This window comes from Rhipicephalus sanguineus, chromosome 1, assembly GCF_013339695.2.
Source record: "Rhipicephalus sanguineus isolate Rsan-2018 chromosome 1, BIME_Rsan_1.4, whole genome shotgun sequence".
Lineage (NCBI taxonomy): Eukaryota > Metazoa > Arthropoda > Arachnida > Ixodida > Ixodidae > Rhipicephalus > Rhipicephalus sanguineus.
Window position 1 is genome coordinate 76,889,411 of NC_051176.1, and position 72,089 is coordinate 76,961,499.

At 46.0% G+C, this 72,089-nt stretch overlaps 2 protein-coding genes across 2 annotated transcripts; both read left to right on the top strand.

Moving 5' to 3' along the window:
- Positions 1–31,617: 31,617 nt before the first annotated feature.
- Positions 31,618–46,950, top strand: LOC119401720 (uncharacterized). The gene is made up of 6 exons (XM_049419499.1): positions 31,618–31,831; positions 35,417–35,481; positions 39,209–39,373; positions 42,457–42,550; positions 44,662–44,724; positions 46,308–46,950. Exons 1-6 carry the CDS (start codon positions 31,618–31,620, stop codon positions 46,526–46,528), a joined length of 822 nt encoding a protein of 273 aa, XP_049275456.1. The 3' UTR covers positions 46,529–46,950.
- Positions 46,951–47,922: 972 nt separating this feature from the next.
- On the top strand, positions 47,923–51,468 carry LOC119401795 (uncharacterized protein K02A2.6-like). The gene has a single exon (XM_037668809.1). It carries the CDS (start codon positions 47,923–47,925, stop codon positions 51,466–51,468), a length of 3,546 nt encoding a protein of 1,181 aa, XP_037524737.1.
- The last annotated feature ends 20,621 nt before the right edge of the window (positions 51,469–72,089 follow it).

The window sequence follows — 72,089 nt, forward strand, 5'->3', positions numbered from 1 at the left end:
TTTTCCGTTTATTTACCAAGAAATATGGAGCCAGCGAGAACGCACAAGAAACACGCTCCCTTGGGCTTTAAGCGCCAACGGCAAATCGGCGCCGAGTGGCCTTGAACACCGGCGAGCTTTGCCAGAGAGCGCGACACGCGCATTTTTCTTCCTTCTCTGCCGGCGTACTGTCACGACAGTGGGCGCGTCAGTGATGTGCCCGATTCCGGGACTTTATAAGAACGCCTGAGCTAGCGCAGTTTCGCCTCCTCGAGGATTCTTGCTCCGCGGCTCAAGGTCAGGAGGCGCTCGTGACGTACCTTCTTCGCCCGTGCCTTCCCTCCCTGTTTAGCTTCCAGCGCTTTGTCCGAGCCCAGAGAAGAGAGAAAGCAATTGCAGCGAGCGACAAATCTTTGTAACTCCGCTCGTACTGGACGGATTCAAAAAATTTTGCGGCGGTCGATTCGTGAGGCAATAAGTTCCTTTAGTGAAGCCATTCTATGGCTCCTTGTAAAAGTGTTGCAGGGCCCGTTTAAAGGGCATCCAACAGCGATTTGCAGGGACATACTGCGTTCTTTCCGCGAAAAAATAAATCCCGCGAAACATGCCACTCACATAAAGTGATGGAAAGGCACAGCGCAACTGAGACAATGGACAAGAACACGCAACACACACGAGCGCTCGTGTGTGTTGCGTGTTCTTGTCCATTGTCTCAGTTGCGCTGTGCCTTCCCATTGCTATGAACCAACTCGCCCAGACCAAAGTTTTACTGTTACATGTAGTAGCGAACTCGAATAGGGTCACAGGGAGGCAGCCAGAATTAATAAAATAATACTCAAAGCAAAAAATCAGATCGCAGGAATTGTGGGAATCGGTTTTATTCGGAACCAGTCAGCTAGTAGCAGTCTATGCTACATGAGCATCAAATCAAGCGTTACGAGGTTGATCGACGTGTTTTTGTAAATGCAGTAGTTGCGTGCATATCGCAGGCTTAACAGGCACATCGACTGCACTTTCGTTTAAAAGGCAAGTTATGGTGTAAGCTTGGGCTTGTTGGTGAAACATTATGAATCAAACAGCGCACGTATACTACCAGGACACCGAAGGGCTGTCGTGTGCTTCCTTTCTGTGTTCTCTTCGTATACGTGCGCTGTTTGATTCAAAATGGCAACTTATGCTCTGACGTACCGTCAACACTCGTGTTAGAGCACAGACGTCAGTCTTATCGAAGCAAAGTCCACGCTACGATGCGATGATGTGAATATCATACACAGCGTTCGTTAGCTTATTTCTCGGTGGTCGAGCAACGCCTGAATATAGCGGTGTCAGTCATAAGAGTACATATGTAATGTTCGTTAGACTGTTATAAAAGTGGAGCCAACACTGGAACCACGATCGACTTTAATCGGACATTACGCCTGTATCATGCACATATGTAATGTTTATTACTTTGTTATAAAATTAGATAGCCAGCACTGCAACCACAATTGACGTCGCAGCGACAGGAAGCCTGCATATGATCTTGCTTCCAAAGCAGTTTGAAACCATGGCGTGGCTCTGTGGCAGAATAGTTGACTTGTTGTTGTTGTTGTTTTCCTCCGATCATGGCTAATACCCAATGCAGGGGATTGGCCGAGTAGGGGGTGAATTTTTCGAAAATTTTCCTTAGTGTGTCCTTCGTAGAAGTTATAATTAACTGATATAATGAATTGGTGAACCAATTATTGGTAATGAAATATTTAAAGCAGGCAGAATTTAGCTAAATATTCTTTTAGACTGTCTGATGAATTCCTCAATGACGAAGGAAACATCCCTGTTGTATCTCAGTGTGGTGGCTCCTAAAGAAAGTATAACCGGATCTGATACTTCCATGCCCAGCTTTCGAAGAGGTGGTATTCCGATTCTTTTCCTCAGTGTCGTGAACCGGCGACAGGATAGAAAGAAATGACCAATGGTTTCCTCCTGATTGCAGAAGAGGCACAGCGGGGAAGTCGCTGAACATGCGCTATGTAAGTAAAAATTGAGGGAGGTAACGCGGCAACAAAATTTCGCTATGCCTACTTCCACTATTCTTGACGTGAATAGATCGCTGCGCCAGGAATATAAGGGGTGCTTACACTCTGTAGAAGCAGTCAACACTGGTTCAGAGAAACTTTTTCTGTACGTTAGTAAGCGAAATCTTGCCATCGTGATGTAAGCTGTTAGCGGGAAAACACGAGTGATCGGCCCCAAGAGCGACGCCTTTGCTAAAGAATCAGCCATTTCATTTAACAACAAACCTTTGTGTCCTGGTACCCAGATTAAATTAATATATTGAAGATGGAGCGGGAACTGGTACGTTAAAGAGCTTTAGTATCGGCGTTTCACCAGATGCGGAAAGAGAAGAGCGTACAGATAAAGAGTCGGTTATAATTGCAACTACTCTGACTGAAATACTTAACTTGCGTAAAGCTAATATTATTGCCATAGATTCGGCTAGAAACACAGGAAGGAAATCAGGCAACCGTAATGAAAAAGACCAGTCGGGTTCGGGGCAAAATATTCCTAAGCCAGTTCTTTCCTCTGACTGATGCGGCCGTTTCAAAAACAGCATTCGTTGGTAGAGTATTTAGGTGCGCTTGTAACAGCCCGTTTAAAATACTGAAAATTATCATGTACTCGAACGCGTTCTCTTCGTCCTCTTCTTCATCTTCTGCTTCGCTCTCAGAACACGTGCGCCAATTTGTCCGGCGTGGGATGCAATAACTCTGATGGGCGAGAGAGCGAGTACAGAGATAAAGAAAGATAGAAAGGAAGAAAGAGAAAGCGAGAAATGAAAAGAGAGAAAGAAAGAGATGAGAGAGACAGAAAGATAGAATGAGCGAGAAAAAGAATGAAAGAGATAGAGGGAGAGAAAGAAAGATAAAAATAAAGACAAACAGGGAACGCAGCCCTGCTCCGCACTTCCTTGAGGCGTGGCATCACTTGTGCCAAGTTGCCTTTATTCTTTTTATCGGATGATCATGTGCGGTGCACGGTGTTCCAGACTGCTGGCGCAGCTAAAGATGCGAATATTTTTTTTTATTTGTAGCAGCGAAGCTGTTTAAAAACAAAAATGAAGTCAAGAAAAAACTGGGGAGGCGCGAAGCATGTAGGGAAGGGTGTTTCAGCTCCACTAACGTGAAACCTGGGAAGGGGCGAAGCATGCGCTGTGTGCCGGCGTTTCCCACAGCAAAAATCTTTGCTCTCTACTGCTTTACTCGCCGCCGGTCCACAAACTTACCATATGTGTTTCAAGAAGCGATGTTTCAAATAGATGACTTTACCGTAGAGATGCACGTTAGTGTCTCTCGTTTTAGATAAGAAACTTGAGCGGCTTGGTCAATTTTGTCGGAGATTCTGACACCGTTGCTAAGACGAACATAATCTTTTAGGCAGTAACGACGAACCTTTAACTCATAATATGCATTGTATGGACCGGTGGCGAGTAGTGGGATTTACCCAATTTTTCTTGCGCATACCCGTTTATGATGGACCGTGACCACGCCATGACACGCCGACCTGACGACATGACACGTCTACAAGGCGAGAACCTAAGGTGCTTCGACCCTAATGAGTAAGATAGCCGTAATTTGCGCGGCCTATCAGAAAACTATCGTCATCATGAACGGGCATGTGCCACAGAAATTGGGCAAATCCCAATATTCACCGCTCGGCCACAAAGAGAGAGAGAAAGCTATAGAAAGAAAGAGAAAGAGAAAAATTGAGAGAAATAAGAAGAATAAAGACATACACAGATAGAAAGACAGAGCAACATATAGAAAGAGAAATGCAGTAGGATAGAGAAAGAAACAGAGATAAAAAAGCGGTGAAAAGAAAGGGAAGAAAGAGAAAGAAATAGAAGGGAAGATATAGAGAGAATCAGATGCGAAATAGAGATACAAGAAACGAAGAGAAAGAAAGCTAATAAGGAAAGGAAAAAATAATGTGAAATAAAGAAGGCCACCCAGCTGCGCTGATCCTTCAGTCTTGGCACGACCTGTGCGAAGCTGACATGCTAGGGAACGGGAAAGGCAACGGCGGCTGCGAGAAGAGCCCCAAGCGATGGAAGCCATACGCGAACGACGACGTGCCCGTAGATGTGCGAGATGTGCGAACGCTCGGTTCTGGAGTTTGGACGTCTGTGTCATGTCTAACTTATAGCTAACGCCTAGCAACAACCTAGAAGCAACTATGTTACACTTCAAAATCGCCCATTTCCGCCGTTTCAAGCCTCGCGCGACTTAGTGCAAGCTTCGCCAATATTTTTTCACAGCAAGTGAATTCACGCTCGTGAGAATTCACTTGGCGTTACAGCAAACGATAAAACAGTCACTCGCCATTGTGGCGTATCGGTTATGGCATTGCGCTGTGAGACACGTGATCGCGGGATCGAATCGCGTTTCGGTGAGGGCGATATTAACACACGCCTCCCGTAGTCGAAATAGTCGACGCTCTCTTAGTACGGTGTGTCTCATGCACGTATCGTTGTTCGTAAAAGCGCACAATTAATTTCAATAGAGCGAAACAAAGTCCACCCAGCCGCTGCAATGAGCTCCTTAAGTTTGGTTGCCGCTATATAGTAGAAATTCTACAGGATCAAGAGTACGCGTGTCGGCGAACAGCAGCTTTTGAATTATTGGGGTTTAATTTTCCTTTGAGGACAGAGTATAATGGTAAATCCAAAGTAAATAAAAAGCTCACATGCTACGTGAATATACAACAGCATTAAAATTTGGAGCATTGCTTAATGTCTTTTGGAGAAATATTTTCAGTTGAAGTCATGTAAAGAAATACAATCGGAGCTGACTCGTCCGATTTAGATGCAATATTTTACGGAAAAAGTGCCGGGATTAGTTTAGGCAATGGTCCTACATGCGAGATTAAATGTTACTCATTTTGTCTTCATTTCCAGAAACCGACCCCACCACAGCCCGCTCCGTCTCCCATGAATCGCTGTCTCATCTCTGTAGAATGTGATCATTTCTACTCACCATAGGAGATACACAGCTATTAGCTACTGTGCAATGTATTGAATGTCTTCGTTTTCGATACGTTGCTAATGAAAGCAGTGAATCGACCACATTTTCGGACTACTCCTTTTTCTCCCCCAAAACAAAATTTCACGCGTGGGGTCGTGCTGGCTCGCCGGTATTGAAGTGAGAAAGTGTTCCAGAGAAATGTCTTGTACACGTGTTGAGATTTCAAGAGAATTAGCAACCGAAATCTGACGAGAAGAACATGTGCAGAAGCAACACAGTTTGAAAAGAAACATGCAAGCGGTGATGGCTTCCGCTTACAGCACACAAGGTACTCGCGCGCTTGTGGAGCGCATAGCAGACAAGCGGCATGGCGTTTCCTCCTCGCGCATCAACGAGAGCGTTGCCATAGCAGCGGCAATGGTTTTTTTTTTTTTTTTCATTTGCTTTGGAAGTTTGGTCTACAACGCACCAAGTCAAAAGCACCAGAGGACGAGGCCCACGACTGGAAACGCCGAGCCACCGTCGGCGTGACGTGCTTCGCAGGATCACGTGGTCTCAGCGGCTGTGTCGGCTGCTTGTGGAGTGCTGCCACGTGCTTTCACCATAACTTACGCAACGGAGCTCGACTTACGCAACGGAGCCCAGTGTGAGCTTGCACCAGTACCCGCGGAACAAAAAACTGCGTGAAGCTTGGGTTGTGAAGCTAAGAACCGGCAATATATATATATATATATATATATATATATATATATATATATATATATATATATATATATATATATATATATATATATATATATATATATATATGGGTCATTCCATGCCAAGTGTCCCAGGCGTGGCGCTCGCACATCACAGATTTTGCTGATAAAATTTGTACCTTTTTCCTGTGTCACATGGAGTATTGTCGCAAATTATTTTTGCTCGAAAAAAATTTTGACGATCATGGCGCCCCTTCGAAGTTCGCTTGTATTTGTTAAACTGTGCCTAAATAAAAAATGTGTATAAAATCTATTTTTGTGTGTTGAGCTTCTAAACCGCGCTTGCGCTATCGCAGAGGTTCTGTTTAGTTGTCCTATTCATTAATTCCGAAATTTTTATGTTTCACTACCAGTTACGTACCTTCAAAAAGTACAAAAATCTTCAAAGTTTGTGATTTTTTTCTGAGCTATCTGAAACTCTCCCTAACCAATCTTAATAATAGTATAATTTTCAGGAAAGTGTACTTCAACACAAAAATGTTTAGGAGTAAAATAGACTTCAAATAGTCCAGAAAGAAATTGTGAAATTAGAGAAATTATGCGATTTGTCGCATGTTTGACGTATTTTTCATACTGATGCGGTCCAAGTAAAAATCCTCGTCATGCGGCGTTTGATAGAAGACTTCATCGTTAAGTAATGCAGAAAGTCTAATCAAATCATTTTTTGTTTTAAGGAAGAAAATAATTTTTGAATTTTGCCCTCCGTACGCGCCCTGCATTTCATTTTGTTGCCACTTCGCCGCAAAGCATGTGGTAGCCCTTACAGCCAACGCTCGTCACAGGCAGCGGCAAGATGCGAGATGTATGTCAGTGGCTCGTGAGTGGTCGAAAGTCTTGTCGCGTTGACGTCAGGGCGACGAGTAATGAAATCGCGTTACAATGTGAGCTTGCTTGGCGGGCCCAATGGGAAGTATGGACGCCCGAGAGCAGCCTATGGCGTCGTTGGCACAGTGTGCTAGAGGGCCGTCTGTACAACACGTATACCCAGAGAAACAAGTGTATACAATGTGCATTATTTCTTTCAGTATTTGTGTGCTAGTTGTGCAGACGGCACTCTAGCACATTGTGCCAACGACGCCATAGGCTGCTCTCGGGCGTCCATACTTCCCATTGGGCCCGCCAAGCAAGCTCACATTGTAACGCGAGTTCATTACTCGTCGCCCTGACGTCAACGCGACAAGACTTTCGACCACTCACGAGCCACTGACATGCATCTCGCATCTTGCCGCTGCCTGTGACGAGCGTTAGCTGTAAGGGCGACCCCATGCTTTGCGGCGAAGTGGCAACAAAATTAAATGCAGGGCGCGTTCGGAGGGCAAAATTCAAAAATTATTTTCTTCCTTAAAACAAAAAAAAATTTGATTAGACTTTCTGCATTACTTAACGACGAAGTTTTCTATCAAACGCCGCCTGACGAGGATTTTTACTTGGACCGCATCAGTATGAAAAATACGGTCAAACTTGCGACAAATCGCATATTTTCTGTAATTTCACAATTTTTGTCTGGACTATTTGAAGTCTATTTTACCCCTAAACATTTTTGTATTAAAGTACACTTTCTTGAAAATCATACTATTATTAAGATTGGTTAGGGAGAGTTTCAGATAGCTCAGAAAAAAATCACGAACTTTGAAGATTTTTGTACTTTTTGAAGGTACATAACTGGTAGTGAAACATAAAAATTTCGGAATTAATCAATAGGACAACTAAACAGAACCTCTGCGATAGCGCAAGCGCGGTTTAGAAGCTCAACACACAAAAATAGATTTTATACACATTTTTTATTTAGGCACAGTTTAACAAATACAAGCGAACTTCGAGGGGGCGCCATGATCGTCAAAATTTTTTTCGAGCAAAAATATTTTGCGACAATCCTCCATGTGGTACAGGAAAAAGGTACAATATTTATCAGCAAAATCTGTGATGTGCGAGCGCCACGCCTGGGACACTTGGCATGGAATGACCCATATATATATATATATATATATATATATATATATATATATATATATATATATATATATATATATATATATATATATATGCGTGCCTTGACGGCGACGACAGACGCCGACGACAAAAACCAGCCGAGAGTGTCCATATAATTGCTATCGCAATAAAAACTCACAGGGTCCCTTACACATTTGCCAAAGATGACTGGAAGGCGAGAGCCATCTTCTTCATCTTGTCAGTCAATCTATTGATTCTCCCCTGCCCCCCTCCTAATGCGTTCTGCGCCCAACGCGGTTTTCCACAGCCTCCATGATCGGCCCACCAATCACGGAAGCAATGCAAAGCGGCCGTATCGTGTGAATACGCCATCATGTGACGTCATGGTGACGTCACATCGGCGTTATTACTTTTGTCGATCTGTGACGCCATGATGACGTCATATGGTGAGGTCATCACGCGACGACTAGTTTTTGCATCACTCGTGTTGACGCCGCCGATGCGGGACGCCGACGCCGACGGTCAATCTTCCCGTTTGATGAGGCAACCTAAGGCTTTCGCCTTCATAAGCTACACGATCCTGTATGCTGGTGGATGTATATAGCGAGCGAGTCAAATGCTGCGGCTGCTGTGTGCTGCATATATGTTGGAAATAACATATATTCTTTCAGTCAAGCTTGCGTTCTCCTGACGCAAACACTGCGTGCTAAAAAGCCCAAATTTTTTTGTGCCACTCGCAAACTCAAGCTGGGCCTCTCCAGCCCCAAGTATTTTCTTGGAGCCTTATTTAATTATGTGGGAAGGATGCCGATCTGTTTGCGTTAGACACGACACTGGTGCCAAAATTGCTGGGGTACTCGCCAAATAATGATGCGCATTAAAATTTTGCATTTTACTCTCTACGCGTGGTTATTAGCCTGCTTTCCGGCTGCTGGTTGCTGCAATAACTTCTCTTTCTTTCACAGCCATTTCATGTTCATGTGGGTACTTGTTCACAGCCGATGTTTGCAGAACAAGTCCGGCGAACGTTACTGTAATTTCTTTCTTTTCCTTGCGTCCGCGCAACAATAGCGTCCGCCAAACAATAGTTGTTCGTGTACTCACACCTTCTCATATTTTGCCGCCTAAAGTTCACAGCGCGGTATCAAAACGCGCCCGTAGTGAAAGCGAAACCGTTAGTATGGACATACATGCCCACGCTCATGCATGCAGAAGCACCGTCACTGGCGGCAAGCCTCAAGCCAGATTGCTGACTTGAGGCTTCTTCCTGTTATGCTCCATTTGGTTATACAGGCAGTCTACTCTAACAAGATATTTCACATAGTTTGCACTCAGCTACGGACTACCATTCACGCAAGAAACCGGTGCAGGGGTCTCCAACGCAGCGACCGCGTTTAGCGAGCGCTCCATTTTCTGCAAAGATACTACGACTGTAAACTATCTTGTGCTGTCTGTTCGCCGAAAGTTATTATTTTGACAGTAAGGAACATATCTCGTTTTCAAATTACTCACAGAAATGTCCTGGAGGGCTTGCGCGACGTGTTTTTGTAGAGCACCGACAGCAAACGCTATCGGGAGCGCCGGCGGTATCGTATACCTAGCACGCAAGAAAGGCTCGTCTTACAAACGGCGACTCCGTAACTCCTCGACCCCATTATGAGCTGACCCAGCCGTGTTTCCACCACGGATATGAACCCACAACTTCGTGGTCCGCAACATAGGTCCCGGTCGCTGTAACCACTTCGCTCTAGCCACAAACGCGCTTTACACTCTTTCTTAACGTTTCCTCCCTCTCATTCAGCGCTTGTAGGCAGGCAACACCATACCGATGGTTGTGATGACGATGATGTCGCCTGCGTAGTTGACCTTCCGCTACCTACTTCACGTGCGTTGGCACCGAATAAGAAAACGGCTGCATTAGGCGCCGCAGAAACGCAATGACGTCGACAGGCCAATGCCGCGCGATTTAACGCTTTGGTGCAGCGAGAGACAGGACAGCGGGAAACGGAATACCTTCTCACGTCCGCCAGAGCGACCCGCTAGCAGAACGCCACTCGCCAAGAGGGCGACGCTCGCCAAGCACTCCGCTACGACAACCGCCGACACCGAAATTATGCGCCTTTCGCTGCGGCGCACCGTGAGTTCACAAAACGACTCACTGGGTTTCAAACTTTTTTCAACAAACTATTCAACCCGTTCGCTTTACTGGTACAGTTTGCGAAATCCTGTCATATAAGGCGTCACTGCCGACCACGGCGCCAGGAGATGGCACATGATCGGTGCCCGCCTCAGCGAAGACGATAAGAAGGAATAATTAATGAGGAACGAATTTTTCCATTGATGAGTCTTAACTGATATGCACGACACAACACAAACCCCAGGCGTTCGCAATCATTCTATAACCTTCCATTCACTGTCATCAGTACTTTTCAACAATATCTTATTTTTTCTAGAAGAGGAAGCTTTAAAAAATATGAGCAAGGCGCCCACCTGCACCTTGCACATAAAAGAAGAAACTGAGGAAGACAGTAGGCAGCAGTCTCGTGCATCGCGCGTGCATCGCCATTTTCTTGCAGGACCAGGCTCATTCGTCGCGCAGTCCGTCGCCTCGAAAGTTGACCACGGTTTCAAAGACACTACCAGAGGAAGTTACCTGACGAAGAGCTAATGCTGATGACGTCTCGTGCTAATCACTCCAGGCGTCGGCTTTATGCCAAGGTGATGATTCAGCGTACGAGGACGAGTGGCCACGGACTTCAGCCCGCCTCCCGGCCACGAGACAGCTTCTGGCGCACCATGAGGCCGACAGCAGCTTCCGAAGGCGACTACTCTCGGCTCCTGCGTTTTCCTGGCATCACGAGACACGGCAGGCCTCTCGGTATCTCTTCTCCAGGCGGCTGCTGCGCGCCGAGGTTTCTTCAGCCCAAGAATGGCTGGCAGCATGCCTCTTACACCGGAGCTGCTATCAGGTGAATATTCAATGTTTTCCGACAGAAACCAATTGGCTTTAGTGACAAATTATATCAAAATGAACTTTCACTCAGTATTTTGGAAAGTGTTTTGGAAAGTCGATCTTAAGTGGAAACGTTAGCTTAGGCCGACGGTAATTGCCGCTAGATTTTTCTTATGGTTTCAGATTGTCTTCCTTGAGAAACAATGTTTACCGAAAAAATATTTCAGGCCCTTCAAAAAGATAAGCACGAAGCGAACTCACCACTATTGCACCCGCTTCATCTTGACGTCTCCGTTATTTGCTTTTCTTGTCGCAGTGCATAATGCATATAAATAAGCAGATGCCACTAGTCAGTGCAATTTAGTTTGAATTGGCCCTTTGAGATTGGCGGGTCGCCTTCTTTATTAAGAGATTCAAAATGATATTACCTTATAATAAGATCTCCTAACAGTTATAACATAGGCATATGCACCCAAGAGCAGCGTGCAAGTTCTAGGATGGAAGCGTCGGACGACGACTTCTAGTAGGCATTAGGAAAGCAGAAACTACAACTAATTGTGCTATATATCGCTTCATCTTTGCGTTTTTAATTGTACAGAGTTAATCAATACTGCAAATAAAATGTACACAAGAACTTAAACGTCATCTATATATCATGCCCGGTGGGAGAGTCAGTGCAAGAGAAGCCTCTTTGCAACGGACAGCGGCGTGAAAGGCGCGTCGAAAGCGCGAGTACTTGGATCTAAAAAATCTGGCATAGCCCTAGCACGTACCGCAGTATATAAAGCTTCAGATGCGATAAAACTCTCATGCCTACGTCTCAGAAAGCTACTACGAATTGAGTGAGGAACGCTCCCTGCTACATGGTCTGTGCGATAATCTAGACACTCAACATAAGCGAAAGTGCCAAAAAAAAACGTTGCGAATGCAGCCTTTGTTTTGTTGCGTATTTCTGTGGGGATTTGAGCCGTCGACCGGCACATAGCGTTTGTAGAGATGGGCCTTAGCCATGCAACGCTATCCAGCGTTTACCTGAATATAAAATACAGTAGCAGTCACGCTCCGCAATGTCTGACAGTGTTCCAAACGAATAATAACGCTTAGAGAAAACTATTTCTTCCAAGAGTGATGCCAAGATTCTAATTTTTTGCGCAATCTTAATTTTTCAGCGGGAAGCAACACCGAAGAGGCATCACTTTTCATTCTCACTGTGCGCCACCTGGTGCAATCGAGGCATCGCTCCTCGATGCACACCGCCTGTCTAAGACCATGGCTCACGATCTCACAGGTGGTGCAGCGTCTTGTTCCAGTCGATGCCTATGGTACTCTGGTCTTACGGCATCTGCCCACCGCCTGACCATCGCGGGAGTGCAGCGCAGCCGTACCCACTGTGCCAGCTGTGGTGCTCTGTGCGAGGGCGCGCGTGCTTCTCTCCGGGCGCACCGACCGCTTCTGCAGAGTGGCTCCACGCGTGGCGTTGTCAAGCCTGCAATCGACGCCGTCGACGCGTCGTCTCTCCCCTCGGCAAAGCGGATCGTTTCTCAGCCAGTTTACTTGGCCAGAGTACTTGTGACAACGCGTCTCGTACTTCTCGAAGAGAGCGAGAATGTTCTGGCTGTTCCTCTCGGCTTTGTATGCTTCCATAAAATCTGATCTACACAGGCTGATCTGGAAGCTTCGCTGGCCGGGAACAGTTCACACAATTTCCCTCGTTTCGAGGAAGCCGCGGTTGACGCAGCAAAAACGTTGATTGTGACTTGTCCGCGTTTCTTTTTCCCAGTGACCACGTACTGCAGTCTATGCAGAGTGTCGCTCTTATTTTGACAGATTCCTTATTTTTCGTAATGTTATAAAATATATTTGCATAGTTGCAATATGTGTCGATTGATCTGGTTTTATTTTTTTCTTTCTTCTGCGTTGTTATTTGAGCATGCCTTGTTAATGTAACGGGCGCGCAATTACAAAATTTCTTCGTATATAGATATATATAATGACACGCTACTGCGGAACGCTGGCATTAGCGTGAGTTATTTGAAGTTACTGAGACTATATTATCCTTATTCGCAGCTTTGAGACTGTCGATGTTGTCGGGCGTCAAGACTTTAAAGAAGAGGAAGTGCCTTACGCGACGAAAACCTTGTACACGTCGTTCCCGCTGCACTTGAGCGTCCGCTATGAAGTAATCCCCTAATTACCAAAGGGTCATTGAGATATTTCTAACCGCATTTAAGTGAAGTCCCACAGCGCTCTTTGCAGGATCATGCAGCTTGAGGCCCGTGTGCTAACATAAATGCTTGAGGCCCCTGTGTACATAAATGCTTGAGGCCTGTGTGCTAACATTTAGGAGCACGTTAAAGAACTCCAGGTGGTCGAAATTTTTGAAGCCCTCCACTACGGCGTCTCTCATAATCATATCGTGGTTTTGGGACGTTAAACCTCAACAATTATTGTAATTAATCACGTACCCTGCATCCGCATGAACGGCAGTATTCAGTTGGCGAACGTGAGGCCAGAGAACGAGTATAAAGAGAGAGGGAGAGAGAAAGAGACAGGAAACGAGAAATAAGAAGAGTGGAAGGCAAGAAAGAGAAAGATCGAGAACGAGAAACAGAGATAAAGAAAGATAGAAGGAAAGAAAGAAAGAAACAAAAGGAATTCCCGCCATCTCCCCGTAAAGGGAACCCTAAGTAGTAGGCGAAGCAGCCATGAGTCGACCTAAATTTCAGCAAAATGTTTTATTTTCTTCATCACTGTTCATGCTACTTCTATTCGAGGTTCCCCTGATGTTCTTACTCGTCATATATGACTTTAAGCTCAGGGGAACGTTTTCCCTTGAGTATAACGGCCTTGTGGTCTGTAAAGTATAAAGTTGATGGCTCTTGCTGCAAATGTTGCAGCTTGAAGTTTGAGAATGCCATGTCGACGCACCCGTTTCGCTTCGGCTTCGCCAGCCCGCCGCTCCAAATCGGCTGGGGCACCGGCTACGTCGACGCGACGCCGGGGAGACAGGCCACGTTCATAAGCTGCTTCGTATCTAAGGGTACCTTGCATGGTTTATGGCGTAGTGGGTACCTTGCATGAATGGCTATTATTTATGGCGTAGTGCGTACCTTGCATGATTTATACTAGAGCACGCGCCGCAGTGGAGCGAGCGCTCTATCGCACGTCCATATGTCAGGCAAACATTCCTTTCTGCACACCATGCGCGAGCTCTCCTCTCGTGCCAGCACTTCGTTCTCTTCTTTCTTCCATACATCTAGTGGCACGCGAGCCACTGTTCACGCAGGGGGGAGAGGCCTCGTTCATAAGCTGCTTCGCATCTAACAGAAAGAAAGAAAGAAAGAAAGAAAGAAAGAAAGAAAGAAAGAAAGAAAGAAAGAAAGAAAGAAAGAAAGAAAGAAAGAGAGAAAGAAAGATAAAAACAAAGACAAACAACGCATCCCAGCTCCACACTTCCTTCAGGCTTAGCATCGCTAGTGCGCAGCTGCCTTAACTTTTTTTTTTTTTTTTGATTAGATGCTCATGTGTGGTGCACGCTGTTCGAGATTGCTGGCGCGGCTAAGGATGCGAGTATTTTCTTTTCACAACTAGCGAATTCGCGCTTGTAAGAAGACGCGGCGCTCTTGGCCTTGTAGCAAACCATACAACAGTCACCCGCCGTTGTTCCGTATCAGATATGGTGTTGCGCTGTGAAACACGACGTCGCGGGATCAAATTGCGTTTCGATGAGGGCGAAATTAATATGTGCCTCCGGTAGTCGAAACACTCGACAGTCCCTCACTACGGCTCGTCTCATGGACGTATTGTTGTTCTTAAAAGCGCACAATTCAATTCAATACGACGCAGCCAAGTCTTGCCACGCGCAGCAATGACTTCCATCAGTTTAGTTGCCTCTTTATAGTGGAAATTCTACAGGAGAACAGGAGAATGCGCCCAGCAGCTTTTAAATGACTGGCTTTTTCATTCTGCAATGCCTAGAAGAGGAAATTAAATCTTAAAGTGGATAAAAAACTCAGAATATTACATTATTCTTAGCTAATGAGAATAACACGCTTAATTCACGCTTAACAGGATGCGTGAATGTACAATAGCATTGAAATTTGGAGCATTGCGTAATGTCTTTTGGAGGAATATTTTTAGATGAAGTCATGCAAAGAAATGCAATCGAAGCTGACCAGTCTGAGTTGGATCGGCCCTTTTAAGGAAAACGTGCTGGGACTCTTTTAATCAATGCTCCAACATGCGAGCTTAAATGTTACTCATTGTGTCTTTTTTTCTAGAAGGCGACCCCACCACATCCCGCTCCGTCTCTCATGAATCGCCGTCTCATCTCTGTAGAATGTGATCATTGGTACTCACCATACGAGATACGCGGTTATACGCTACTGTGGCATGTATTGAATGCCTTCGTTTTCTACACGTTGCTAATGAAAGCAATAAATCAACCACATTTTCAGCCTACTCCTTCTGCCCCCCGAAAAAAACATTTCACGCATGAGGGCGTGCACGCTCGCCCGTACTGAACTGAGGAAGATTTCGAAAGGACTTTCTTGTGCACGTGCTGAGATTTCAGGAAAATTAGCAACCGAAAGCTGACGAAAACAACATGTCGAGCAGCAACACAATCTGAAAAGAAATATGCAAACGGTGCGGGTTTCTGCTTACGGCGCACAAGGTAGTCGCGCGCTCGTCGAGCACATAACAGACGATAAGAGGCAGGGCGTTTCCTCCTCGCGTAACAACGAAATAGTTGCCACAGCAGCATCAATTATATTTTTCTTTTGTTTTTCGTTTTGGAAGTTTCACCTACCAAGCCCAAGGCGACAAACTGGCGCTAGTGACGCAACTCCCGCTTATCTGCGGGGTATACCAGCTGCCTAGCCTTAGTTCCACCACGGATTTGAACCCACGAGGTCTTGGTCCCCGACATAGGTGCCAGTCGCTCTAACCACTTCTCCATAAACACATGAACGAGACAGCGAAACGCGCCTTACACTCTTTGTTCACGTTTCCTCCTTCTCATTCAGCGCTTGTAAATCGGCAACACCACACTGGTGATTATGATGACGACGGTGATGCCCCCGCGTTGTTGACCTTCCGCATCCATCAATGTGTTTATATGCCCCCTCCTACTTCACTTGCGTAGGAACCGATTAAGAAAACGGCTGCATTAAGCGCCGCAGAAAGGTAGTGATGTCGATGGGCGAATGCCGCATGCTTTAATGCTTTGGTGCAGCGAGAGACAGGACAGCGGGAAACGGAACGCCTTCTCAGGTCCGCCAGAGCGACCAGACAGCAGGACGTCACTCGCCAAGAGGACGACGCGCGCCAAGCACTCCGCTACCACAACCGCCGACACGGAAATTATGCACCTCTCGCTGCGGCGCACCGTGAGTTCACAAGACGACTCACGGCGTTTCAATCTTTTTGAACAAACGATTCAACCCGTTCGCTTTCACTGGTACAGTTTGCGAAATCGTAACTGCCATATAAGGTGTCACTGCCGACCCGGCGCCAGGAGATGGCACGTGATCGGCGGCCGCCTAAGCGAAGACGATGAAGAAGGAATAAATAATGAGGAACGAATTCTTCCATTCATGTGTCTTAACTGATATGTACGACTCAACACAAACCCAAGCCGTTCTCAATCATTCTATAACCTTCAATTCACTGTCATCAGTGCCTTTCAACAATATTTTATTTTTTCTAGAAGAGGAAGCATTGAAAAAACACCAGGCCTGCGCGGAAAGCGCAGCACAGTCACAGCGAAAGCTGGAAGTGCGGCATTTCTAGAGCCCGTTATAAACTCTCTTGTGGCTAATAATACAAGTACATTAGCAGCGTACCTACTACGCCACAAATCATAATTTTTGGGAAGTTGGGAAGCACCCACCACGACATTATTTGTTATTCTTCGGAGAAGCGAGGTACCATCTGTAAGGCATTATGCGCGTTTTGTTGATGCGACGGTTGATGACGATTAATTATGGCTGAGCCCTTTGTAATGGGTGGGAAGCTTTAAACGGCCCACTAGTAACGTAATTCATATTGTGTGACGCCCGGTCGTTATTTAACTGTACCACCACGCTTTATAACATACGTTAACCGGAGAAACGGAGAGCGAGAGAGAGAGAGAGGGGGGGGGGGATTAGCTTTATTGAGAGCCTGAGGAAATGGATCATGAGAGCCTTATGGGCTTCCTTGGCAACCAATAGAAGTGCACTTGCGAGGAACCCACTACGCTATAAATCATCATAATTTTTGTGAAGTAGGGAAGCAGCCACTATGGAATTCTTCGTCATTCGGCGGAGAACCGTGGTACTCGCTAAACCCCTGTAAGGAATTATGTGTACTTTGTTGATGCTGTGGCTGATGACGATGAAGAATTATCGCCGATGCCTTTGTAATAGGTTGGAAGCATTCAACAACCCACTCGTTGCGCAATTCGCATTGTGTGTCGCCCAATTACAAAATTCGCGTTTGTGTGACGCCTGGTTGTTATTCTACTCTTCTACCACACTACATTACATATGTTAATGTGGTTCGTTCCCGACATGAAGCCTGCATAGGGTCTTTTTGCAACGCACTTTCAAGCACCGGCGTGGCCCTGAGGTAGAACACTGAGCTCCCACCCAGAGGGCCCAGGTTCGAACCGCGTTCCGTCCTCAAATTTTTTTCTTATTTCATTTTTTTTTTCTTATTTCGTGCGATAGTGGTTACGTACACCGGCGGCGGCGGCGGCGGATAACTACGGCGCCAAAAACGGCCGTTGAAATGATCTCATAACAGCTTTCCCTGTAAAATATTAGCAGGCGCCCAGATGCACCTTGCGTGTAAAAGAAGAAACTGAGGGAGACAGCAGTCTCGTGCATCGCGCGCGCATCGCCATTTTCTTGCAGCGATCAGGATCATTCGTCGCGCAGTCCGTCGCCTCGAAAGTTGACCGCGGTTTCGAAGACGCGATCAAAGGAAGTTACCTGACGAAGAGCTAATTCTGACGACGTCTCGTGCTAATCACTGCAGGCGTCGGCTTTATGCCAAGGAGATGATTCAGCGTACGAGGACGAGTGGCCACGGACTTCAGCCCGCACCTCGGCGTCGAGACACCTTCTTTCGCACTATGAGACCGACAGCAGCTTCCGAAGGCGACTACTCTCGGTTCCTGCGTTTTCCTGGCATCACGAGACACGGCAGGCCTCTCGGGATCGCTTCTCCAGGCGGCTGCTTCGCGTCGAGGTTTCTTCAGCCCAAGAATGGCTGGCCGCATGCCGCTTACAACGGAGCTGCTTTTAGGTGATTATTCTATGTTCACTAACAAAAACCAATGCGTTTCTGTGAAAAATTGTTTCAAAATCAACTTTCACGAAGAATTTTGGAAAGTCATTTAGAAAGTTGATCTCAATGGAAACGTTAGCGTAGCCCGTCGGTAATTGTCGCTAGATCTATCTTATGGTTTCAGAATGCCTTCCTTGCGAGACAGTGCTTACCGAAAATATTTCAGGCACCTCAAAAAGATAAGCACGAAGCGAACTCACCACTACTCAACCGGATTCATCTTGACGTCTCTTTTATTTGGTTGTTTTGCCGCAGTGAATAATACATATAAATGAGCAGATGCCCAGTAGTCAGTGCACTTTAGTTTGAAATTGGCTCTTTCAGATATGCGGGTCGCCTTCTTTATCAAGAGACTCAAAGTGATAATTGACTTGTAATTAGATCCCCTAACATTTATAACGTTGGCATATGCACCCAAGAGCAGCGTGCGAGTTCTAGGGGGGAAGCGTCGGACGAGCACTTCGAGTAGGCTCTAGGAAAACAGACACTACAACCAACCGGGCTATATCGCTTCATGTTGGCGTTTATTGTTGTACAGAGATAGTCAATACTGCAAATAAAATGTGCACAAGAACACAAACGTCATCCAAATATCATGCCCGGTAGGATAGTCAGTGCAAGAGAAGCCGCTCTGCAGCGAACAGCCGCGCGAAAGGCGCGTCGAAAGCGTCAGTGCTTGGATCTAAACAGTCTGACATATCGCTAGCACGCACCGCAGTATATAAAGCTTCAGATGCGATAAAACTCACATGCATACGTCTCAACAAGCTATTACGAATTGAGTGAGGAACGCTCCCTGCTACATGGTCTGTGCCATAAACTAGACACTCAACATAAGCGAAAGTGCCAAAAAAAAAAAAAACGTTGAGAACGCAGTCTTTGTTTTGTTTTGTATTTCTGTGGGGATTTGAGCCGTCGACCGGCACATAGCGCCCGTAGAGACGGGCCTTGACCATGCAGCGCTATCCAGCGTTTACCTGAATATAAAATACAGTAGCAGTCACGCTCCGCAATGTCTCACAGTGTTCCAAACGAATAATAACGCTTAGAGAAAACTATTTCTACCAAGAGTGATGCCATGATTATAATTTTTTGCGCAATCTTAATTTTTCAGCGGGAAGCAACACCGAAGAGGCATCACTTTTCATTCTCACTGTGCGCCACCTGGTGCAAACGAGGCATCGCTCCTCGATGCACACCACTGGTCTAAGAGCATGGCTCACGATCTCACAGGTGGTGCAGCGTCTTGTTCCAGTCGATGCCTACGGAACTCGGGAATTACGGCACCTGCCCACCGCCTGATCATCGCGGGAGTGCAGCGCAACCGTACCCACTCTGCCAGCTGTGGTGCTCTGTGCGAAGGCGTGCGTGCTTCTTTCCGAGCGTACCCACCGCTTCTGCGCAGTGGCTCCACGCGTGGCGTTGTCAAGCCTGCAACCGACGCCGTCGACGCGTCGTCTCTCCCCTCGGCAAAGCGGATCGGTTCTCAGCCAGTCTGCTTGCCCTGAGTACTTGTCGCACAACGTCTCGTACCTCTGGAAGAGTGCGACAATGTTCTGGCTGTTCCTCTGGGCTTTGTAGGCTTCCATAAAATCTGATCTACAAAGGCTTAGGTGGAAGCTTCGCTGGCCGGGAACAGTTCACCGAATCTCCCTCGTTTCGAGGAAGCCGCGGTTGACGGAGCGAAAATGTTCATTGTGACTTTCCCGCGTTTCTTTTTCCGAGTGACCACATAATGACGTCTATGCAGAGTGTCGCTCTTATTTTGATAGATTTCTTTTTTTTTCGTAAAGTTATAAAATATATTTCCATAGTTGCAATATGTCTCGATTCATCTGGTTTAATTCTTTTCTTACTTCTGCGTTGTTATTTGAGCCTGCCTTGTTAATGTAACGCGCACGCAATTACAAAATTTCGTCGTATATAGATAATTACAATGACAAGGTACTGGGGAACGCTAGCATTACTGCGAGTTATTTAATGTTACTGAGGCTATATAATCCTTATTTGCCGCTTTGAGACTGTCGATGTTGTCGGGCATCAAGATTTTAAAGAAGAGGAAGTGCCTTACGCGAAGAAAACCTTGTGCATGTCGTTCCCGCTGCACTTGAGCATCCGCTTGAATTAATCTCCTAATCACCAAAGGGTCATTGAAGCATTTCTAGCCGCATTTAAGTGAAGTTCCAAAGCGCTCTTTGCGGAAACATACCGCTTGAGGCCCGTGTGCTAACAAATGCTTGAGGCCCGTATAAACATAAATGCTTGCGGTCTGTATGCTAACATTTAGGAGCACGTTAAAGAACCCCAGGTGCTCGAAATTTCCTAGGCCCTCCACTCAATCTCTCACTCAGTGTCCCAATCATATCGTGGATTTGGGACGTTAAACCTCAACAATTATTATAATCGCGTACCCTGCAACCGCATGAACGGCAGTACTCAGGTGGCGAACGTGAGGCCAGAGCACGAGTATAAAGAGAGGAAAGAGAGAGAGAAAGACAGAGGAAACGAGAAATAAAAAGAGAGAAAGGCAAGAAATAGAAAGAAAGAAAGAAAGAAAGAAAGAAAGAAAGAAAGAAAGAAAGAAAGAAAGAAAGAAAGAAAGAAAGAAAGAAAGAAAGAAAGAAAGAAAGACAAACAAGGAACGCATCTCAGTTCCGCATTTCCTTCGGGTTTAGCATCACTAGTGCGTAGCCGCCTTAATTTTTTTTTTATTATTGGATGGTCATGTGCGGCGCATGGTGTTCGCGACTGCTGACGCGGCTAAGGACGCGAGTATTTTGTTTTCACAACTAGCGAATTCACGCTTGTAAGAAGACGCAGCGCTCTAGGCCTTGTAGCAAACCATACAACAGTCACCCGCCGTTGTTCCGCATCCGATATGGTGTTGCACTGTGAAACAACGAGGAAGGGGGATCAAATTGCGTTTCGATGAGGGCGAAATTAATACATGCCTCCGGTAGTCGAAATACTCGACAGTCTCTCACTACGGCGCGTCTCATGGACGCATCGTTGTTCGTAAAAGCGCACAATTCAATTCAATACGACGCAGCCAAGTCTTGCCACGCGCTGCAATGATCTCCATCAGTTTGGTTGCCTCTGTATAGTAGAAATCCTACAGGAGAAAGAGTACGCGCGCAGGTGGCCAGCAGCTTTTAAATGATTGGCTTTACCATTCTACACTGCCTACAAGAGGAAATTCAGTCTTAAAGTAAATAAAAAACTCAATATTCTACAATATTCTTAGCTAATGAGAAACCAGCAACACCTAACAGGATGCGTCAATGTACAACAGCATTAAAATTTGGAGCATTGCGTAATGTCTTACAGTTGAAGTCATACAAAGAAATGCAATCGGGGCTGACCAGTCTGACTTCGATACGCCATTTTACGGAGAAAGTGCTGGGATTCTTTCAAACAATGGTACAACATCGTCTCACCTCTGTAGAATGCGATCATTTGTATTCACCATACGAGATACGCAGATATATGCTACTGTGGCATGCATTGAATGTCTTCGTTTTCTACACGTTGCTAATGAAAGCGATAAATCAACGACATTTTCAGACTACTCCTTTTGCTCCCCGAAAAAACATTTCACGCATGAGGGCGTGCACGCTCGCCCGTATTGAACTGAGGAAGATTTCGAAAGAACTTTCTTGTGCACGGACTGAGATTTCAAGAAACTTAGCAACCGTAAGCTGACGAAAACAACATGTGGAGCAGCAACACAATCTGAAAGGAAATATCCTAGCGATGCAAGTTTCCGCTTAAGGCGCACAAGATGGTGGCGGGCTCGTCGAGCACATAACAGACGAGGCAGGGCGTTTCCTCCTCGCGCCACAACGAAAATCACAGCAGCAGCAATGATTTTTTTTTTCTTTTGGAGGTTTCGCCTACCAAGCCCCAGGGGACAAATCGGCGCTAGTGACGCAATTCCCGCTTACCTGCGGGGCATACTAGCTCATCCAGCCCTGGTTCCACCACAGATTTGAACACACAACTTCTTGGCACCCGCCATAGGTGCCAGTCGCTCAAACCACTTGTCCATCAACACATGCACGAGAAAGCGGCAAACGCGCCTTACACTCTTTTTTAACATTTCCTCCCTCTTATTCAACGCTTGTAGGCCGGCAACACCATACCAATTATTATGACGATGATGTCGCCTGCTGTTGACCTTCCGCATGCATCAATGCGTTTACACGCCGCGGCCTACTTCACGTGCGTTGGAACCAATTAAGGAAACGGCTGCATTAAGCGTCGCAGAAACGCAGTGATGTCGACGGGCGAATGCCGCACGATTTAATGCTTTGGTGACGCGAGAGACAGGAGAGCGGGAAACGGAACACCTTCTCACGTCCGCCAGAGTGACATGTCAGCAGGACGCCACTCGCCAACAGGACGACGCGCACCAAGCACTCCGCTACGACAACCGCCGACACGAAAATTATTCACCTTTCGCTGAGGTGGACCGTGAGTTCACAAAACGACTTACTGCGTTTCGAACATTTTCAACAAATGATTCAACTCGTTCGCTTTCACTGGTGCAATTTGCGAAACCCGAAGTGTCATATAAGGCGTCACTGTCGACCACGGCGCCAGGAGATGGCACGTGATCAGCGGCCGGCTCAGCGAAGATGATGAAGAAGGAATAAATAATGAGGAACGAATGTTTCCATCGATGTGTCTTAACTGATATGTACGACACAACACAAGCCCCAGGCGTTCGCAATCATTCTATAACCTTCAATTCACTGTCGTCAGTACATTTCGACAATATTTTATTTTTTCTAAAACAGGAAGCATTGAAAAATATCAGCAAGGTGCACATGCACATTGCGTGTAAAAGAAGAAACTGAGGAAGACAGCAGTCTCGGGCATCGCGCGCGCATCGCCATTTTCGTGCAGCGCCCAGGCTCATTCGTCACGCACTCCGTCGCCTCGAAAGTTGACCGCGGTTTCGAAGACGCGACCACAGGAACTTACCTGACGAAGAGCTAATGCTGACGACGTCTCGTGCTAATCACTCCAGGCGTCGGCTTTATGCCAAGGTGATGATTCAGCGTACGAGGACGAGTGGCCACGGACTTCAGCCCGCCTCCCGGCCACGAGACAGCTTCTGGCGCACCATGAGGCCGACAGCAGCTTCCGAAGGCGACTACTCTCGGTTCCTGCGTTTTCCTGGCATCACGAGACACCGCAGGCCACTCGGGACCTCTTCTCCAGGCGGCTGTTGCGCGTCGAGGTTTCTTCAGCCCAACAATGACTGGCCGCATGCCTCTTACCACGGAGCAGCTATCAGGTGAATATTCAATGTTTTCCGACAGAAACCAATTCGTTTTAGTGACAAATTGTTTGAAAATCAACTTTCACGCAGTATTCTGGAAAGTTTTTTGGGGAAAGAAGACCTTAGTGGAAACGTTAACTTAGGCCGACGATAATTGTCGCTAGATCTTTCTTATGGTTTCAGAATGTCTTCCTTGAGAAACAATGTTTACAGAAAAATATTTCAGGCACTTCAAAAAGGAAAGCACGAAGCGAACTCACCACTATTCAACCCGCTTCATCTTGACGTCTCCTTTATTTGGTTGTCTTGACGCAGTGCATAATACATATAAATAAGCAGATGCCCAGTAGTCAGTGCACTTTAGCTTGAAATTGGCTCTTTTAGATTGGCGGGTCGCCTTCTTTATTAAGAGACTCAAAGTGATAATTACCTTGTTATTAGATCTCCTAACGTTTATAACGTAGGCATATGCACCCAAGAGCAGCGTGCAAGTTCTAGGGTGGAAGCGTCGAACGAGGACTTCCAGTAGGCTGTAGGAAAACAAACAACTAATTATGTTATATCGCCTCATCTTGGCGTTTATTGTTCTACAGAGATAGTCAATATTGCAAATAAAATGTACACAAGAACACAAACGTCATCTATATATCATGCCCGGTAGGATAGTCAGTGCAACAGAAACCGCTTTGCAGCGAACAGCGGCGTGAAAGGCGCGTCGAAACCGCTAGTGCTTGGATCTAAACAGTTTGACATATCGCTAGCACGCACCGCAGTATATAAAGCTTCAGATGCGATAAAACTCACATGCATACGTCTCAACAAGTTACTACGAATTGAGTAACTCTCCCTGCTACATGGCCTGTGCGATAATCTAGACACTCAACATAAGTGAAAGTGCCAAAAAAAAAAAAAAACGTTGCGAACGCAATCTTTGTTTCGTTGTGTATTTCTGTGAGGAATGAGCCGTCGACCAGCACATAGCGTTTGTAGAGATGGGCCTTAGCCATATGACGCTATCCAGTGTTTACCTGAACTAAAATACAGTAGCAGCCACGCTCCGCTATGTCTGACAGTGTTGCATACGAATAATAACTCTAGAGTAGACTATGTCTACTAAGAGTGGTGCCAAGATTCTAATTTTTTGCGCAATCTTAATTTTTCAGCGGGAAGCAACACCGAAGAGGCATCACTTTTCATTCTCACCATGCGCCACCTGCTGCAATCGTGGCATCGCTTCTCGATGCACACCGCCTGTCTAAGACCATGGCTCATGATCTCACAGGTGGCGCAGCGCCTTGTTCCAGTCGATGCCTACGGAACTCTGGTCTTACGGCATCTGCCCACCGCCTGACCATCGCGGGAGTGCAGCGCAACCGTACCCACTGTGCCAGCTGTGGCGCTCTGTCCGAGGGCGTGCGTGCTTCTCTGCGAGCTTACCCACCGCTTCTGCGCAGTCGCTCCACGCGTGGCTTTGTCAAGCCTGCAATCGACGCCATCGCCGCGTCGTCTCTCCCCTCGGCAAAGCGGATTGGTTCTCAGCCCGTCTGCTTGCCCTGAGTACTTGTGACAACACGTCTCGTACTTCTCGAAGAGCGCGAGAATGTTCTGGCTGTTCCTCTGGGCTTTGTATGCTTCCATAAAATCTGATCTACAAAGGCTGACATGGAAGCTTCGCTGGCCGGGAACAGTTCACCCAATCTCCCTCGTTTCGAGGAAGCCGCGGTTGACGGAGCAGAAATGTTGATTGTGACTTGCCCGCTTTTCTTTTTCCGAGTGACCACGTACTGCAGTCTATGCAGAGTGTCGCTCTTATTTTGATAGATTTCTTATTTTTCGTAAACTTATAAAATACATTTCCATAGTTGCAATATGTGTCGATTGATCTGGTTTTATTCTTTTCTTACTTTCTTACTTGTTGTTTGCGCATGCCTTGTTAATGTAACGGGCACGTAATTACAAAATTTCTTCCTATATAGATAATTATAATGACACGGTACTGGGGAACGCTAGCATTACTGCGAGTTATTTAATGTTACTGAGACTATATAATCCTTATTCACAGCTTTGAGAAGAGGAAGTGCCTTGCGCGACGAAAACCTTGTGCACGTCGTTCCCGCTGCACTTGAGCGTCCGCTATGAAGTAATCTCCTAATCACCAAAGGGTCATTGAGGCATCTCTAGCCGCGTTTAAGTGAAATCCAGCAGCGCTCTTTGCAGGAACATACTACGTTTTTTTTTCCTATAGCTAAAGATCGCACGCACGCATTGCGGGAATATGCGAAGCAGTCGGCGAGTATATTCCCGCAATGTGTTCTCCATTTCTTGGGACTGAGTCAAGCGTTACCAAGTCGATCGACGTGTTTTAAATGTGAATCATTTCTTAGCGAAACCAATGCACTTTGAGCGTTTCTCTCCATGTACCTATCTAACCGCCTACGTCTGGGTGCTCTCGTGAACGCCTCAACTTGGTGTCGACCAAAATTGGCATGGGAGAGTAAGAGGATCTGACGAATATGACTGTCTGGTCTTCGAATGAATAACGTGAAAATCCTGTCGCGTACGTCGTCAACCCCCTTCCTCGAGACACGTGTAGCACATACTCGTTTACCATGGGCCGCTATGCACGGGCATGCGCCACAGGTGACAAACTGACAGTAGTCAGTTTGTCTACCAGGAACGGCGAGAACAGACATTGGCAGCGTTGACCCGACGAATTCAAAGAATGAAAATTAGTATCCCAGCAGTAATCGAACCCAAGCATTCTGCGTGGAAGTCAGGTGTTTTACCACAGAGCCACGCCAGGTCTAGATATTGCTTTGGAAAAACACCCTATGCAGGCGTAAGGTCGGTGCAGCGTCAACTGTGGTTCTTGTGCTGGCTATCTAATTTGAAAACAGAGCAATAAAACTACTCCTAGGATATATACTCCTACGATACAGGCGTCATGTCAGGTTAACGTCTGGGGTTCCAGTGTTGGCCCCGCTTTTATAGTAGTCTAATAAACATTCGTATTATTCAGCGAGCTATATTCAAGCGTTGTGCCACCACGGAGGAATGCGCTAACGAAATTTACGTATGATATTCACATCATCACAACGTAAAGAGAGAGCGAGATAAAAAGATTTAATGAAATTTCCGGAGATGTTAGCCTGGTTTATTGCCTGGCTTGCTACTCCAGGTGTCGGGTGGTGACTATGATATATAGAGTGATCACATAAACGCGGGAATAATACGTACACTCGCAAACACATACAAAAGAGTAAAGCGTACTTCGTTTTGATAGTAGTGACTTATGTGCTCTAACTTGAGTGCTGACGTTATGTCAGACTATAAGTTACCCTTTAAACGCTATTGTTATCGACGTGCCTGGTAGGCCCTCGATCTGCACACAATTACTAAACTTACAAAAACACGTCGATCCACCTCGTAACGCTTGGCTCAAAGTCAATATATTCAGCATAGGACTATTCGCTGGCTGCTTCGCATGAAACCGATTTCCACAAGGCGTGGGATCTGCCAAATTTTTCTAGTGGACTAGATGTGTGCGCATTGTAGGCTTACCAGGCACATCGACTGCACCGGCGTTTAAAGGGTAAGTTATGGTGTGAGCTTGGGCTTGTTGCTGAAGCATTATGAATCAAACAGCGCACGTATATGACCACGACACCGAAAGGGCTGTCGTGGAATTAACGTGGAATTTACGCGCAATTAACGAGTGGTCGCTGCAGTTGCAAAGATCATATTTATTAAGGCGAAAGCCTTAAATGGCTTGTCAAACGAGAAATTTGACCGTCAGCGTCCGGCGGCGTTGGGGACGAGGGATGCAAAAAATCATCTTCACGTGATGACGTCACCTTATGACGTAACGATGACGTCACAGATTGGCAAAATTTGTGAAGTCATTCTGACGTCATGATGACGTCATTGGACTTGTCGTCACGCGGTGGTGTCATCAAATGACATCGTAGCTTCGTCAAAGGTGGTCCGATCACAGAGGCAATGCAAAACCAACCAGGTGCCTCCGATCTTGAAGGCGGTGCAAAACCACGTAAGGTGTAGACAGATTCCGAAGGGTGGCGGGGCAGGATCAATTGAATTTTTGAATTTGAACTTTATTCAGACAGACATTGTCTGGGATGAAGGGGCTAAAGGCAGATGCAACTGCCTGACAAGGCATCGACTGACAATACATCGACTGATAAGAAAAAGAAGATGGCTTTTACCTTCGAGTCGTGTTAAGTCAACGCCTCCTTTAGAAACATGTCTGCGGCGTCGCTGGCTATCCCATTGTAGCCGTCCTGCCTTGAGTTGTGGTAACTTGTCGAGAGATGGCGCCACGTTCTCCCCTATTGTTTTCAATGGGGCTGCCGTAGTGGGACGTCGAGGGGGGTAATGTGCGGATGCGCAAATGTGTGTTGCAAGCGACCACCGCGAGGATTTCCAGCTACTGCCCTCATTAGAAACGGTGAAGGAGAGGGAGGGTAGGGAAGGAGGTTCTTGGCTCACGCGGCAAGCATCTTTCTAGAGGAGGCGTTGCTTAAGTGAATGCATAGGGGACCCTGTGAGTTTTGTTCATGTACTTCTTGAGAGTGAAAGCGAATAATGCACATCCTGCACACTATGATGTAAACGATCTGTCAAGCTCTCCTTTGTTCCGTAACCGTCCTGCAATGACGGAGCCCTACTCTCAGCGTGTAAGAGCACTTTCTGAGGAAATGGACATCCCACTCCTCGAACACCAGCTGATGGCTCCCGCTGAACAGCTCCCGCCGTGACAATGGCAGCTTATAAACTGTGATTTGTCTTTCGTAGAAGTTACGAACCACGCACCTATTGCTAATATCCGTTTGCACTTTCTTGAACTGCAGCATACATATTCCTGTCCTGAATTTTTCACAAGCGCGTCGAAGTGTCATGTTGGTTTATCTTACGCAGCGGTCGGTCCATCTCTGGCCGATGCCAGCATACTGCACTCAAATGCGAGCATCTTCACAGCAGAGGCCTACGTGGTATTAGTGGCTGTTAAGCACATTAAAAAATAAACACACCCAGGGCACGTATATACACGGACCCTTCAAGTGTCGTGAAAGCTACATGCTACATGTGTCGATTGATCTGGTTTTCTTTTTTTCTTATCCCTTACTTTTTCATTCTCGCTATTTGCGCATGCTTTGTTAATGTAACGGGCACGCAATTACAAAATTCATCCGTATATAAATTTTAAGGACAACGTACTGGCGAACGCTAGCATTACTGTGAGCTATTTGAAGTTACTGAGACTGTATTATTCTTCTTCACAGCGTTCAGACTGTCCATGTTGTCGGGTATCAAGATTTCAAAGAAGAGGAAGTGCCTTGCACGAAGAAAACCTATTTTGTGCACGTCGTTCTCGCTGCACTTGAGAGAGAGAGAGAGATACTCTTTATTAGAAAAACAGATTTTTGCCGGTGTCTGTATACCGCTGGCACGCTACTCTGTGTAGGGATGGGGAATGGGATTGACAGACTAGAGAAGAGAGGGAAGGAAATAATAAAAAGAGCGAATATTATAGAATATGAAATGCGCAAGTGGACCTGATATAAATATTTACAACGAGGGTGTTAGGTTAGTTAAGGCTTTGCTATGTGAAGTAGTCAATCATTGAAACTTTCCGACTAGGCCAGTTTTTGACAGGTAATTAAACAGTGACTGTAAAACCCGTCGCTGTTTTGAAGGACCGGGCACCGGGCCTAATATGCTGTGTAACGTTACCTGATCGTGGCAAATCATGTCCATTTGTCGCTCAAACTATTCTCTCTCGTCGTGGAGCGCGGAGCATTCAAGTAAGATGTTCTCCACTGTCTCTATGCTGCCACATTTGTCACAGCAGGGACTAGTGGTACGCCCTATGCGGTACAAATAACTGTTCGTGTATGCCATGTTCAGTCGAAGACGATGGTAGAGCGTATCTAAAGGTGGCGAGTAAGTGTTCGGGAAATTTTCGCTCTCGCTTCTGGGTCAATGGATCGAAGAAAGTATAAAGAATACGCAGCCGAAACGCACATATTCACAGATGGTTCTACAACCCAACGTCGATCGTCGTGCGGAGTTTTTGTGCCCTCTACAGGAAAATCCCTCTCGTGTCATCTTGAGAGAGCGACATCTTCTACGTCAGCTGAGCTATATGGCATTAAGGAGGCTCTTGTGTTTATACTACGACAGCTGCTGCCAAAAACATGGGTGGTATATACAGAGTCTAAAAGCAGCCTTACAAAGTATGTGGAACAGGCATAAGCGTGGTAATCACCAAACTGTAACGCCTGGCATCGCCTATCTTCATCACAAGGCTAGAATTGCTGGACATAGCATTAAGTTCCATTAGATACCTGGCCATGGCGGTATTTCGGGAAAAGAAAAAGCCGATGAAGCTGCCCGAAATGGACTCCTCGAATATCGCAAAAATATGCCTATCAAGAAAAAGACCGCCTCTGGAATGTGCTGCACTTGAGCGTCCGCTATGAAGCAATCTCCTAATCACCAAAGGGTCTTTGAGGCATTTCGAGCCGTATTTAACGGACATCGAACAGCGCTCTTTGCAGGGACATATTACGTTCTTTTTCTAGCTGGAGAAGAAAGCCCGCGAAACATGCAACTCCATGAAGTAGCGAACCCGAACAGGCTCCCTGTGAGGCACCCATAATATATAAAATAATAGTGAAAGAAATGTTAGACAGATCCCATGCATTGTGGGAATCGTTTTCATGCGAAGCCGTCAGCTAGTACCTGTCAATGCTCCATTTTATGGCGTTTAATCAAGCCGTTACGGGCTGGATCGACGTGTTTTTGTAAATGGAGTAGTTTTGTGCACACCGTAGGCTTCCCAGGCACATCGACTAAACTGGCGTGAAAGGGTGAGTCGTGGCGTGAGCTTGGGCTCGTTGGTGAAGCATTATGAATACAACAGCGCACGTATACCACCAGACCCGCAACGGTGGTCTAGTGGTTATGGCGCTCGACTACTGACTCGGACGTCGCGGGATCGAATCCCAACCGCGGTGGCTACTTTTCGATGGAGGCGAAAATGTTTGAGGCCTGTGTACTTAGATTTAGGTGCACGTTAAAGAATCCAGGTGGTCTAAATTTCCGGAGCCCTCCACTACGGCGTCCCTCATAATAATGTCGCGGTTTTGGGACGTTAAACCACACATATTAAGTTAATTATTATGAAGTATACGACCAGGACTCAGAAAGGGCTGTCGTGTGATTCCTTTCTGTGTCCTGGTCGCATAAGTGCGCTATTTTGTTCATATATGCAACTTACGCTCTGACGTACCGTCAGCACTCATGTTAGTGCACAGACGTCAGCTTTATCGAAACGAAGTGCGCGCTACGGCGCGATGATGTGAATATCATGCGCAGCATTCGTTATCGTATTTCTTGGGGGTAGAGCAATGCTTGAATATAGCGTGCTGAGTCATACGAGTGCATATGTAATCTTTGTTCTTTGTTAGACTGGTTATAAAACCGGAGCGAACACTGGAACCACAATCGACGTTAATCCGACATGATGTCTGTATCATGTGCATACGTAATGTTTATTACTTTGTAATAAAATTAAATAGCCAGCACTGCAACCACGATTCACGCTGCAGCGACATGAAGCCTGCATAGGATCTTTATCCAAAGCAGTTTCAAGCTCAGCTGTGGCTCTGTGGTAGAATACTTGAATGCGACGCAGAATGCCTGGTTTTGCTTCCGGCTGGGATCCTGGTGTTTATTCTTTGCATACGTCGCGTCAACGCGGCCGACTCCGCATTTTCTTAACGCTCCGGCCTTTAAACTGCCAATGTATGTTCTCGCCGTTTCTGGGTAGATATAAGCTGTGAATCACCTGTGAGGCATACCAGCTACCCGCGGGCCGTTGTATAAGGGTATGTGCCACACGTGACAGGAGGAAAGGGCTTCATGACGTACGCGGCAGTATTCTCGCGTTGTTCATGTAACCGGACAGTGATGTTCGTCATTGTGATGAGTGAGTGTGAGACGAGTATGACGGTGCGGTGTACTCGGTGCTGTGCTATGGTGTCGCGAGTGCTGCAAACGCGGTGGTGAGACACGACAGAGGCACCACGCAACAGACACGTGCGGCGCGTTGAAAAGGACGACGTCGGCGGGGAATGGCACGTGTAAGCAGACGAGGGAAATCGGCCGAGAACCAATGGGATGGTGGCACGGCAGACGGAGGAAGACGACAACGGGCTCGAACGCGAGGCGGTCGGAATCGGGGAGCCAGCATAGAGAAAGAAACTTTTTTCTTTCTCTATGGAGCCAGGAAGAAGGACACGCTGGTGCCAGGGTCAGTGTCGTCGGCTTATGGAGCCGAACACGAAGGGCCCGACAGCGTCGAAGGGTCTCCAGACGTCCTCGGAAACGGGCACTCGTGGGTACGAGGCGTTCCCGCTGTCCGACCAGCTGGTTCCAGTTCGTGTGGAGCAGACGTCGCCGTCCAGGTTGGGGGAGCGGATTCCTGCTGCCGGTTGCCTGCCACGGGACGGGCATGAGTGTCTACCACCAACCTTCGTGCTGCGTACGTGGACCGGGAGGTCGCCCGCAACCTGTGCCTGAGGGTGTTGCCTGCTCCGACCTCTGCGACGCCTTGACTCCTCGTCCGCTCAACGAGGGCCCTCGCCGCCAACGCAAGCGCCGCACCACAACGAGACCGCCGCTCACATCTACTCAAGCATCGCACAACCGGTGAATGTTTTCGTTTTTGGATACCCTCTGCGGAACTTTGAGAAGTCTTAGTACATCGGTCGCTATATCGTTAACCTAGGCTGAGCTTTAGTCTATTTGTTTCAGTTACTTGTATTTTTTTCCTTCTCTTTTCTTTTGTGTGATAAAGTTCTTTTTTTCGTGTGCATTTAAAATGGCTCCTTCCTTTCCCGGACAGAGGCCTTGCCTCAACTGAAAGAAATCGCAACCCACTAAACCTGCATAACAGTCATACGCTTATGCCCTGCTATCCCAATTTTCATCTATACGAGTTAGGGAGTTGACCACGAGAGCACCCATATGTAGGCGGATAGATAGATAGATAGATAGATAGATAGATAGATAGATAGATAGATAGATAGATAGATAGATAGATAGATAGATAGATAGATAGATAGATAGATAGATAGATAGATAGATAGATAGATAGATAGATAGATAGATAGATAGATAGATAGATAGATAGATAGATAGATAGATAGATAGATAGATAGATAGATAGATAGATAGATAGATAGATAGATAGAATGAGACCCTAGTTCTGGCAGACTTTATACCTTAGACGGACTGAGCATTAGGCGATTTGGTACGCCATTACTACGAAAAAATGCGCAAAATAAACAGGGACAGGTAAACAGGGACAGGTAAGCTGCGCTTGTGCGTGTGTCTTACCTGTCCCTGTTTATTTCGCGCATTTTTTCGTAGTTATACCTTAGGTAGTATGCGAGGAATTATTGATCAGCTGCCAGCTTGTAAAAAGACCACGTGCTACGTGACGCCAACAGGCAGAAAAAAAGAGTGTTCCGCACTCGCCGCCATGGCTGCGATCGGCGCTGACTAACACTCCTAGGTTTTAACGCACATATATACCCGATAAAGTGAACGGGAGCATGACCGCCGCCGTAGCTCAGTGGTAGAGCATCGGACGTGTTATTCGAAGGTCGCAGCTTAGGTCCCTGCCGGCGGCATGTTATCTTTTCGTCCTTAGTTCCTTCACATTTATAACATAATTACTGCAAATAACATCCCCTATGCTCTCCTTAGCATTGTTGTCTGTTAGTTCTCATTAATATACTTACATTATAGTTATCTGCGTACATTGTATGCACATAAAATGCGTTAGTTTGCTGTATATATGTTTGAGAGTAGACGATACCCTTTTTCTTCAAGGCTTGTAACTTGTCACCTTTGTGGGTGTGTTAGCTTATGAAAGCTTTATTCTATATTCTGAATGTAATATAGTTAAACGACAATGTTTCACTTGCGGAGTGGGAAACTTTCAATTTGATTGTGACTGGTTAGGCCGTTTTTCTGAACATTGGAATTGAATTGAATACTTCGCTATTCGAACTCTCCCGTCCAGCGCACGATGAGGCTCATATCGAGAGTACTTAACACCACCTTAGCATGAAGGGAGTCAATTTAATCAGCCTAGTGCACGCCTTTGTTATTAGCCCCATTGCATAAGTAGCTCCTTCTCTTATTACGTCCCACCTTCAACACAGGTATCAGTTTGTAGCGGCAGCAGGAGATTATTCGGAGTTGAAACCTATAAGAACAAGTGTCCCGCAAGGGAGCATATTGGGTCCGTATCTCCTCATATTATACATCAATGACATAGCCACTGTTGATGCATCTGCTAAGTGCGTAATTTACGCAGACCACACAAGCCTATTTTTTGGTGGTGACTCGGGTTCTGCAATGTGAAATCGAGCCAATAAGACGCTTGCAAATATACACACGTGGGCGACAAGTAATTATCTTAAGATTAAAGTAGAAAAAAACAAAGGCAGTGCTGTTTCGTCCACGTAATAAGCAACTTCAACTGTCCCCCATTAAATTACACAACACTGAAACAGAAATACTGCAGTCTTTCGAATCGCTTGGCGTATATTCCTCCGAAACTATGTCATGGTATTGCCAACTGAATCACTTAGTAAATTATCTAGAGCAATAGGTACTATTCGTCGTCATTGTAACTATCTCCCTACATCCATTAATATGCTTTCATATTACTCGATGTGTCTTTCTTCAGTTCAATACCGAATTCTAGTCTGTGGGACGGCTTCAGCAGAAAACATTCACAAACTGATGGCATTGCAAAAAAGAGCAATACGCCTTGTCTCCAGGGCGCCATATCTTTGCCCTTTGTTTCTCTCCTTGTTTTACAAAGCTTAGAACTATAATTGAATCGTTGTACAGATAGAGGCTTTGTCGCATGTACAGAATTGGAAAAATTAAGAATGATGACGCTTTAACGCAAATGGAATCCTCATAGCAACATATTCATTTTTATAAATTACGTCAATTATAACCTTGCATTGTTAACACGAACAGAACTAACTACGGTGACCAAAGGCCACAGTTTTGCTTGCAGGCAGTTCTAAATCAATTACACAAAGAAAATGGTCTCAATGTATCTGTTCTGTCGCTAAAAAAGCTACGCGACATATTTATGTGAGTGCTAGTGCTGCCATAAGTTCCTCTGCTTTTTCTTATCCTATGTCTACATCGCTACGCCTTTTTTTCACTTCAACTCTGCTAAATGTCTCCACGATAACCTTGTTTATTAATTCGGACCATGGTTGTTCACTCTTTTAGTTAGTTCATGCATTATGTATACCGTGTGCTTCTGTTTGACCGTTGTGAAGCCGCCCAGTGTATGAGGTGTCCAGGTTCCCCTCAAGCTGTTCAATGCAGCTTTTTCGCCTGGTCATCCTCGCAAGCTTGTTGCAGAATAAATTCACTTCAATTCAATATAAACCTTCAAGATGCGGGAAAAGCCACACATGGCGCCATCATTACACAAACGCATAAACAAGTCCTTGGGTTACCATCCGCGCAGCAAATGACAAACTCTTAGCACTAGGAGTCCACAACACACAAGAAGAGCTCCTGGCAGCTCAAATGGCAACGCAATACGAAAAAGTGGCCCAGAGTTCCCCACGGGAGGCCACTGCGATGGTTTCCTCGAGAATTTCCATCATGAAGGCTAGAGCGTCTAGACGCTTGGCGCGTTTTCACAACGCTGGCGACATTTCGTCTAGTTGCCGTTACGTTATTTCGATTGACAATGACAGTAGAAATCAGTCAGCTTGTGCTGCAATTTCTTTCTTCCACAATAGTTTGTAAGCGTTGTTGGACGCGCAATATTTAAATAAAAGACGTTTGTGATCGACAAATCTGCCAGTAATACGGCTTGAGGGTACATTTCATTGCATTAGAGAGGTCAATAAAAGGTGTCACCTTTTTCAACACACTTGAGGGTGAAAAACTGTCGGAGGTAATGTCGGACTGCAGCAGGTCGATAAAAGACGCGCCTCGTTGAGTGCACCGGCGCGACGCTGCGCATTTGACCGGTTGTCCCTGGTCTGCCCGAAAACCGCGCTTTTGCGGTCAGCATGGCAACCGGATCCAAACATCGCTGGCCAGAAGACTCTCGGCGGTGCTTCGGTCAGCGCTATGGTAAGTGCATCGTTGCGCCAGACCACGTGCTTGTTGGCAGTACGTTAAGATGCAAATGCATTTCGACCTTGCGATCACTTTGCCCGCCATTCTGTAAACTTGCCGCTGTACAAATTGTGTAGATTTACGTTCAGAATTACGCACCTTGGTGACGCGCAGCTAGTGACGTGGCTCTTTCTTATTTGTTTCAGACGTTGCGCCGCTTTCAATGCAGGCCGATAGCGACCTGACCTATTCCGGTGTGCCTTAGAAGAGCACGACTTTGCGTTACTTGATAAAACGTCTCATGTACTTTCAGTAACCGTGCCAGAGAAAGCACGCATTACGGGGGCTAGGGAATAAAAAAAAAAGAAATAAGGAATTACTAAGAACGTCATTTTCTCTCTAATGTTATCTCGCTACACGTATTTAATCATACCTGACCTTGTCGCATTATGATCCCGTCTTCGTGTACCTTTCGTGTAACGTGTTATCTTCGTGTAAAATATTTCGTTTCCGTGGTACTGAACTCTGAGCAAACATTTTATTTATTTATTTATTTATTTATTTATTTATTTATTTATTTATTTATTTATTTAGCTACCTTCGAGACCTTCAGGCAAGGCGAGTGGGTACAATTTTAATAAATGCAATACGGAAGCGAGAATAATACAGAACATACACTACTAATGGCATTCACCACGCAAATGATTAAAGAACACAGTGTTATACAGTTATTGACAACATGTTTGCTACAGCATTTCAAAAGGCACGATAACTTCCCTAGTGACGACAACACTATGTGTACCTTAAGGTGGTTCTAAAATAAGCATGTACTACGAATATATGAGCGATTGTAGCATTTAGTGTTTGAAAATGGTATACTGCTTCATGAATGGGATCAGTGCGGGCGGATACGTACGATGGTCTCAGACGATCTTTGAGATATCAATTGCTATAATGAAACTTATGAAATAAACAAAGGAGAAAAGCTTTCCGGCGATGCGTAAGGCTAAGTAATCAATGTGTGGCTTTCATTGCTGTAACATTAGCGGCGCGATCATGGTTTGAGAGAATGAAACGCGATGCATGGTTTCGAGCCACCTGTAAGTCTATGACTCATTCGAGACCGGTATCCCAAAGTCAAACAAGTTAGGGCGGCAGCACCCCACCCCCGCACATGCTAGACACAAACAAAATCTGATAATACATTTTTCTTAACGACAAGACACCAGAGCAAAGTTTAGCTGCAGCAAAATAATTAGAACTGTAGATTTACGCACTATGCAAGCTGATGACAACCATCAATCGCACTGAAGTGAGCATACACAGCAAGGGTCATTTTGGCCCGTTATATCTCGTGAACAAAGCAAATGAGGACATATGATATTAAAACCGTGTTTTCACTGCCATAAGTGCTCTTCGATAAACAATTGTCGTCAAAAGTGAGACCGGAGATTTCTTATCTTATTTTTTTGAAAATGAACTTTCTTAAAAAAACTCGCTTCTTTAACTATTTTTTTTTTCTTCTTTTGCGCAGCCTGTAGGAAAACGACCTTCCGCAGAAATGTCGCAAAGGCTATTTTCTATGCGTGACACTGTTTTGAAGTTTCTGTGTCAAATAGGAAACGCGCCAAGGCGCACCAAACTTAGCATACTTTTTTTAATTTGGGCTGTGTTTGGCATTATTTTCCCTTTTTTTTTTATTCCTTTTGAGGACGGCATAAAGAAAGCATGGATATAATTCACAGTAACGCGTATTAAAATCAGCAGAAAAAAATTTTAGACACAACATCTATAGTTCGCGTTGAATTCGGCCGTGAAATTCGAAACTATTGCAGTGAGCAAAAAAAAGGACGCCCGCGCCGCCCCCTTCAAATATTTTTTTGGCACACTGGGAGCGTTTCTTGGAAATAAAATTTTCGGTTCCGTGCACTTTGAATGTGCCCACATAACGTATAAAAATTCCAGACAAAACAAAAATATCGACCGGACAGGCATGTTCGATCTCTCGTAGAATCACCCAGCTGTAACATGAGAGGTACACAAGCCTGAGGAAAGTTTCTGCGTAGGTTTGTTAGTTACGTTATCAATATGCGTTTTCCAAGATAAATCATACGAAATGTGCAAGCCTAAGTACTCCTGTGAGTACAGAGATTCCGAATCAGTGCCGTTAATGTGATAGGTTGAGTGAACAATGTGTTGTCGACATGCACGCGTAACTTTTGCAGTTGTGTATGTTTAGCTGAAAGCTCTCATATTGTTTATGGCAGAATGCAAAATGGCTGAGTCTACTGAGTGTTAATTTATCTGAAGGAACGAATCATCGGTGAAAATTAAGCCTAACGGAAAAAGTAGTGTTCGTTAGTAAGTCATTTCGGAAAAGTAACTCTTGCTTATTACTGAGCCTTGTCATAAACCCGAGGTAACTGAAGAATAAGAGTAATTAATGTAATTCGCTGCTACAAAATGAGAACGAGTTGTAAGGAGAAGAAGAATAAACTTTTATTCTGAGCAAGCGCAGTGTGGGCTTTGTGAGTTATGTGTGAAATGCCTTCGAAACAAACCTAAAACAAAAGGAACCCCTGGTCGAGAAAACAGCAAATTAGGAAAGAAGCCCAATAGTTTCATTTCACACGCAAGAGTTTTAAGGAATTCATGCTGAACTTTTATTTTAAAAAATTATTATCCCCTGGAATGTTAGCGACGTAAGAGAAAATGACCAGTTCTATGATTTTGCGTGATATGCTGGTAATTGTTGCGGGTCGGTAGCTCTTTCGAGAGTGCTTGTCACCGGATTTGCGAGCAGGAATAACTCTCACGTCTTTCCAATTACTAGTAATGCGTCACGTTTCAAGTACTTGCTCAAATTGTTTTTAAGGGCAATGAAACCGCATATTTTTGTTATCAGCGATAAACTCGAAATTTATGAGAGAAAGTTAAGCTATTTGGTAAGGATTCATCATTAAAGAAGGTAAGGCGTGAAGACACGGTCACGAGAACGGGACAACACAAACGCCGACTATCAAATGAAAGGGGGGGCTGCAGAAGAAAGTAGGCACAAAAACTTACCTGCGCATGCATGGAGGGATGCTATAAGTGTCTCCTTCGTAACGGGGCGGTGACCTGTGCGTCACCAAGCTCGAAAAAGCAAAAACTTTTATTTTATTATTATCTTTGAATTCGGCCTGTTGCCTTGTCTGCTTCAATTAAATATTTCTTGCTACACTTCAATTGATGGCGCAAATGTTAAGACAGGAACGTAGAAGACACGTAAGACACGGACAAGCGCCATAACATTTGCGCCATCAATTGAAGTTCAGCTATGCACCAACTAGCCCGACAGCAAACGCTATTAAGCTATAATTCTTGCTACAGAAAAAAAAACACAAAGAACAGCCATGCTCAGTATGCTCAGGTATGGTAGCGCCACCTGTCCATCAGGCACACGTGGCGGTCTACGCGAGAGATGAGTGTTTAGTCATTTCGTGTCTTCTTTATACAAGTTAATCGAAGAGTGGCTGACGCACGCGCTTCCTCTCTACCGATATGATATTCCTCAACCATTAGGCGAGTTGTGCACACAAGGAAAGGGTCTGCAAAGCTCAGTGGAGCTAAACAGTTCTGCCAATTCTGCAGGTAATTAGCTACAGCAAACTGCCAGGTCCCTTTCCCTGAAAGATATATATACCATATATTTTTTCTTATCCCCCCCCCCTTTTTTTTTTCTTGCTCCGTATTAACGCAGGCCAAAGGCTGGGTGTCTTTGCTTGCGGTGTGCGTGGCGGGCTTCACCGTGCTGTTCCAAAACGAGGTGGACCAAGACCGCTGGGTGGCTTCACAAGCAATCACGCTCAAGGCCAGCGCAAGCGACGCCTTCCGCTTTGTCACCTCATCCGAGTACATGAGTAAGGTATGCCAGTACTGTACAGGGTCACCAGAAATGTCTGAGTTATAAAAAATTAAAGCGACCCTAATGCAAGACTTAGCGGTCTGAAAGTGGCACTCGCACTGACTGGGTTGTTAAACTTGAGATGAACTGTGAGCCATCTTCTTTTTCTTAGTCGACGTACTCCTCGCCCCCCCCCCCCCCCACCCCCCCCCCCCCCCCATCCTCCGAAAGCTCTCTGCCATTACTAACGTGGTTTTTAACTGCCTCCAGGATCGGAAGCATTGCAAGCTCTCTGCACCTGTCGTGGTACTGCACCGCCTCCGGGCCCGGCACATCTCTGACCATGCGATGATCTCGTGTGATAAAATCATCGCGTGCATTCACCTCATGGGAAGTCATACTGACGTCACGATGACTTCACAATAACGCCGCAAATTTTGGCTATCGGCGACGACATGATGACGTCATCAGGCCGTCATCTCTGATCACGTGACTTTTCGCATTGTTCATGTTGACACCGACGCCGACAGTCACTTTTTTTCGTTTGATCATGCATGTAAAGATTTTGCCTTAAAATGTAACTCTTCACCTGAACCACAACCACCAACGTCCCACTAGTTTGCCGAAGCGTTTATGTTAATTGTTGTCTATACGAATTTCTACTAATTGTATTACTCCAATTTTAATTTATGGCATACCTTGATGCCCACTCTATCATATATACAACCGTTAGCTTAACCCATTTCATCCTTTTTATATATTTTTGAAGTTTATGTCAGGAATTTTGGACAACTCACACCGGCGCTTACAGGTGGTCTGGATCGAGGATAGCAAGGAGTGTCACTCGGCACTCGTTCCAAAAAAAAAAAAAAGCGGCTACTATTACAGCGATTATATAAATCATCTTGACGCTCACAATTACTCGCCCATGCTATCATGTGTATAACTTTCGTTGTCTTTATATATAATAAGTGGGAGGCGCCATCGAACCAAGAACGCTTTATCCACGTTCATTTATCATTGAAAAGTTGATATAACCGCCCCGGAAGTTGTGCTGATTCAGGCAAATGAGTGACGCTGACGCGTCTCCGCTTTGATTATTACCACCAAACAAACGCTTTTGCACTGTTGTGCACAGGGTGTCAGGTTTTTTTTTTTTTTTAGACAATAAAGAATATTTGCTAAGATCGGCTGTGAGAGAAGCACGATCATATAGTTCTTGAGCTTGGTCACTCCGACCAACGGTCATTACGGACATAAAAAACCTATGCACATAATTAACGAATTAACTGTAATTTACTAATTAATTTTTCATGTTAGTTACTTGACAGCATACATTTCAGCTGACGAACTGTAGCCGCTGTGCTGGAAAGCCATAAACCCTTGGAATAAAATCTGAGGGGGGCGAGGATTACGAGATACTTGAGGTTAAAATACACCGTTGTTCCACTTAATATATTTTTTTACAAAACGCCGTTTTGTGCATTGTGGCATAAAAGTAGCTGAAACGCTTATGTTATTCGTCGCACACTTTAGGGGTGGATATCTCGAATCTGTCGCTTCAAAATTCGATCTAAATGGATACATCGCCTTGTGAAGTCAGTGGCTGCAATTCGTCAGTGGCATGTGTTGTAAAGTATTTACATAACAAGGTCACTTGTATTTAACAACGCAGCTGTTTAAGCCTGGCGTGATGTGTCTGCTGAATCCGAAAACTATCATCAACATGAACCGACACGTGCTCTCTTCGTCATCTTCTTCGTCTTGGTCCTCTTCTTCATCTTTCGCTTCGCTCCCAGACCACTTGCGCCGATTTGTCCAGTGTGAAGATAGAAGGCGAGAGAACGAACACAGAGAGAGAGGGACATAGAACGAGAGAAATATAGAAAACCAAAAGGAAAAAAAAAACTTTTTTTTTTCCTAGAGAAAGTAATGAGTGGAACGAACAACTGGGCGCTTTTGTGCAACTAACGTCTGTATGTCATTGTCAAAAAAAAAAAAATTAAGGGTATATATTTTGCAAACTTGGCAGTTCATGTCTGTTGAGCGTATTTTTTTTTTCTGGAGTTTAACGCTCCCAAAACCACAATATGGTAATGAGGGACACCGTAGTTGGAGGGCTCCGGAAATTTCAACCATCTGGGGTTGTTTAACGTGTACCTAAATCTAAGTACACGGGCCTCAAACATTTTCGCCTGCGTCGAAAATGCAGCCGCCGCGGCCGGAATGCGACGTGTATGTGTGGGCGTATATGCTTACGTATATCGACAATGTAGACCCAAGTCACAGTTACTGCCATTGTTTGTGCGATTGTTTGTGCAACTGCTCGACAATGTAGGCACAACTTGATGTTCGTGCTATTATTTGTACGATTTAGAAAACAATGCTCTGTGTGAGTTCTCCTTCAACATTTGTATTGTTTTTATTTTTCTCTCCTGTAAAGAAACTGTGAATCGATTCTTTTTTCTCTGCGTTAATCGGACTCCTGTAATGACCCCTTCTTGGGTTGATAGAGTCAATTAATAAAAATAAAATCAACTTCTCATTTTTTCATATTTTAGTTTTTTATATGCTTTCTTTTTATTTTCTGTTTCGGAGGCGAACGTTCCAGGGTAATCCAGCCGGCAAAATAAGAGCGTCGCGTGGCTCGAGACAGGCGCATGCGAGGACAGCGAACAAGGGACGATGCTCAACGTAGGAACAGGCGCCTAAGAGCTGCGCTCTAAAACGGGAACGTAATATAATTATTTAGGTTTTACACATGCGCTGCATGAAGGATAGCTGGTGTAGTACACACAAAATGAAGGACCGTTTACGAACGCCGCTAAAGCATGCAAGACAGCCGAATGTGGAACACAGAGCGTGTGCTTCTGCACAATCATTTGTCGCCCATTTCTTTGTTCTTTTATGCCGCGTAACATCCATACGGACCACGAAGGTAGCTTTCACTCTTCGCTGCCGCTCTCATGCCGTGCTTTACTACTTGTGTGACTGTGGAGCCGCATCCTAATACGCTTTCATTTTAATTAAGCTTCAGCGTGGTACTTGGTGAACACTCGATGGATCCTAATTTAATCAGTTGCTTTATCCCCCTATCGTTGCAGTGGCTGCCGTTCGTAAGCTCGGTCTTCGAAGCCGATGGCAAGCAGATGTCTGTTGGAAAGCGCTACCGAGCTACCTACGAGCTTCCCTTAATAGGTGAGATGGGCACTATTATTTATGTTCTTTTGCATGGCCGCAATGCACCGAACGATAAGAGGTACTTAGTGCAAAAAAAGCACTCGCAGCAATACATATATATATATATATATATATATATATATATATATATATATATATATATATTTTTTTTTGCTTAAAAAGAAAGCTACGCGGGCACCCTGACACTGTTATTGACATAACATGCCATGTGCCCACTGTCAAGAAAAGCTGTTAAGACAAGGGCAATCTAACGTGAAGGCTTTTAGCTCCACTGGAATGCAAATGTCGTAAATATATTGGGGCCACGTTGCGCAGATAATACGCGAATCGGACATCATATTTGTGAAGCATGCGTGACCAGCACAAAACTTAACGGGACCGCATTTAAAAGACATTGACATTACATTACATCCTTTTGTGTGTCCTTTGATTTTACATTGGTAATACGATTCACGAAATAGGAAACGCGATTAACCGACTTATCATGGGTATGTATGTATGTATGTATGTATGTATGTATGTATGTATGTATGTATGTATGTATGTATGTATGTATGTATGTATGTATGTATGTATGTATGTATGTATGTATTATGTATGTGTGTGTATGTATGTATGTATGTCTTAAGAACTATAAAAAAAGCTAAATAAAGAACACGAAAACGTTCACCCAGTACACAGATGCGTCTTCTCAAAGCGTACAAAGCCACATTTGCTCAGGTCCAACATTAATTAGAACTAGCAGACAATAACGCCAAGGAAAGTATAGGGGATGTTTTGTAATAATTGTGATATAAATGTGAAGAAAGTAAAGTGGACGAAAAGATAACTGGCCACCTGCAAGGACCGAACCTGCGACCTTCGAATAACGCGTCCGATGCTCTACCACTGAGCCACGGCGGCGGTCATCCCCCCGTCCACTTTATAGGGTATATATATATGCATTTGAAGCTAGGAGTGTTAGTCAGCGCCGATCGCAGCCATGGCGGCGAGTGTCGAACACTCTTTTTCAGCCTTTTGGCGTCACGTAGCACGTGATATTTTCACGTGCTGGCAGCTGACCAATAATCCTTCGCATACTACCTGAAGGCACCAAGTCTGCCAGAACGAAACCCTTGCTATGAGTGAAGGAAAGAATATGACTTTTAAGGGCTCGTTTTTCTTTGTTAGGCACAACATGAATGAGAACTAACAGACAATAATGCCAAGGAAAGTATAGGGGATGTTTTGTAATAATTGGGATATAAATGTGAAGAAAGTAAAGTGGACGAAAAGATAACTGCAGCTGGCAGGTACATTACACCTCCAGCAGTGCACTGACGAACACGAGTATTTTGCGGACCTAATAAGTATTTGTATTGGTGTTCGCCAAGGTGCTTATTCGAGAACTTCCTGGTCATCACAGTAAAATTATGATAGATCAGAAGCCAAGATCGAGCGCTTTTGCCTCTTTCAGGCGATATCGCTTGACGGCAGCTGTGCCATATCGTACTGCCACATCATTGTTCCATTCACACCTACCACATTTCTGCTTGAGATTAGTGCTTTGAGATATCACGCAGCTTTTCACCGAGCTAGTTAGAACACCATAGAAGTCATCTCTATGACGTCTGTGCATATGCCATATGCATAAGAATGGTATCAGTATTCTGCCATTTCCGCGTAGCTACATAGATGACCACGATCTCGAGAGAAGCTACGACAGTTGACGTCCGTCAAATCACAGGGTGAAGCCGTTGTTGCTGAAAGTTATTTTAGTCTCTTCTCACTATTGCTGTTTTATCAGCGCTGATAATGTTCGCGCTTGTTTCGCTGCGTCTTACAGTTTGTAAAAAAAAATATTGCACCGCGGACAAGTACGACAATTTGGAAAGTCGTAATTCCTACACGAGAGAGAGAGAGAGAAAACATTTATTGCAGAGATATTTGCGAGTGAAGGTGGGAGGGTCCCTTATTCCAGGAACCCTCTGGCCTGGATCGCCCGCCGGGCTCGGGCGACGAGTTGACGCTGGTCGACCAGGTCCGGCTTGGAGATCACAGCCTCCCACGCTTCACTGCGGACACGAGAAAAAAAAATAGAGTAATCGCAATTGTGTCGCGATTTGCAGGTGAAGTCGATACGTGGTACAGCGTAGTGGAGTACCAGCCTCATCGGCGGGTGGCCGTGGAGAGCGAGTCGTGGTTGCATCCACGCCTCGAGCTGCGCGTCGAGACCACCAGCGAATCCCAGTGCCGCATGCACGTGCTGGTATCCTTCCGCCGAAAGAGCTACCTCTTTCAAGTATGGGCCACAGCTTAAGATAGATAGATAGATAGATAGATAGATAGATAGATAGATAGATAGATAGATAGATAGATAGATAGATAGATAGATAGATAGATAGATAGATAGATAGATAGATAGATAGATAGATAGATAGATAGATAGATAGATAGATAGATAGATAGATAGATAGATAGATAGATAGATAGATAGATAGATAGATAGATAGATAGATAGATAGATAGATAGATAGATAGATAGATAGATAGATAGATAGATAGATACTCTCAAGGTTTCTTTCGTTCGCTAAGAAATGCTTCGCATTTAAAAGTACAGTGCTTGCATCCACGCTGAAACAGATGGCAGGGAAACCGATCATCGTTAATGCGACAGCGATGCCTGCTGTAACACACCACGGACTCTGGCGGAATCATAGACCGTGGACTATCGTGGTAAAGAAGACACAACGCCGCACTGCAATAAAAGCTCAAGAATTTTGTTCTTGCCATTCGACTTCTTGCAGGAAACTAGATGGTGTTCCATCATAATCACCTCTGCTTCAATTGTACCCTAGCAATATTCGTAGTCTAAATGTGGTTGAACATACCTGTACTGTGAAGCATTGGACGTATGCGCGCTGGAGAGCATTTACGCTCAACCATTGCGCACATGTTTGGGCCTACCGTGCTGCAGGTCAACCAACGAAACAACAGCAGAAGCTCGTGCTTGTCCCAGAGATGTTAGACGTGTTCTGCAAACTTTGTTGAGTGTACTTTCACTTGTTGACCGGACAGCGTCTTCAGCTCTCTTGATGGCCTTCGCCTGCGGATCAGAAGTCGGAGCTGGGCAACACGGTTTCGCACTGCTCTATTATTTATTTCGTGACTCGTGTGACGTGTGATAACCCGCTAGGCACGAGCGCATAATGTGGAACAGATGCATTTTTCACAGGGCATACCACCGCTGGCGTATTTGCCAACAAACCACCCGGGCGTTCAGATACGATCAAATAAGGACCGCATGGTCAGTCATCACGAAATAACTGAGCACTACAGCTTATCTAGGGCAGTGTACCCGCAGATACACAAATCGCCTAACAAGCGACAAGAAGTTGCTTTGAGGCAACTCCAGGCAAATATGCCGACTACGTAGCCTACCGCTACTACTACCCGGTCCAGTACCTTAATACCTGTACACATTGTTAACATAAAACAATATCACATGGAGAAGAAAACTGTGCATCTTACATTATAAACACCCAGCATATAATGTCACTGATACTTCGCTGCAAAATAACAAAAAGGCTTTACCAGCGCGGTGAGTGTTGATGGCGGCCATATTAGACAACGAGGGAGCTTTCTTTATTTTTTTACATGACATGTCCTTTATCGGCTCATATGGCGGCGCTGACATCAGTGCAAGCAAATACATGTAAGGGCACCCCTGCGAGCCATTTAAAACGGTTTCTCTTCTCAACTCTCCTATCTGCAGTACACGCTTGGTCCCGTGCTGCACTTTGTAAGCAACCAGCAACTCCAGCGATCCTTGTTCCTGCTGCGAATGGTCTTCCCGCAATGACTAGAGCGTGGCCGGCCCCGCGCATCCAAGCGTGGGTCGGAGTCGCTCGTTGTGAAGATGCCCAGCGCTGGCTTCCGGTACTGAGCACTACAAGGAAGGCCGCGTGCGCAACGGCCGAGCTACACTTCGGGTGACGTCCACTGTGACTATTAACTGTGCGTCTCTACACATATGTGCTGTGAATTCGTTCAACTTTTTCTTAATGTTTTGTGTGACCTTCCATATTTCACTTAAAGGATCCCACACCTGCTCCCTTCTAACCTGTTAGTATTATGCTAGAAATTTTCAAGTCCGCCCCGCAAGCTTCGTACCTCATGTATATTTCAAAATTGTTTTGTTAGCAGCGGAGATTGAAGCAAAAATGAACTGATGTGAAATGAGGCTGGGAGGTGACAAGTTATACGTTCCCGATGCCCGTTGCTCCTAACAACGCCATCAAGCGATGTTCTTTCGCTACATCTCTTTTCCAAATGGCGAGGGCACACGTCAGACTTGCTTCGCGAGTGCGGCTACTCATTTGCTGCTTTCTGGCTGCCTAGCGGGTTCTCGGGTTTTCAGGGACGGTTTATGTGATGTGGTAGGGTACATCTACCATGTCCCCCCCCCCTTTTTTTTTTTCGTTGCGCGTGTTTAACTTTATTCTTTTCATATGTTTTTGTGGTTGTACCTATGTAGGCGTAGTATCTTACGTCCTCAAAAGTTACAGTGTGATTTACGCGCTGAGCATGTATTTTACAATTTTCATACTGTTGTGTTCGAAGCACTCCCTGTACTCCCTGTGTCAAGAGCGAGCCCCGCGAAGGACCGGATGCTGAAACTACTTCCAGATGTTGACTCCTCTCCTTCCCGCGCTCGGCTCAAACGAGCCACCCATCGTTTCCCCCGGCAGTTCGGCTGCCGCCTCCATCCGAGTAGGAATAAACTTGTTTTTAACCGTTCGAGGCTGTCTACGCTTTTTGAGACTACCGCGACCCACGCGTACGTCTATGGGCCGACGACAACTCCGGACATAACAGTGGCGACGAGGAAGTGGATTTGGACCTACGCTACGCAACGATATTGACAAGCTACAAGCTATGGCTACGCACGGGCTCCCAAATCGGCTACCCGAATTCAACGGCTCATCATGGTCATCGTGGTCTGGACGCCTTCAATTTTACTTCGAGGCTAACAACATCACTGATGCAGCAATGAAGAGAGCCAACCTGCTAACGCTGTGTGGGGAGCAGACATACGACACAGTCTGTGCCCTGATTCAGCCACGCACTCCAGCAACCGTTGACTCGACGACATCGTAGCAGCGCTACAAGAACACTATGACCCAAGGCCATCGGAGGTCTACTGTCGAGCCCGCTTCCAACGGCGAGACCAACTGGAAGGCGAAAAAGTGGCCGAATACGTAGCGGCTCTCAAAAAGCTCGCTGCTGACTGCAATTTCGGGACGTTGACCGCGACAACTTCAGCTGCTGCGCAGGAGGGAGGATCGACTGCCACACCTGCTAACACCACTATGCTCCCCTTGGACGTTATGTTGCGTGACCGTTTTGTGTGCGGACTGCGTGACGAAGGCCTACAACAACGCCTGTTCGCGGAGACGGGTCTCACATTCTCCAAAGCCTACAACATCGCCCAACGAGCGGAGAGCGCCGGTCACCAGCAGAGGGATATTCGACGGAACGTCGAGCCGGTGCATCACACCAGTGAGCAGTCAGGTCATTCCACGTCTAAGGCGAAATCAAGCAAAAAGACACAGCGCTGTTGGCGATGCGACGACATGCACGATCCCCAGGTATGTCGATACAAGACAGCGACCTGCAATTTTTGCCACAAACTGGGACACATTGAAAAGGCATGCATCACGAAGCGCAAACAGCTCCGACCGAAGACTTCAGTGCAACGGAACAACAATGTCAACGCACAGGAGGGCCAGACGCAAGATAAAAGCCGAACAGCACTAACGTCATCGGCACTATATGACTTGAACGCCGTTGTGAACCTCGGCACGAGACCGAAGATTACGACTGAAATCTTGGTACAACAGCGCCCTATCAGGTTTGAGGTGGATTCCGGAGCAGCATGTACGCTCATCAGCGAGGACACTTTTCGCGCCACTTGGCGTGAGAACGCACCAGCTCTCCAGCAAGACGACACGCAGCTGAGAACGTGGTCCGGACATTCTCTTCCACTACTGGGCTGTGCCAACGTAGACGTGTACTACAACGGTCAGACCCATCAGCTCCCCTTGCTAGTCGTTCACGGTTCTGGATCAAGCCTTTTAGGACGAAATTGGTTCACCCCTCTTGGAGTGGTCATTGGCGGAGTTCACCACACACCCAGCTATCCGTCAGTGGAGGAGCTTCAAAATAAGTACAAAGTGGTTTTCTCCGAAGACATACCTGGAAACAACGGACCTCCAGTCACACTGGAGCTTCGGGAGGATGCGACGCCGAAATTTTTGAAAGCTAGGTCGGTGCCTTTCGCCCTACGAACGTCAGTCGAGAATGAGCTTGACCGACTGCAGGAACAAGGGATCATCGAACCGACGCAACATTCGGAATGGGCTACACCACTCGTTGTCGTCCGAAAGAAGAACGGTACCCTACGCCTCTGCGGAGACTACCGGAGCACTGTCAACCTGGCGACAAAAGCATCTTCCTACCCACTGCCGACACCGGAAGAGGTTTTTAGCACGCTTCGTGGTGGAAAAATCTTCAGCACCCTGGACTTGACACAAGCCTACCAGCAGCTGAAGGTGAGCGAATCAACGTCTGAACTGCTCACGATAAACACCATTAAGGGTCTCTACAAAGTTAAAAGGCTACCATTCGGAATATCTGCAGCGCCAGCAATCTTCCAGAAATTCATGGAGTCTACACTTAGCGGGATCCCTGGCGTTTGCGTCTACTTGGACGATGTTATTGTCGGTGGCGCCTCCAATGAAGAGCACACAGAACGCTTGGAGCTCATTTTGGAAAAGCTTTCAAATGCTAACTTGCGCATCAGCAAAGAAAAATGTGTTTTTGCGGTGCCTGAAGTGAAGTTTCTCGGACATCAAATTGACGCACAGGGTATCCATCCCACTGAAGACAAAGTGCGAGCAATTACTGAAGCACGAGCGCCTACTAACAAGCAAGAACTGCAATCGTTCTTAGGGCTATTAACGTTCTACGACCGGTTCTTAGAACACCGAGCTACAGTGGCCAACGATCTATACCAGCTCCTGCAGAAAGAAGTCCCATGGACTTGGTCGCCACGCCACCAAGAGTCATTTGTTGCCCTTAAGCAACTACTTCGTAATTCTACAGTGCTGCGACACTACGACGAAAGGAGACCCCTACTGCTAGCCTGTGACGCATCACCATACGGAGTGGGAGCAGTCCTCTCCCAAGCTGACGACCATGGACGGGAAGCCCCGATCGCTTTCGCATCGCGCACCCTATCGCAGGCAGAGAGGAATTATTCCCAGCTAGATAAAGAGGGACTTGCCATCGTCTACGCAGCAGATCACTTTCGGCAGTACATCACGGGCCGAAAAGTGACATTCATAACAGATCACCGGCCCTTATTGGGTATTATGGGTCCCCAGAAGCCAATGCCACAGACTTTGTCGCCGCGAATGACACGATGGTGCATCAAGATGTCGTCGTACGATTACGAACTCGTACATCGCACTGGAAAGAAACACCAGAACGCCGACGCACTAAGCCGCCTGCCGCTAGACACCACAATAGATGAACCACCCCCGCCAGGTGATATACTCATGTTCGAGGCGCTGCCGAACCCTCCGCTAACAGCTGACACGGTAGCAGCGTCAACGCAGGAGTGCACTGTCTTAAAGGAAGTCTACGCAGCTATACAAGAAGGCAACGTGCAGAAGCTAAAGGGTGAACACTTCAACGCTTACCGCAAGCGAGCTGCGGAGTTGAGCACTCATCGCGGTTGCGTCACCTTGGGATCAAGAGTTGTAATTCCGGCGGCACTTCGCGAACAGGCCATGTCGCTTGTCCACGCAGGTCATCGAGGCATTGTTGCCATGAAAAAGTGTGCCAGAAGTTACATGTGGTGGCCTGGTATCGACGGTGATATAGAATCGACAGTTCAAGATTGCCAGCCTTGCCAATGCAACCACAGAAGTCCGCCAAGAGCCCCTATTCCTGAATGGGAAAGACCAGACGCGCCTTGGCACACCCTGCACATTGATTTTGCTGGACCTATCGAAGGATGCTCATTCCTGGTGGTTGTAGACGCATACACCAAGTGGCTTGAGGTAAAACAAATGGCTACAACGACATCGGCAGCAGTTATCGACACTCTGCGGTCGTTGTTTGCAACGTTCGGTCTACCGCGCAAGGTGGTCTCGGACAACGGCACGCCGTTTGTGTCCACGGAGATTCTCAAGTTCTACAGCGACAACGGCGTCTCGTCTGTTACATCAGCTCCTTACCACCCGGCGACGAACGGACAAGCCGAGCGATACGTGGCTGAGCTAAAGCGCGCCCTTACTAAAGATCAGACTGGGACAATGCAACGCCGCATCGCGCGCTTTCTCTTCAGACAGCACATCACTGTTCAAAGCACTACTGAACAAACGCCAGCGAAATTGATGTTCGGACGAGAAATGAGAACCCAGCTGACAGCAATTGTCCCGGAGCCCTCGGCGAAAACACCGTCGGAGGAAGAAAAGCTCCCGCGTAGCAGGAGAATTGAAAGTGGACAGCGCATATACGCCCGCCAGTTCCACAGAAAGCCCGGCTGGGTTGAAGCGACGGCACTCAAACGCATAGGTTTGCGGTCATGGCTCGTCGACATCGGCGGAAAGGCCACACGCCGCCACCTTAATCAGCTACGTCGTTCCGGTAATTTGCCAAGGGAACCTCCCATTCAAGCAGCCACCTCGACGGAAGCTTCGTCCCACTTAGCCTGGCATCTCGCACCAGATGAATCGGCGCCGCCGCCCGCCGGCTCTGAACACAAGAGAAACGACACCCAGCGAGCGGAGGCTTCTCTTCCTAGTGCGTCCAGAGCGTCCACGCGCCCACGGCGGCCCCCAGATCGCTTCCAAGCGACAATCTAAGGAGGGAGGAGATGTTGTGTTCGAAGCACTCCCTGTACTCCCTGTGTCAAGAGCGAGCCCCGCGAAGGACCGGATGCTGAAACTACTTCCAGATGTGACTCCTCTCCTTCCCGCGCTCGGCTCAAACGAGCCACCCATCGTTTCCCCCGGCAGTTCGGCTGCCGCCTCCATCCGAGTAGGAATAAACTTGTTTTTAACCGTTCGAGGCTGTCTACGCTTTTTGAGACTACCGCGACCCACGCGTACGTCTATGGGCCGACGACAACTCCGGACATAACACATACCTAGTGAGGGACCAGTCTCAAAATGAAGAAAACGGAAAAAGAGTGCGACAAGGTGGAGACTTTAGCTGGTTGGGGATACACCTTTCACACAAGGAAAACAGTTTTCGTGCTCAAAACGTTGAAAGAAATAGATGTGATCTGAAATTGCGCGCATGGAGCGCTCTGTTTGAGCACTTCCATTTCTCTCAACGCGTCAAAAGGTTCTCCTTGTCTGAAAGAAATAGTTTTTGTTATGTACCTTGTAATGGACCGCAGCCAATATAGAACTTGTGCCTTCGTTTTCGCACTGTAGTTGCATTTTCTTTTCTTTGTTAAGAAAGGCGACAGTAATGACGGGGCACTAAATCGAGGTTTATTTAACCTCTGATTACGAACATAACTAGATAACGCAGAAAATGATCGTCCTACCACGTAAAATTTCGTTCGGATCAATCTGCGGCGTTTATTAAAGACAAATGATAGGACATTGACACACTTATTGACAGTACATCAAACTTTGCGATCGCAGGGGCAATTTTGAGACCTCGGGAAAGATAGGTATTGTAGCTAGAAAGTATCAGTATCCTCCCATGAGAAGTGTAGTTTGCACACATTCTGTTCTTTTTTATTTTTTTTCAAAAGATACCTGCTATAACAACGACGCACTTGACAAAAGCTCTGTCTTTCGTTCACGCATGTCATACCGTGTCGTCGACCAATGCATCAACAGTATTCAGAGCCTCTCGAAGGTAAAAAATATGGCGAAGCTTGCACTAAGTCGCGCAAGACTTGGAACAACGAAACTGGACGATTCTGAAGACTAATCTGGTTGGTTGAATAATCTGGTTGTTTCTAGGCCTTAGCTCGGTGACGCAGGTTGTTTCTAGGTTGCTTCAAGGTCGTTGCTAGGCTTTAGCTAGGTTGTTTCTCCGTGTGCTCTCAACGCATAGAGGTTCGAGTTAAACCATAGACAGTCACAGATACGACACAGAAGCTCCCGAAACAGAAACTCGCGTTGAAACCAAGAGCTCGCACTTCTCATAGATCTACGGGTACGTCGTCGTTGGCGTAGGCCTTCCGTCGCTTCGGGTTCTTCTCGCAGCCGCCGTTGCCTTTTCCGTTACCTAGTATTCTCTCGTTGTACGTCGCTTCGCAGCCATTTGTTGTTGGTCTAACTGTTGCCTTCTTCCTCTTTAGTGGACCAGTGGTGAGTAGTGGGATTTACCCTATTTCTGTGGCACGTAGCTGTTCATGATGATGAGAGTTTTTTGGTTCGTCGGACAAGGAACGATTTGCTAAACAACTTCGCTGTTAAAAAAGAATGCCTGTTTTCGCGGCGTACAACTTTGGGCTGCGTGCTGTTCCGTATGAGCTATAACGGGCATCTTACACGGCTGAGCATCAGCAGCAGCAGCAGCAGTGGGCGTCGCATGTGCGTGCTCACTGCTGCTGACACACGCCAGTGCTTGCACGTGGACGTAGTTGCGATAGAGTGTGGTTTTGTCACGGGACGGAAAAATTTAAAGAGACCATCGCTTTAAATTTGTCGCTGAGGATGCGTAATTATAGCGAATGCAGTCAACACTTCAATGGGGGACTTTTTTTTATTACATAGGGGCAGTGTAACATGGTCATTTGTTGAAGCAATGAGAGATCCTTGAACAGCGGATGCTGCTGGAGCCGACGCTTTGACAAAAGGACGCGTCTTCGCACTGACTAAAACAAGTCCTCTTATCGAAGCGTTGGCACCAGCGACATTTCATCTTCAAAGATTTCTCATCACTTTAACGCTCCATCTTCCCGCGAACTTCTGCTTTCATCGTCAGTTCCTGTATTATGCGAAAAGTATGTGTCCAGATATATTAATTAACACGTTCACTGCGGCACGCTTTTTTCCGGTCTGGTTTTAGGTGCATCGCGACCCACCGGTGGGACACGCGGCTATGGCTGTTTCTTTTGCTCCAACGGGATGGCACTGCCACCTTTGCAGCGCGTCACCCAGGTATACGTGTGGGCACGAGTCTACATGAAGCCTTGGGTTTTAGGGACAACAATGGAAAGCTGAACACGTCCGCGATAGAAATAAGTAAGAGACGGTTAGAGTATTGGTGGCAGAAAAGTAGAGATAAAGAACAAAAATAAATAATGGGGGATTTATATTTTTTTGGTATAATAACATAGATTTAATCAATGTAGATAAGGTATTAGGCCAACATGAAACAAGGAAGCTTTCTTTTTTTTTTTTTTCTTCGAGCCTGGTGGCAGACATGTCACCGCCCCGTTATAAAGGGGACGCTCATAGCATCCATCCATCCGCGTGTTGAGCGCGTTTAGCCCCGCCGCTGTGGTCTAGTGGTTATGGCGCTCGACTGCTGACCCGAAGGTCGTGGGATCGAATCCCGGCCGCGGCGGCTGCATTTTCGATGGAGGCGAAAATGTTTGAGGCATTTGTACTTAGATTTAAGTGCACGTTAAAGAACCCCAGGTGGTCGAAATTTCCGAAGCCCTCCACTACGGCGTCTCTCATAATCATATCGTGGTTTTGGGACGTTAAACCCCAGTTATTATTATTATTGGGCGCGTTTATTTGAAAGATGCAAAGCTGTTTTCCGCCTTCTTCGCGTGAATCTATGTTTAAATACAAAGTGCTTACCACAAGACAACACAGGAAGTCAGTTTTCGTGATAGAAGTATTTATTGGGTAGATTTATCGGCTCCTTGGAAACAATCGCGCCACCTCACGTCCAATGCAATATGCAATATATATTAGTGGCAATTTCGAACTTCAGGTGGCAGCACAAGATTGAGAGCTGTCGCGCGTGGGTCACCGGTGGGTCACGCAGCACACAACAAAAAGATTTTTATTGAGTGCGTCGTGGGTCACCGGGGGGTCACGGCGTTTAACATCACAGAAGTATTCTTCGGGACGTGTGTATCCTCATGCAACAAAAATCATACCTCTGCGTTCAAGTGTCATAATGTTATCGCATCCGCAAGCAGAGATATGCACGTAACTTCGCAGCCGCATAGGTAGAGCACAGGCCGTGACCCACCGGTGACCCACGACGCAGAGAACGTGTTAAGAACAATTAGTCTGCATGTCTATCACTAAATGTGTAGGGAATGGTTGTAGAAAGCTTTAAAGACACAGGATAGGATGTATTTTTTTAATCGGAATTTGGTTTGTTGCTTGCTTGGATTGATAAGGCCTTTCTTAACAATATATAGCGCCCCACAAATTTTTTCGCATTTTAATTGAACCGAAAGGACCAGGTTTTTGAGACAAACTGACGAGCAGCAAGGCCCCCATTTTCTCAGGCCGTCCACAACCTGAGCTTTTTGCCTAAGGTGAAGTTTTTTGAAAACGAACTGGCACTTTCTCTGAGCTTAGCAGGTTTTTAAAAAAGTAGTCAGGCCACCTAAATGCACATAGTGCACTTTTTTTAACATGCGTTGCATTTACCGAGTCCACTTGCCTTCTGTCTGTGTGACGCGCATAGATACGCGGTTCTGTGCTTCTATTTTGAGTTTAGTTATATTTTTGTTGATTTTGTTGCGGCGGCAAGAGATATTCTTGTGTTGACTAAGTCAAAGAAACTATTTAGAAAGCGCATTATAATTAGAAACCGACATGCTCCGGCTACTAACAAAAACGAGACCGGGAGAACTCGTACGAGCACTTGAGCAAGTAAGCTTTGTCCTGATTCCTCGTCGCCTCAAGGACAAAATGTTACCTGTAGTGAAAATGGCTATGTTTTGATTGATGTGGAGCTTCTACAAAGCGTGATTACAAGTAACTCTGTCTGCATAGAATGCGGAGGAACCATGGCACTCGTAGACAATGGATCGTATTTCCTGGAATGGAAACCCTCCGAACTGCAACCTTTGAAACAGTTCTAACTTTCAACCAGGCCTGCATGGCCCGGATAAACGTTCTCAAAGCCATTTGGCATATCAACAAGGCGCAACACTGTGATATAGTAATTGGGTGAGATCGACTGCCGTCGACAGTATTTGGCCAATAGAGAGACAGAAGATATGACAAAACAGGCCAGGGAACCAATAAAACAAGAAAAGAAGCAAGAGTTTTTTTTTTGTGTGTGTGATGACTATATGGCTGGTTGCTATTAATTAGATTGTTCAGTACATTTTTTTGAAGAAAAATGGAATAAACTTGTTTTTTTCTTTCTAACTCTCAATGTTAGACAGGGCGTGCAAACACGGACACGAGAGAAGTCAAGACACCAAAACGCCACAGACTTCTCTCTTGTGTCCGTGTTTGCACGCCCCATCTCTTTAACATGAATACTTACCAACCTGCTCAGCTCTCTGTTATTTTAACTCTCAATATCTCGAAATCAACTTTTCCCTACATTTGCCTCATTATCAGAACAACTTGAAAAGACAGAAGGCTCATTTTTTATCAGAATATACTAAACATCAATACAAAGCAACTGAGCTTGTATATGCGGAATAGTCTTCATTTTTTGGTAGTTTTATTTGAAAAATAATGAAAAAATTTAATTGCTTTGCTAAAAATATTGCGAAAATGCCAACACTTGCAATACAATTGTAATTCTAGCTTCATTGCAAGAAGAGACGCTGACGAATAAAATGAAATTAACCCAATTGCTTTACATATAGTAGTTTGAGATAAAATGGGTCTTAAAGAAGCCTTAAAATACATGGGAGGCACCGAGCCTACCCTGTGCCCTTAAAGGAATCTTGAACTACCTTTCCAAGTATTCATCGATAGACGTGAGTGTCGGAGTTTGTTGGCTCATGAATCGATTGCTGCAAAAATTCCTCGAATCCCTCAAGAACGAGCGGGGTTACAGGGATTTGTGGCGCGCTTTAAGCGCTTTCTCTCTCCTCTCGTCCCGATGAGCGCGCTGGGTGTTACACAGGGAGGGATGGCACGGGGAAAAGAAGTCGACACGTCATCACGCGTCACGACCTTGAGCGCGCGTGATGAAACGTGCTCACTGTCTGCCGTGATTGCTCTGCGCGCAAGTATGGCTACTCTGTAACGTTAGCAGACTATGGAACGTAGCCGCGGCGTGTGGCAAGAAACGCATGTGACCCAAACGCCCTCTTGATTTCTGTCGGCTATTGGCCAATAGCAGGCTATCTGCCGTTTGACGTCAAAAAGCAGGCGCCGGCAGCTCCGAAGAGAGTGAGCACAAGACTGTAAAAAAGAGGGCGCCTGAGAAAATGCAAACTTCGCGCTCCGCTTGTAAATTCTCACTGTCGCGCACAACTGCGAGATTTGGCTGAGCTGTTCGTAGCAGTGTCTGCTATCCGCAGGGTGTGTTTTTTTCACCAAGCATGAGGGGTACGAGGGACGTTCATGACACCTTTAAGGGTTCTTTTTAAATTGATACAGAGCTGTAGACCACAAACGCAACACCGAAATAAAGAAATGTACTGAACTATGGTCTTGATCCGAGCTCGTTGATACGCGCTAGTTAAAGGGATACTAAAGGCAAAAAACAATTTATGTCAGAGTGAAAGCTCAATGTATGACAACGTCTAAAATGGCAATATTATCAACAGTAGTGCCCTACTCACCGAGAAATTAAGCTAAATGTACCACACGATGAGCGCCACGAGCGGGACATTTTGGAAATGATCCCTATGACGTGAGGGAGTCCGACTACAATTAATCACTCGTAATCAAACTAGCTGTAATAAAAAAAAAAAGAACCTTCCATGCATCAAGAGACGTAATAAAATGCTGCTTGTTCCTTTCTGTTTGATTCATGGAAAAAAGAACCTCTTTGGCGCTGCCATGGGGAACGGCCCGCGTGGTTCAAAGGTTCCATTTTCGCCGAACTGCGCTTCACCCGGCGCCCTGCTTCGCTCACGCGGTCGAGTCTCAGTGGTAGTTTCGATATCGGGTACTGCTGCGTGTGTTCTGCGCACTCGTGAAAGTCACTCTGACAGAAAGTTCGACAAAATGCCGCATGCATGTGATGTTGCCGGATGCCTGAATGGTGGATGGATGGATGGATGGATGGATGGATGGATGGATGCTATGAGCGTCCCCTTTATAACGGGGCGGTGACATGTCTGTCACCATGCTCGAAGAAAAAAGAAAAACTTCCTTGTTTCATGCTGGCCTAATACCTTGTCTACATTGATTAAATCTATCTTATTATACCAAAAAAATTTATAAATTCACGGTCTATCTCTCTGCCTCTTAAGGCAGAATGACCTTATTCCCCCCCCCCCCCCCCCCATTATTTATTTTTGTATTTTATCTCTACTCTTCTGCCACCAATACTCTAACCGTCTCTTACTTATTTCTATCGCGGACGTGTTCAACTTTCCATTGTTGTCCCTAAAACCCAAGGCTTCCTGTAGACTCGTGCCCACAAGTATACCTGGGTGAATATCGCCACATTCAATCAGTACATGTTCCATCGTTTCCTTAGTTCCCCCGCAGCATGTACAGTGTTCGTCTTCGTTACTGAATCTCGCTTTATAACTTCGTGTTCTAAGGCAGCCCGACCTTGCTTCAAACAGTAAAGCGCTTCCCCTTGAATTATCATAAAACCTTTCCCTCCTTATTTCGTTTTTTCCCTTTCGGTAGTTACTCAGAGCCGGCTTCTTTTCCATCGCTGTCATCCAATAAGTCCTCTCCGCCTCCCTGACCTTCCGCTTAATGCTCCCTGTTGCCATATCGCCCGCACTGCTAGCCGTATATTTACTGGTGCACGCCGTCAGTACACGCCACCGCGCAGTAAAGGCGGGCAACGTTGGGCACGGCAACAGTGACGTGAGAAAGACCGCTTTCAAGCGGGTGATTTGAAGTGCGCGAACGCGATGCGGACAACTAAAACGTGATTTTATTTCAGGATAAGCATTTCCTTGGCCCAAAAATAGCACTACGAGGTTTCTGGGCCGCTATTTCAACAATCAACGTCGACTTAATATTTGCCTGTAGTGTCCCTTTAAGCTATTAAGGCAGATGAAGCGCAGAAGATACGGACGGTGACGGAACTGAGACAGATAGGCGATTTTTATGTCTCCGTCTCTTCACCGTTCGTGCCTTCTACGCTTCACCTGCCTAAATAAAGATGGGTGGGAGGTTTTGTCAGTCGGGTTTGCTATGAACCAGCGAATCACTGCCGATCGTACTGAGCATAAAGAGTCGGCTACGTCGGTTGGATAATGTCGACTAAAGCGGATGAAGGCAAGAAAGGCTTGGTGTAGTTGAGACCGTAAGCAGCTCCTGTTTGCATGTTGTGTGAGTGAATTTTGCCTTCTGTGAGAAAACTGTTCCGATGACAAAACAAGTCGGCCGCAGTAAAAATGGTGGTAAACAGTAAACGGAAATGTGCTTCGCATAATAGTGGATAATTCCGGCGGCGCATCGTTAGTATACGCTATTGCTCACGGATGTCGAGTGCAGAATGTTTACCGTGGCTTGCGAACGTTTAATTAAGCACAACGTTAGTAAGTTAGCTTATTAAACCTGTGATAACCAGCTACTAATTTAAAATTTTAATGACATCATTTTTTTTTGTTTTTTGCTTTCTATTAGTAATTTTATTGTTTTGTGGCTTAGGGTGCTTTAATTAAGGAAAGGCTTTTTTTTTTTTTTTTGGAAATGCGGTGATCGTGGAAAAGAGCGAGCGCCAAGAACATTTTCACCGTGATTCCACAATCGTTTTGATTATATGTACCCATTTTTGCCGTTGTCATCCATGACCCCAATTATAGACAATTATGCTGGTAGCGTAGCGGGACACCAATGGTATACTATAGTGATGATGACCTTAGCAGCTTAGTTTTTGGTGCATTTTTAACATTAACGTTGGATTATTGCCCTGGCTCCGCTCTCTGAAATCTTTTTCTTTTTCTTTTCAAAACATTTGCTGTTTAATAGCAGCAAAAAAGTGAACGCAGCAGTTAAGGCAAAGCACCCTGATGCTTTATTCATCTGCCGCTATGAACATATATGATTTAATCCAACTTTTTCGTGTCGTTTGTAAAGCTACGTAAAGGCGCCGGCAGTTGCCATGTACTATACGTGTGCCTGCGTCTTGCGAACTTCGCTTTGGCTACTGCGTTCTGCGGCGGCATCATGCATTATGTGTGGTACAAAATGGCGCATATGAAGTGTGTTCACTTTATACATTATAGCACGCATTAGTTTCACTATATTCTGCAGCGGTCAGGCTATGCTCAATGCCTGAAAAGGCTTTTAGAGTTTCTAAAATGATGGTTGATCTTTAGGGGTATTATGACATATACAAATAAATCCATATTTTACAAGGATCGTTCATAACATGAAAGTGAAAAGTGTTTTTATAGAAGTCGTTGCAGCTCTCTTGGACGTTAAGAAATGCAATTTCCACTTTGTGCATTGCTTATGCACCGGCATGGCAGCCCATGACGTGTCTTCACCCACACTGTAACCGTCCCTCGCCTCTCCCATTCCGACGACTAGCGTTGACGACCATCAGGAGCCCCTGGTGGTACCTGAAGTAATTGACGGAGTAATTGGACACAGCGGAAGGTAAATCCCGCAACCACGGGCATTCGGAAACCATTGAAGCAAAAGCGAAGGGAGTTTTCAGAAAATCGCTTCGCGAACTACTGGTCCTCTGCCGCCAAAGGCACATGCACTATATTACGTGTCGGCGAATGTCTTGCTGCTTCGCTTGGCACGCGGCACACAGCTGTCGATCGGCTTCCTTGACACTTGCGACGCGCTGTATGAACACAAAGAAAGACGCACAAAAAAAAACACACGTAGTACACAAGATGAGCGTGAACTAACTGTTTATTTGATGAAAAATGATAAATGTGGCGTTTTTTTTTTCTAAAAGAGCCAAATCTAGACACCGAAACAGGGCTACATTTCACGTGAGTGTAAAGCGCGCCTTATTGTCCTTCACTTTTAAGCAAAACAACCAACATGGCCACATCTCACGTGTTTCATTTGTGTCCTAGCTGCTTTGCTATCCTGCTTTCGTTCCACAATCAGTTTTTCTTGGACGACTTCGTATACTTACTGATGGACATGATGTTGTAGGACAAAACTCGAATATAAGTAGTAAGAGGCCGAATTTCCCATTTCTTTTTTCCTCTTACTGTTCCTTTTCGAGTTTGGCTTACCGTATTATTAGGCACCGATCTATTCCTTGAAAAAGAAGAAATGATCCGAGACGACGAGACATAAAACGAGCTAACAAGGAGAAGAAGAGCTGAAGCATTTTCCGAGGGCTTCCATTCCATTCAAACGGGGAAATCGCTCTCGACAGTCCAGAATGGTGAGCTTTTTGCCTGGAAGAATCATTCGCTCTACAAGTTTAGTCATTGGCCCCGCCACGGTGGTCTAGTGGTTATGGCGCTCGACTGCTGACGCGGCGGTCGCGGGATCGAATCCCGGCCGCGGCGGCTGCATTTTCGATGGAGTCGAAAATGTTTGATGCCCGTGTACTTAGATTTAGGTGCACGTTAAAGAACCCCAGGTGGTCGAAATTTCCGGTGCCCTCCACTACGGCGTCTCTCATAATCATATCGTGATTTTGGGACGTTAAACCCCAGATATTAAGTCTAGTCATTGCCATCACGCCCATGCAACAATGGACGGTACCGACGGAAGCAAGATAGTATAGTATCAGTTTTGTCGCAAAATATTGCTATATCGTTAATTCGCTGCGATTTAGGCTTCTTTTACGAGCTAATTCAAGGCCAAATGAAATGTTCAGATCTATAAGAGCCAAATCAAAATTTTACTCCTGAATACTGACGAAAGTGGGCTATATAGATTTTAGACGCAATATAGATTTCAGGTATCTAGGTGACATGGGCACACAGGCAAAAAATTGTTGGAGCAGGCCGGCCATATTGTCAGTAGCAAAAAACTGCGTTTTTCCCAGTTTCAGTTCGCTCTTTTAAAAAAAAAAACGTCACAAATAAATACAGGATGATATTAAAAAAAGGACACAGGTAGGATGCGCAAAGCACGCAACAAGAGAAGGGCGACCCACCTCACGCCATCAAGTCTGTCCTTGTCTTTATTCCAGACTTGTTTGTAAAAATGGCACTTCATCATCAGTCAAATATACCGATGGCGCACTAACGCACAATCATCGCCGATGTTGCGCATTGCGAAGGCTTGGATGATCTCCCTTTACCTTGTATCTCTAGATCGCGATACAATTGTGGTGCTTACGAGTTCTGGCTGCTGCAGTGGGTAGCTAAGTTACCAGGGTGATAAATCTGTTTATTGTTATAATTGTGGTCGCCTTAACGCGATGCGCAACATCGGCGATGACAAAGCAGAAAACTGGGCAGAAAGTAAGCGCCTGTGTCGTGTTCTTCTCTCTTTCTCTCCGTCGTCAGCGCGCGCTCTCCAGTAACGATGATCGGCGATGATTTGTGTGTTAGTGCGCCATCGATATATTTGGCTGATGATGAAATGTCATTTTTATAACGAAATCTAGATATAAGACATGAACAGACTTGGCGTGACGCGGATGGGTCCTCTCTTGTTGTGTGCTCTGCGCATGCTACCTGTGTCCTTCTTTCTCACACCCTGTATATATTTGTCATTTTTCATCAAATAAACAGTTGGTAGTTCGCGTTCATCTTGTGTACTACGTGTGTTTTTGTGCGTCTTTTTGTTGGAACAGCGAGTAAGCTTCGCCGAAGGTACGAGTATTTTGGTCCCGCTCGGAAGTATCTGAGGGAGCCAAATAACTTGCGAAGCGCTCAGAGGTACAGTTGCTAGCATGTACCCGGTACATGCGAATGTGTTATACTTCCTTCTGGCGTGTCTTTCGCTGATCCAGGCCAGGTGGTCCCTTTCGTAACATGCCCCTGTGAGTGTCGCTGCGCAAGTGGAGGAGTTAGGGCATAGAGAAAGAAAAAAGTTAAGAGAGGACACTCCGCGAAATCTGGCCTCAGGAAGTACGTCACGACTACGTAACGGACTAGTGCTCTCACCAAACGCCAGAGGACGCAAGCGCGAAAAAAAGAAAAAGTTGTCATTAATCCAACAGAATTGTTTTTACAAAATAATAGTTATACGTCCAAAGTTGGCAGGTTCTTTATACATAAAAACAATTTACTCAGCACACCTTACTTGGTTATTTTTATTCAGCCGTACTGTCATAAACACCATCTCAAAGCGACAAACCCATACATGACAGCGGGAATGCTTCGTCCACGTCGGCTGCGTCGATGTTTTCGTGTGTGAGACAAAAGGTGAGGCACGTTTGCAAGAGAAGCTTGTAGAATGACATGTTGTTTGGCTAGTTGGGTCATTCATTCAGAAAAAGATTACAACTGCGCGAATAAGACACCATGTAAGTAACCTAGAAGCCCGCACACACACGTTGCTCTTCGTGTGTGTGCATGTTTCTGACCTGGTGTCTTATTCGCGCAGCTATAACCTTTTTCTGAAGGTTGTAAGGACGGCGAGGTTCGCTAAAAAAATCACAGCATATCCACGGAGTGAATGATGATGAGTGGGCGAAGCTGCGGAGGTTCATCGGTAAGCCGTAAATCTTCCGTGAATTCTGCCCAGTACATCATCACCGACGTGAGATCGGGCGCGTTTATACTAAAGGTTCGATGAGTTATGACGACTTGCAGCTCACTTTAATTTTACATGTACGCTGTGAATTTTCATTGTTTAGAAAACCATTGCTTTAGAAAACATCTGGCGTCTTTCGTTAAGCAACTGGCGTCTTTTCGTTTTGCTTTAGAAACATCTGGCGTTCTTTCGTTTTGCTTTTAGAAAACATCTGGCGTCTTTCGTTGGTTTATTTCATCAATCAACGGCGTTTTGAACAAAATTTTTATTGTTTAATCACGCACAGGAGAAATCTCACCAGGCACTACCTTGGAGGTAAACAATGGCTGCTAATGGGAATGAGAGACAGAAGAAGTCGGCTTTTAGCTAACACTTACACTTCTACTTCTACTAACGTTTCCTACTGGAACATGCCAATGGCTGCTAATGGGGAATGAGAGACAGAAGAATTCGGCTTTTAGTTAACGCGCACGCTGCGAATTTTTTATTGTTCAACAACGCACAGGAAAAATCTCCCACCGGCACCACCTTGGAGGTCAAGATCTGGTACTAGCGTTACGACTGGTTACGCACTACGACAACTACGAGGGACGAACGGGTGCCGCCTTAAGGAGCTTCGCCCCTAAAAAGTTCGCGGCTCTATGCGGCAGCTAGACGTGAACATCAGGGGCGTAGCCAGAAATTTTTTTCGGGGGGGGTTCAACCATACTTCATGTATGTTCGTGCGTGCGTTTGTATGTGTGCGTGTATATATACGCAAGCAAAACTGAAAAATTTCGGGGGGGGTTTGAACCCCCCCAACCCCCCCCTTGGCTACGCCCCTGGTGAACATTGTGCAACGTATGGGTCAAGCCGAGGCGACGCGTGCTGCGTCTGCCACCGATGCGAGCGTCTGTGCGCTGAGCTCGGTGCGAAACATTGAGGAGCGTTCGCTGGTCCTCGCATGCTTCACGGCGCGTTTCCCGAAGCCTCGGACCACGAATAAATCCTGGCTTTTCCGGTATACTGTGCCCTGTGGTTTCTGTGCGCTCTTTTTTTTTTCAGTGCATTATTTCGGTGAAACGCAGTCGTGACTGGCGACTTGATTGTTATGTGTATGTCACTTCTTCCTTCTTCAACTTTGTGCGCTCTGTTTTTGCCAGAGATGCTTATCGCCCAGTGTGTCATACGTAACCAGCTTCTGCCAAATCTAGCGATGTGTGCGTTGTCTGTGTTTTCTCTGTATTTGTTACAATTTATTTGTACGCCGAGATGCATTTGTTGTCTACCTTGCATTTCTCTGCGGTGCTGTTCTCATTTTGTGCTTCTTATATGCTTAGCCTCTACCGTGACTTGTAATAAAAACATTGCGGATACGCTGTGTCTTTGATTGATATATAGATTGACCGCTTGTTCCAAAAGAAAAACACAAGCGCGATAAATGAAGCCGTAGTGAATTATGATTTCCTGCATCTCTTTCTATTATAACTTAAATGAAATAAAAATTACGTCACGACATCAATTCGCACGAACCATTGAACTATACAAAATAGGGAATCGCTAATTGAAAACGACAAACAATAGCTTTGCCATTTGGGCGAAGAAATAAGTAACCTTCGCCTTAGCCAAACGTCGGTTACGCACAGTAATTCAAAATTCGCGCCAGTGAAACCGAAACAGGAAGCGCAGGCCACTTGCTCTCACCAACCACCAGGTGCGCTAGGGTCGATTGGGCCGCTGGGGTCTATGGGAGTGTCCACTCTTAACTTTTTTTTTCTTTCTCTATGGTTAGGGTGCATCGATGTGGGCGCGCCTCCGCTTGAGCACATCGAGGCACCCTAGGAGGAGTGGGCGGCGCGTAAACACTGATGCTGCGCGTTTCAACTGCCTTAAGGCCGTTTCACATGACACAAAACAGAGCGATTTTCAGGCTGCGAATTCGCTCGCAGCGAAAAAAACGGCCGATCGCTCTCGCCGCAGCGGTCAGCGGCGAGCGACCAACATGTTGGAAATTTTTCGCTCTGTTCGCAGCGGCGGAGCGATTTTTCAGTCGAGACCCGTCGAAATTGTGCCGACCCGGCCGAGCCGTCGAAATTGCGCTAACGAGATTGTTTTGGTTATGGCCGTTGTTGCGTATTCTCAAGTGAACTTAGATTGGAAAGTGTTTTTAAATGGCAAAACACGCGTGCTCTTCGCTACCGGTGATGAAAATTTAAGAATATCATAACGCACAGATTGTTACATTACATTCGAAAATTATGCCGTGTCTGCCACGATCAACGGCAGCAAGCAACTTTGCGCGCCGCGCCAGTCGCAGAGCGAAAATCGCAGACCATTGGCGGTCCATGTGAAACGAAACCGCCATTAGCGGCGGTTGCGAACAGAGCGAACCAAGCGATTTTCTTCGCTGCAATCGCGGCATGTGAAACAGCCTTTACGGAGGCACCCAGGTGTCATGAGTTAATACGACGCGGAGGAGGAGCCGTGCATGATGTTACACTGAATTGTCGAAGCGCCTGCGGGGCAGAAAGCTCAGACGCTCTAGCGGAGATGCCTAGCCTCCGCCGCTCCCGCAGCGCAGGTAACTGTCGGCGCTCGTTAGTGTTATGATGCACTGCAGTACCTCCTCCAAGGTTTCGGCGCCATCCCAATCGAAAGCGGGGAGAAAAGAGAGTTACAGGAGGCGCTGAGAAAGGAAGGATCTCACGTTCTCGCCGAGACGAATGCATGTGTCAGTAGTGCAGTGGTTACAGCTCCCGGCTTCTGTGTTCGCTTACTGAGTAGTCGGTGGCTCGATCGAGTGTCACGACGAAAGTTTTCTTTGTGACCTATTCGTGTTTCCTGTTACTGAGGTCATTTTCGTGACGGAAATGACGTCAGTCAATTCTTGGTGGACGCCGGCGTACAACACTTTCGTGTTAAAAAGACATATATCTACTTCTTGCCGGGAGCATGGTGGAAGCAGTTTATAAAATGCAGTATATAAAAGTAGTGTTCAGACTTCATTATTTTGTGACCTTGTAAGTGTGTGTGTGTGTTTGTTGCAAAATGTGAACCATTCATTTTCCTGGAAATTGCTCTTCTTTGCCCTAGTTCCCAGCATGAAACTATTAGTGATGAACTGTGAAGCCATGCAGAGATGACGTTTTATTGTAAATAAAAAAAAGCATCTCCATAAAAAGTTGCCTGGCCTCCATTTCTTCGACAAATCTATTCCCGATATGTGTGGATAATGTTATAAGTACTTCTCAGTTGTTCTATACACACAGAAGAATTTTGGACATTTGTTTCAGCCTTTTTTTTTTCCACGACGTAACGTGTTCACCTCAAGGAATTAGAAATTTCGGCACTGAAAATAGAACTTTAAGCACCGGGAAAAGTGAAAGTGCTAGGTTTATGCGTAGCTGATAAAGCTAGTGCCTATGTTTCGGTGCTATCTTGGCGACTGCTATCGAATAGCTCGACTGGTAATGAAAAGATTATTTCGCTCGAAACCTTGACAGGTAGGAAGACACCTTGTAAACACTCTGCTCGAAATCTCTGGCTGAGATAACGAACCCGCGAGGCCTCCCGTAAATACTTTTTGAGGTTTTTTTCATTTAAGTTCGGAGCACCTTAGCGGCACGGGCTGTCGTATGCTGCCATCGCTTGGCGTAACTACTAACCCAGGTAAAACCACGTACAGCATAAACATCTGTAGCATATTGAGCGCGCGCTTGAGCCAAGGAGAATTCTTCCTCTTGTTCTTCGAGCGCCTTGATGACGATACCAAGTGCGGACCACTTTAGGGACCCGGGCTAGGGTGCCTTGATGCGCGATTGGGGCGCTCGTATCGAGGCACACTAGCCCGGGCTCTCGTATGCTGCCATCGCTTGGCGTAACTACTAACCCAGGCAAAACAACGAATAGCATAGCCATCAGTAGCATAATTGAGCGCGCGCTCGCGCCAAGGAGAAGGCTTCTTGCTCTTGTTCTTCGAGCGCCTTCTTCTTTTTCTTGTTCTTCGAGTGCCTTCATGATGATATCAAGTGCGGACCACTTTAGGGGCTCGGGCTGTCGTAGGCTGCCATCGCTTGGCGTAACTACTAACCCGAGACAAAACCACGAATAGCATAGCCATTTGTATCATATTGAGCGCGCGCTCGCGCCAATGAGAAGTCTTCTTCCTCTTGTTTTTCGAGTGCCTTCTTTTTCTTGTTGTTTGAGTGCCTTCATGATGATATCAAGTGCGGACCACTTTAGGGGCTCGGGCTGTCGTATGCTGCCATCGCTTGCCGGAACTACTAACTCAGGCAAAACCACGTATAACATAGCCATCTGTAGCATATTGAGCGCGCGCTCGCGCCAAGGAGAAGTCTTCTTCCTCTTCTTCTTCGAGCGTCTTGATGATGATATCAAGTGCGGACAACTTTAGGGGCCCGGGCTGTCGTATGCATTCGTCGCTTGGCGTAACGCAGGCAAAACCACGTATAAAAATAGAAAAAAGGAGGAAGAAAGCGAGAAATAGAAAGAGAGAGAAAGATAGGGAAAGAATAGGACCAATGCAAACTCGTGTTCCCGAGAAGCTCGGGCCATCCTGCATAGCACCCCAAGACACGGTTCGCCAAACTCCATTCATTTTGGTGTACGGTAGGGATCCAGTGCTGCCACTAGATGTTGTTTATAGCCGCCTAGAACTTGAAGACATCAAAGAAGAACCTAGCTATTTCGCGGTAGTGCGTGAACGACTGCAAAAAGCCAGAGAGCTCGCGGTCACGTACATCAGATTGGCTCAAGAAAAACAGAAAGAGCATTTCGACAAGCACCACAAGGACGTTGTGTTTGAAAGAGGGCAGCGAACTGGTGCGTTGTCCTGTTGTTCTGTACTCCTTTTGTGGTTGTCTCTTCGCGCCTTATTGAAGTATGTCTCCCGTGAATTACGAGATCGAACTCTCAGATAACATGGGAAGTGACTTTGTGCATGTGGAAAAACTAGGACCCTATCTGAGCCCCATTGATCAGATGGAGCAACCTCATGCTTCAGACTATCGACTATACATGTGTTCCATGCAGTGTAAATTATTGCTAGCACTTGTATTCACTTTTGCGTGCGTGAAAGTGCAGCAAATAGCTGCAAGTAGGACTGTTGTTTAAGTTAGTTTAGTTATGTTTGACCTATTTTCTGTTTTACTGTCGCATTAAGTATTTCGCGTTATATTCAATCGGGACGACTAGTTTTAAAACCCGGGCACGTCACGTGCGATAGCAGACGACGCTCGCTGCGTGTCTCGCGCCTTGGCGCGAAGAAAATAAAGAAGATCGGCGCCGAACTCGCGTGCTCTCGGGCAGCTTCGAAAAATAAAGAAAATGGTCATGCAGTCGCTGTCCCTTCCTGGTCTCCAATGTGTTTGGATGTCTTTTATGCCACCTCGGTATAGTATACCATAGCCTCAGAACCTATGGAGATCGACAGCCACAACGGCACGTCACGATATATATATATATATATATATATATATATATATATATATATATATATATAGGAAAAAGGTATACGCTTCTAAAGAACTCTTTATTTGTCGACGTTTCGATCGGAGACCGATCTTCATCAGGATCTGCAACACTCATTCGACGTGAAGTCACTAATGTTTTTGATATTATCTATCCACGTGTACCGCAGTGCTAAATGCCAACAGGAGCGGGAGCCCCTTGTCGGGTCTTTGTAGCCTTTTGCTCCTGCTGCTTGTTACTCTAATGGAAGCAAATAAACTACAACCTTAGCCTTCAACCCATTTCTTCCGCAACATAATGTCTTTGAAAATAAAGGGACGCCGCCATCTTGTTCTTGTTCGCCTAGTCACTGTGGCTCACACCCATAGTGGGGGACTGACCAAGAATTGTGCGATTTTATCAGTTTATCTTAACCTTAAGAATAGGCTAATTGGTAGAATAGAAAAATTACGAATTAAAGAGGAAGTATGGGTGCACGATAACGTTTATTTTAAGAACAAAGCTTTCATCACAAAAAATTAAAAAATGAAAAGAAAAAAAATAAGGTGCCAACATTTTATTAAGTATGTGTATAGAAAAACATATGGGTAACCTGTTTAGCTAGGTAGTCGATTGGTTTCATTAAGATGCGCACAGCCAAGCAAAGTCTGGCACTGCATAACGCAGAAGCGGAGGTTCCAAAATGACAGTCACTGACAAATTCATTCCGACAGCTCGTAAAGGGGTTCCTAACGCGTTTTTATAGCTGCAGCAAATTGCCTGCAGGTCAAAAGGAAGGGATCTGTTGTTACCGGCTCAGCACGGAATGTGCACAGTGGAGAAGGAACCTGACGGGACCTGCGCTAGAAATTTCGCTTCGGTACACGACAGCGCGGCCTCGTAGTTCCAGTTTTCGTGCTTTGCGAAATGCTCCCCTCTAAAGAATGATGATATTCGGTGGAGTTAGTCAATGCTGAGTCTGCAAAGACTTCCACGATGACGCGCCTACGAAACCGAGCAGCCGTGATGTAAGCAGATAAAGGAAAGTCCGGTAAAATAGGCCCACTTATTGACCACCTCCCTAAAGAATCAGCAATTCCACTGAGAAGCAATCCTTTATGACCGTGCACCCAAACAAGATAGACTCATCTCAAGTGTGCAGCTACAAGTGCATGAAACGACCTTATCAGATGGGAGTCAGCACCAACTGAAAGTGCGGAACAAAGAGATAGCGAGTCTGCAATCGTAACAGCAGATATGACTGGTGTGTTTCACTTACTTAGGGCAAGCACCACTGCCATAAATTGCGCTAGAAAAAAAAAATGGGTATAAAATCACGTAGTCGAACAGAATGAGACCAGTCAAGAGTCGGGCTAAATATACCGACACCTGACATCTCGTCACAATGCAACGCATCTGCGGCAATGATAACGTCCGTTCCAATACTGTGCATGTGGTCTTGTAAAAAGCCATCTAAAACATGATGTGGAAGTAATTTTGCATTGCTATGGAAAATATCGTCGAATTGAATGTCATCAGGATATGAGTAGTCGCTAACTGGATGTATATCGCATACACGAGCGTTCAAAGGGCCTAGAATTGTATACAAGTATAATTTCCGGGCTGCGAAATCGCGGCCAGCAAGCACCAAAGAATGATGCCGGATTGGAAATAAAAGCAGTTCCGAGTTGTCTTAGTCGTGACTCATAAATTCTTAGGAATGCCTGAACAGACAAACGGCGAAACCTACACGAAAGAGAAGGCACTCTCGATTTTAGGCACAGTACGGAGTTTTCAACCGTTTTAGGAAGCCCAATGCATAATCGTAGCGTAATGCCTCTCTTTGGAAAAAATTTAGGGGCCGTATCTTGTAGGCAGGAGCACCAGAGAACCGTATGCAACCAAATTCGAAAACAGGACGAACGCACATGAGATATATCATTAATTGTGTGTCTCTTTTCATGCCTATACGGCAGTTGCTTAGCCTGCGCGAAATGCCAATGGCCTGTACACCTTTTACAGTTGTAGTGTAAACAATGCATGGTCGCCTATAAGAGATGTATCATAAATTATCCCAAGGCATTTATTAGATTCCACCTGCGGTACGTCTTCGAGAGGGCAACACAATGAGGTGTGCACTAGGTATTGCAGCGGGAAAACAAGAACGGCACATTTACTCGGACTTGAGTAAAAAATGACTATTATCGAGCCAGTACTGCAAGGTACGAAGGTAAGCCTGAAGTCGGTGATATAAAGGCTGGATATTGTCTGCCGTCGTAAAAAATCTCGATGTCGCCCGCATAAACATATGTAGTTATTTCTTGGTGACGTGGAATTGTGCTAATTAGTGCATTAAACAGCACCAGCTAAAGCACTGAGCCTTCAGTATGTCTCTTTTTTTGGCTTAATTCTTAACTTATTGCGCTTACCCCTAGTGGGTAAGCGCCATCAGTAAGCGCCATCGGTCAAGAAGCCGGCGGTTGAAATAGATGCAATTCCTAAAAAGAAAAATACGGCTAGGTGAGGTGGAAGTTGTGCCAATTACTGCAAACATATTGATGTCATATAATTTTTCAAATCGGATTCCTTTGTCTCTGCACCCGCCTACACAGCACGTTCTCTCTGTTACTTCGTTCTTCTTCTTCGGCGGGCCGTAAAATCCGCGCGAAATGCCTGCCGAATGTTTAGAACACCAGTACTTTCGAATTGACAACCACAAAGGACAAGCAAAACCTGATAGAAAACGAAAAATTTGCGCAACACTTTCATATTCGCACTGACGCCAGTTACACGGCACACCCTATCGCCGAATAAATGACGCCACCAGGAGAAAGCGCGGCGTTTGCGCCCTGGTTTGTGATCATCATCAACGACCCCGGAAGCACGCTGCACCTGAAAGAAAAAGAAGTAGCTTGATAAAGGACGCGTGTCCACGTCGGCACATCAGTGTGAGGTCAGCTGCCGGACACGTCGGACGAACTCCTGCGCCCTTCTCCAGTGGCCATCCCCTGGTAACAACCTCTGCGTTCTACCTGAAGGCCCGAGCAGCCTCCAACCACAACCAACCATGTCTCGACGACGCAAAGAAGGCAAGTGTTCTTCCCTGGTTCCCTTTCAGCCATTTCACGGCGCCTTAGCAACGGCGATCGGGCACGGCCTTGCTGGAACACTAGCACTTTGGCTGTAGCGTTCGAACATGGCCGCCGATCAGCGAAAGTTCTTTTTCTCGTACGTCCCTTAAAATAAGCGCAAGTATGAAGCTCTCCTCGGGCTCCCAATAAGTATCATCTTCGTGTTGGCATTCCAACGCGCTCGTGGAACAGAGCTCGTTTCTCGCTCCTCATCGTCGTGTC

Coding starts and splice junctions, on each gene's coding strand:
- LOC119401720 (XM_049419499.1), top strand. CDS start 31,618: ATGGAGCCGAACACGAAGGGCCCGACAGCGTCGAAGGGTCTCCAGACG. Junction 39,374..42,456: donor CATCCGAGTACATGAGTAAG/GTATGCCAGTAC, acceptor CTATCGTTGCAG/TGGCTGCCGTTCGTAAGCTC. Junction 42,551..44,661: donor CTACGAGCTTCCCTTAATAG/GTGAGATGGGCA, acceptor CGCGATTTGCAG/GTGAAGTCGATACGTGGTAC.
- LOC119401795 (XM_037668809.1), top strand. CDS start 47,923: ATGTTGCGTGACCGTTTTGTGTGCGGACTGCGTGACGAAGGCCTACAA.